We start from the raw sequence: 72089 nt of genomic DNA on the forward strand, positions 1-72089 counted from the left end.
TCAGCCTACCCTTTTTCTCAGCATCTACCATTTGGTTTCCTCCCTTCCGGCAGACCCCTTATGATGATCTCATGGATCTCTATGGATCCACGGAGCCCAGGTTAGGCACCATTGCCCTGGAATAAGTATTAACCAAAGAATCAGTAAATTCTGATTATGTTGTATGTTAGTGTCATAATAATGTATGAAGAATAGAGTAGCAAGATGCAACTGAACTTGGTTCAAGGTTTTCTCAGCAAAACGAAAAAGGAGGGAAAAAGTGAGAATGGAGGGGAAAATTGTTCTTTCATACTCCCTTCGATCCTAAGACAAGGTGGCATCAGAAAGAAAGCAAAGTCACAACCCTCTGGGATGAAAAAAAGCCCTAATTTCCTAGAAAGGGCCTGTTTCTGTAATAGACTCATATACTGAGCTAAGGATGAGGAGAAGAGGATTTTCTTTCTGGTATGCATGGTTATGTTAATGGAACTATGTATATTCCCCACCAGTTTATGCATTAATGTGAAGAGGTCTGCGCATAAGGAGGGCAACCAAACAGGAGGAGAATTACAAAGAACAGAGCAAATGGTTCTTCGAAGTGGGAAGGCATAAAATCCATAACCCCGCCCTATTGTTCCTACAAGATGAGCTTTTAATGATGGAACAGATAATTAGGAAGAAAGGTGCACTGAAACAGTCTTTCCCAGAGCTAGAAGGATGCAGCTTATTGGACCCCAGATCCAGATGTGCCAAGATTGTAGCGTCATACCCAAGAAGACCTGAAGCTGTAATTGATGCAAAGATACCTCAACAAAGTACTAGGTAAAAGGGCTGAATATTTACTGTATGTAAATGTGATATGTCAGGGTTTGTTTGTTTTTTTTATTAATTTGCACAAATTTCTACAAACCTGATTTTGCTTTGTCATTATGGGGTATTGTGTAGGGATGTGCATTCGTTTTGAAAGAATGTGCAATCCGCAATGTATAGGTCCCTATTTGTTACATTCGTGGGGTTCTGAAACGTATGGCGAACCCCCACGAATGCAATGTATCATTAATGAATAACAGCCCCACCCTCCTGACCCCCCCCCCCCACCAAGACTTGCCAAAAGTCCCTGGTGGTCCAGCAGGGGTCCTGAAGCGATCTCCTGCACTCGGGCTGTCGGCTGTATTCAAAATAGCACCAATAACCTTTGCCCTTACTATGTCACGGTGCTGTTGGTTGGCCCCTGACACATGGTAGGATCACAGCCCCTGTGACATAGTAAGGGCAAAGGCTATCGGCGCCATTTTGAATACCAGCAGCCGACAGCCCGAGTGCAGGAGATCGCTCCAGAACCCCCGCTGGACCACCAGGGACTTTTGGCAAGTCTTGGGGGGGTCAGGGGGGGGTTGTAGTTAATTAAATTTAAAGAGTTGGGATGGGGGGGTTTTCAACTTTAATGAGAAACGAATGCCATATGTAACTAATGGACGAATTGAGATCCCCCGAAAACGGATGCAACTGATTTGGGTCGCGACGAATACGAATACCAAATCGGACTAATCTGTCCCTGCTGCATATCCCTAGTATTGTGTGTAGCTCGAGGAAGGAAAAATGCATATTATCCATTTTAGAATAAGGCTTTAACGTAACAAAATGTGGAAAAATTGAAAGGTTCTGAATACTTTCTGAATGCACTGTAAATACATACTGCATCGAACACAACATTGTCTAATAAGATAGCACAAAACCCCACCTCTATTTACACAGCAACAGCTTTATTTAGCAAAATTATCTCTCTTCCAGAGTTTGCATCACTTGAAGTTTCTCAGCAGCAACTGCTTCAAACTTTATGCACAACACACAGTATTCCCCCAAACATTCGTTTCAATCCATGAACTCGTTTCAAAGTATTTGAAATCAAGATATCTAACAGTTTCTTTTCAGAGATACTTAACTATTGTACTAGAGCAAGAGATTTTCAAAGAGTGATACTTGTTATGATTTTTTTAAATTATCTGACTGCTGTGGAGATTTCTTTTAGTATATGAATGCTCGATGGGAGGTACAGAAAATCAGGGTAAGCCAGGAGGTGGGAGGGTATTTAACAAAAAATAAGACTTACCTGGTTAGTGCCTGATTTCAGCGATAACTGTCTAATATTAGTCTAATATTAGTCAGCTGGGTTTAAAAAAGGTTTGGATAAGTTGTTGGAGGAGAAGTCCATTAACTGATATTAATCAAGTTGATTTAGGGAATAGCCGCTGCTATTACTGGCATCAGTAGCATGGGATCTACTTAGTGTTTGGGTACTTGCCAGGTACTTGTAGACTGGATTGGCTACTGTTAGAAACAGGATGCTGGGCTTAATGGACTCTTGGTCTGACCCAGTATGGCAACTTCTTAGTGCTTATGTTCTTAAGGGAACTCCAGCTGCTAGATTATGGAAAATATTAATCTAAAAACCAAGCCAGTTAAGTTCAGCTGATTTTTTTCCCTAAAGATAACTGGCATAAATTATCTGGTTTTCTTACCTGCTCTTTGAACATTTAATTCACTGAGTGCATGCTATGCCTCATTTCCATAGCTCTACTAGATCTGACCTACATATCACTGGAAAAATACACATAAGAGAAAGTCCCTTATCCATGGAGCTTACAATCTAGTAGACATACAGGACAGAGTGTGGATTTTCAAAGAGTTACGCATATAATATACGCGCGTAACCTTTTAAAACCCCTCCTGCACGCGGCGAGCCTATTTTGCATAGGCTCGGCGATGCGCGCAAGCCCCGGGACGCGCGTATGTCCCAGGGCTTGAAAAAATGGACGGGGTGTGGGCGGTGAGGGGCGGGGCATGGCCAGAGGCTTTGCCATTTCCGCTGTGCCCGGGGATCGTGTGCCGGCACTCGCCCGGTGCGCGAACCTATGCCTGCCCGGAGGCAGGCGTAAATAATAAAACAAAGGTAGGGGGGATTTAGATAGGACTGTGGGGGCGGGTTAGAAAGGGGAAGGGAGGGGAAGGTGGGGGGGGGGGGGGCGGAAGGAAAGTTCCCTCCGAGGCCGCTCCGATTTTGGAGCGGCCTCGGAGGGAACAGGGATAGCCATCGGGGCTCCCCTAGGGCTCGGCGCATGCAAGGTGCACAAGGGTGCACCCCTTGCGCGCACTGACCCTGGATTTTATAACATGCGCGCGGTTGCACACGCATGTTATAAAATCGGGCGTAGATTTGTGCGCTCCAGGTTGCGCGCACAAATCTACGCCCACGCGTAGGGTACAAAATCTGGCCCAGTGTTTTTAATACTTTTACTGGAAAACAAAAAATTGCTTGCTTATGTATTCACTTTGTATGTTTCTGTACATATTGTCTCCCAAACCATTTAACCTCCAGCAACAACATTTTCAGGATAGATATATCTATATATATAAAGGCTAGAAGCTGAAATAATGTTTTTTCATAAAACTTATGGATCTAGCCCAAAATTGAAAAAAATATATTACTTTTTCCCATTAAAGTTATGGATCTAGACCAAAATTGAAAAAAATGACTTTTTACCATTACATTTATGGAACTAGCCCAAAGATTTTTAAAAATGGAAGAATAAATCAAATTGAAAAAGAAAACAAAAGAAAAAAATAAAAAAGAGAATCATTAACTTTTGCATCCGAAAGTTTCTCAACTCACACAACATAAGTAGACTTCCTCATCCATCATTAGGCGCTGTTGGACAGGCACAGTATACTCTTGTTTCAGTTCTTTCTTGAAAGACAATAAGCAACAGATTAGGACAAATATTGGAACATCATCTTGGTATACTCTAGATACAGGCGTTCCTCAGGGATCCACCCTATCCACTGTGTTTTTCAATATTTTTTGGACCCCACTATATAAACTGCTTTCAAGTTTGGAGTTAAACTACAAATGTTATGTGGGCAACACACAGTTCTTTTTTCCAGTACTGTCTTCAGGGATAACTACATTTGATTTCACAGTCATCAAGCGGTGGTTGTGTCATTACAGACTTGTTCTGAATGTAGGTAAAACAGAACTTATAATATTAAGTAAGTTCCCTCATGCTGATGCACCTGAGATTTTTTAATTCAAAGGTCATAAAAAATCCATCGCACAGCAGGTTAAGCTTTTAGGGGTTATTCTAGATCATCAGTTAACATTGCAATCCCAGATTAAGTATCTTGTGACTACCTCCTTTAATAAATTAAGGATGTTACGACTCTTAAAACCATTATTAATTCCTGATGATTTTTGTACTGTGTTGCAGATCTCATTTTATCAGCAGTAGACTATTGCAGTTCTTTGCTACCCTTAAGAGAAGCATGGAAGTAACTTGCACAGAGTGGGACTATCTTAAGAAGCTTGCTGGGCAGACTGGATGAACCATTTGGTCCTTTTCTGCCATCATTTCTATGTTTCTATATATACCTAGGCCTCCCAGAAAATTTTGCAAGACCATTGCAATAGTCCAGAATTCAGGAGCCCATCTGTTGACTGGGACCCAAATCCATGAGCACATCATTCCTGTTTTGAGCTCCTTGCATTGCTTCTAGTTCAATGGTGAGTCAACTATAAGTTAGCTCTTCTTTTGTATAAACTGCTGAACAATAACACAAGCTTATGGATTTACAATCTATCCAGGGCATCTGAGATTCTCCCAGCAAGTGACTAGGATCGAGCCTTGTCAATAATTGGACCTAATTTAAGGAATGATCTGCCCATTGAATTGTGGAAGTAGACCGACTTGAAGATTTTAGGAAACAGCTTAAAGCACTATTGTATAGTGAAGAATTTAATTAAATTCTGATGTTTTAACAGATATGTATTGTTTTTTCTGTCTGTGATATTATTGTTATGTGTTAAGGTGTGATCTGCTTAGCTTGATTTTTTCATTATAGGTGAACTAAATATATTTTTAATAAAATAAAATAAATAAATTAAATAAGGGCTTTTAGAAGCTTCCTAAGTCTGACATGCTCACGTCAGTGAAATGAGAGACAATGTTTTTTCAGTGGTTGCTCTGATTGCATGGAATGCTCTTCCAGCTGTGATTTGAATAATATCTGATATGCAGGTATTTAAGAAGGCACTGAAAATGTCTCTCTATTAAGGAATGCATTCAATTTAGCAGAATAAGGTATGAAATCACAATCAGAGATTTTATTGTTGTTTTGATTTGGTTTTTTTTTCTTAAGAAGAACATAAGAACATTAGAAGTTGCCATACTGGGTCAGACGGAGGGTCCATCAAGCACAGCATCCTGTTTCAATAGTGGCCAATCCAGGATATAAGTATCTGGAAAGTATCCAAACATTAAATAAATCCCATGCTACTAATGCCAGTAATAAGCAGTGGCTATTTCCTAAGTCAGCTTGACTAATAGTATTTTATTGTCCTCCTCCAGCAACTTGTCCACCGTTTTTTAAAAACCAACTTTGCTAACTGCTCTTAACATATCCTCTGGGAATTAATTCCAGAGCTTAACTGTGCATTGAGTGAAAAAGATTTTCTCCAATTTGTTTTAAATTTGCTACTTTCTAACTTCATGGAACGCCTCCTAGTCTTTGTATTATCCAAAAGAGTAAATAACCAATTCACATTTATCTGTTCTAGTCCTCTCATGATTTTCTAGACCTCTATCATAGTCCCCCTCAGCCATCTCTTTTCCGAGCTGAACAGACGTAACCTCTTTAACCTTTCCTCATAGGGGAGTCATTTCATCCCTTCTCTGTATCTTTTCCAATGCAACTATATCTTTTTTGAAAAGCGGTGACCAGAACTGCATGCAGTACTTATGGTGTGGTCTTACCATAGAGTGATACAGATGCTTTGTGACATGCTCTGTTTTATTCCCCATTCCTTTCCTGACCATTGCAGCATACTGAGCAGATGATTTCAATGTATTGTCCAATATGATACCTAGATCTTTTTTTCTGGGTGGTAACTCCTATTATGGAACTTAACATTGCTTATGTTTGCATACATATCATTGTAAAATTGTTTTATGGAGGTTTTATTGTTTACCACCCTGAACCATAGGAAGAGTGTGGGTTATAAATAATGTTAACTACGTAAATAATTTGTAAAATTGGAACTCCTGTGGATTGAGACCAAGAATGTCTTATTCATTAGCGTTCTTATATAATCTATGTCACTTTAGTTCTGGACCAGGAATGTGTCCTGGGAAAGTGCAGACCCAAGGTGATTCAACCTCAGTGGCATTCCTGGAAATATTGAAGAGCAGGGTTGTGGTGAGGGTGGATTCCCAAAGATTAAAGAGAGGGGAAAGGGTGGAGCCCTGTAGTTCCTGCTCAGCAATGATGCCTTTACGCATGGGCCACTGCAGCTCTTGCCCCACCGGCACTCCTAAGGAATGGGAAGCAATGTAAGACATGAGGGGGAAGGGTGGTCAATGTTACCATGACAGCTGGGTGGCCCCTAAGGACGGCCCTGCAAGTCTGTAGTCAAATGGTGTAGCGATCAAGATCGTTATGCCATTTGATTACTGCTGCAATTTGAAGATATTGGACAACATTTTTGGGCCTCAGGTGGTGCTGCTGTATTACTTGAAAGATAAATGTTTTTTCTTTCATTTTTTTGTGCCCATATACAAGTGTTTTATGAACATAAGCCTGGTATATTATTATAGTGGGTGCTATTATGCCACTTATTAATGGCAGAACAAGTATATGATATGATACCAGCATTGTAAAGGAGTTTTGAGATAATATTTTTGATGTTGGCTGTTCCCGTGTTGTGTATAGTGTTTTTTTAAAACAAGCATTCATATAAATTGAGCTGCAATTCATTTTTTACTTGTTTCCTTGTTGCTACATGTTCTACTTATTGAAACCATAGGGTTAGGAAAGGGATGGAATAAAAGCTTACCCCTAGATTCATAAAAATGCCTTGTTTATCATGCGAATAATGGCGGTAAGTCATCACACGTGGCGGTGCTTCATCGCAATGCGCATTGCATCATTGTGGTGTGCAGTGCGTTATTTTTCACCAGTATAAAAGCTGACTGCCTGCACCTCCTTCTTTGAAGGTGTGTCGGGCATTGGAGTGAGAGAAGAGGTAGTTAGTGTCGGTAGAGGAGTTTTGAAGTAGTTCTTTGCGATTGCTGAGTGAGTTGTTTTGTTTTCTGTAGTCATCTGTTTCCCTTTCCCTTTGTCTTTTGTGATATTTGTTGGAGTGAAAGCTAGTATGTCCAGTTTGTCTTTTTGTGTGGAGTTGATGAGGAGGAGAGGAGGAGTGGAGGAGTGTGAGGAGGAGCGGAGGAGTGTGGGGAGTAGAGGAGGAGGAGTGTATGTGTGTATGTGTGTGAGCAGTGAAGAGGGTGTGTGTGTGTGTGTGTGTGTGTGTGTGTGCGTGTGCTGAGAGGATGGAGCGTGACAGGCCTGGGAAGAGAGGAGAGAAGAGGCATGAGGATAATAGTAGGAGGAGGAGGCAGAGGGAGTGTGAGGATGAGAGTGAGAGTGCAAGGGGAAGGAGAAGTAGGAGTACGAGTAGGGACAGGGGGAGAAATAGAGAGAGGCAGGATGGAAGGGATAGGAGGGTGCAGGTGGAGGAAGGATTAGGCAGGAAAGAGTGGTGGGAGGAACAGGGCAGCATAGAGATAGACAGACACCGGTGTGAAGCTACCACGAACGTCGTCATAGAAAATTGAATAAATAAATAAATATATAAGGGCTCCTCCCTGCAGGTAGCACCAATCTTGCCTCGGCCCAAGGGTCCACAAATGCAACACTAATCTGTGATGCTATTAATAAAATCAGACATTGTATTGCACCTTCAAAGTTAAGTGAAGGTGAATTTATTGGGGGGGGGGGGGGGGGGGTTTGATATCATTTCAACTAGATTCAGGACAGAAAAATGTTCACTAGAAAGTTAATCATAGGTTTCATCAAATTAAAATAATCACATCCTATGTTTGAAAAAATGCATGTCAGGGCTTTTCATATCTCAGTAGTACTGAATAAATCTCTTTTATGCTAATTTTTAGACTGGCCCCTACTTGGATTTATATAACCTATTTTCAACTTTATTACAATATGCATGAGCCTCATTATTCCTTTCCTGGTATGCAGTCGCTCTCCTGATGTTACCAACATCTGCAATTAGGCAGAATCTATTATGAGCTCTAGCTAAAATTTCCACTCACAGTCATTGGTGTTGGAGGGGAGAGACAGATGGGTTGATGGCAAATCAATTGCACAATAAAAAAGTTTTCATCCCATGTTATAACATATTTACATTAACTATTTTATTTATTTATTTATTCAGTTTATAAAACTGCACCATCGACACTTCCAGAATACAATACAGTTATCCACAGTATAATGAAGCTAGACTTTCTTAAACCACTAATATCAGTAAGACAGTACATGGAGATAATAAACAGGAGCAAATTTAACAGATAAGCTGGGTCAAACCAAGGTCCATCTAGCCCAGCATCTTGTCCCTGCAGTGACCATTGCATTAAACAGATCCGACTTCTTGTTGCTCACTCTCAGCAACAAGTACTGGGTTTCCTGGATTGCCTAGAAATCCATATTCAGATACAGTCTGGAAAGCAAAGTTAGCTGGATAAACCTATTTGGCTAACTTTAGAGAAATATTCAATTGTGCAACCACATTATTGAATTTAGCCAGCTATCTTAAAGTGAGTCGGCTAACTTTATCCAGCTAACTTTAGGACAGCTGTATGGTACATCCAGGCCTAGCCGGATAGATTATCCAGCTAACCCTGAATAGCGGAGTTAGCTAACTAACGGGCCGATACAGTACAGTGCACTCCAACGGAGCGCACTGTTAACCGGCATTTGGACGCGCGTTTTCAACGTGCTAGCTTTACCCCTTATTCAGTAAGGGGTAATAGCGTGTCCAAAACGCGCACCCAACCCCCCCAAACCTAATAGTAAAATGTGCAGCCAAGCCGCACATTTTACTTTCAGAAATTAGCACCTACCCAAAGGTAGGCGCTAATTTCTCCGAGCATTGGAGAACTGCTTTTCTGTGCACCCTCCTACTTAATATCATGGCGATATTAAGTCTGAGGTCCCAAAAGTTTAAAAAAGTAAAAAGAAAAAAAGAAAAAAAAAATGTGAAATAGGCTCGCGGGTTGAAAACCGGACGCTCAATTTTGCCGGCGTCTGGTTTCCGAACCCGTGGCTGTCAGCGGGCTCGAGAACCGATACCGGCAAAATTGAGCATTGGCTGTCAAACCCGCTGACAACCGCTGGGCCTAATTTAAATAAATTTATTTACTGAATCACTGGCACAGGAGAGTAGCCTGTGCACGCGCCGGGAGAGCGGGCGCTCGCCCGCTTTCCCGCGTTTTTTACTGTATCGGCCCGTAATGTAGCCAGCTAACCTAACTCCTCCCGGTTACGCCCTCAGAATGCCCCGAATTATCCTGCCACATTTTAGCTGGCTATTAAGTTATCTGGCTAAATTCAAGCCGGATAAGTGTCTAAATATTCATTTAACTGGCTAACTTCTGAATACGGACCTCCTAGTTAATAATTGTTAATGGTCTTTTCCTCCAGGAACTTGTCCAAACCCTTTTTAAATCCCACTATCGGGCCGATACAGTAAAGTCCACGGGAGAGCGGGCGAACGCCTGTGCGTGCGATTCTCTATTCAAATGAGGCCCGGCGGGAAAAAAAACAGGCAAAAGGAGGTGCTAGGGACACTAGCGCGTCCCTAGCGCCTCCTTTTGGACTGGAGCGGCGGCTGTCAGCGGGTTTGACAGCCGATGCTCAATTTTGCCGGCGTCGGTTCTCAACCCGACAGCCGTGGGCCGACTTCAAATTTTTTATTTTTTACTTTTCGAAACTTTCGGGACCTCCAACTTAATATCGCCATGATATTAAGTCGGAGGGTGCACAGAAAAGCAGTTTTTACTGCTTTTCTGTGCACTTTCCCGGTGCCTGAAGAAATTAGCGCCTACCTTTGGGTAGGCGCTAATTTCTGAAAGCAAAATGTGCGGCTTGGCTGCACATTTTGTTTTCTGAATCGCGTGGAATGACTAATAGGGCCATCAACATGCATTTGCAAGTTGCGGGAGCTATTAGGTTCGGCGGGTTGGATGTGCGTTTTCGGCCCCTTACTGAATAAGGGGTAATGCTAGCTCGTCGAAAACGCACATCTAATGGCGGGTTAACAGTGCGCTCCATCAGAGCACACTGTACTATATCAGCCCGAATTTTAGCTGCTGTGACCATATGCTCTGGTGACAAATTCAACAGTTTGTGCATTGAGTGAAAAAATACTTTCTCCGAGTTGTTTTAAATCTACCATGGCTTAGTTTTAAGAAGCATTCCTTTGTCCTAGTGTTATTTGAAAGGGTAAATAACTGTTCCTTATTTATCTTTTTCAACTCATTCAGTATTATATAAACCTCTATATTTCTTCTCAGTTATCTCTTCTCATAGCTGAAGAGCCCTAACCTGTTTAGCCTTTCCTCATAAAAGAGCCATTCCATCCCCTTCACCTTTTTTGTTGCTCTCCTCTGTTTTCTAACTCCTTATTATCTTTTTCGAGATGGGGTGACCAGACCTGCATGTAATATTCAAGGTGTGATCACACTGTAATGGCCCCTCCAAGAACATTACCATTAAGGCCTGGGTGAACTCTTTTAGCAGGTACAGAGCAAGCGTTGGTAATTAGGAGGAAGCACCATTCATCTACAGACCCTCCCTTTGAGGCTGCTGGGATGACCATCCCCCTAGAATGTAATGAAAGCAGCTCTCGCCTGAGAGCTCTGGTGGCAGTGCAGTTTGGTTAGTGACTTAGGAGGAGGTTGGAGTTTATTCCAGATTTTTTAGGCCTACCTTTGGGCTCAGGTACTACCTGCTTATTGTCCCTGGACAAGGTTGGGAAGCTGCCTTGCAGTCCACTCCTTGACTGCTTGGTTGGCTTTTGGGTGTTTTGGGACTTTTGGATATTTTTGGTGTAGGAAGCCTACAAGAACCCTGGGTGTTTGCGTGGAAGGAAGGTCACAGGTGTACATAATATTCTGTACTTAGGGCCATGGACACAAGAACACTTAGACGAAACATCTCCCTGAGGGGCTCAGGATAAGGAAGACTTGTTTCTCTGCAGCCTCCTGGAGGACAGAACTATGGTGGTGAAGTATGGTGGTCACCTGCTGTATGGACATTCCAGTGCTTTGAACCATTTTCTGAGCAAAAGACATTTTTGTTAGGAAGAGTTTTGCTCTTCCTAACAAGAGCTGCATGTTCAAGAGCTGCATGTTCTAAGTGGATCCCTTCCACTGTGGGATTCGAGAAGGTGATAGAGATCAAGAGAGACATTGGATAACCATAAGATCAATATCGAAGTACAACAGAGGACCCCCACTAGGAGTCTCATCCCTGGGGGAGAGAAAGTGGGGATTTGTGCAGAGACTGCGTTGTTCTTTTTTTTTTTTTCCAGTTGGAGGGGGGTTTTTTTTGGGGGGGTTTGCCCAAACCAGGATACCCTGCACAGTTTGCATCCTCATTTATCCAAGCCCTGGATGGTGACCCTTTCCCTGGAAAAGAAAGTGACCCTTGCACAGATACAAAGAGATTAGAACTGATGTGAACTGTGCCAATTATCATTCAGAATACACCTTCAGTAAAGTTTATTGTGGATACTCAACCATAGTCTCTAGAGTTGTTTGTTTGGCACTCACATTCACCAAAGGGATAGAAAAAGCATACCTCTCCCAGGGAAAAGAAACAGTTTCACCCCTGCCACCTAAGGCTCTGGAGGAGCCATCCTACACCGCCACCCCACCCCCCATCAGTAAAATAACCGGCCCTGGGGAAAGAGACTATGCGAAAGAGTTTGAGCTAGTCCCAAGAGAACACAAATTACTTTTATGGCCCCATCAGTATTACCCGAAGATGGGGTTACAATGCCATAAATCTTTACAGAGGTATTACTATGTTCTCCGTTTTAGTTGCTATCCTTTGCTGAATAATCCCTAGCGTTCTGTTTACATTTTTGACCACTGCTGTACACAGAAGATTTCAATGTATAGTCCATAAGGAGTCCTAAATCCTTTTCCTGGGTGATTGCTCCTAAATTGGAATCCTGCTTTGATGTATCTAAAATTGGGTTATTTTTCCCTTTGTGCATCCCTTTGCACTTGTCCACCTCTTTTGAAACTGGAGAACTGGGAATGAATAATTATATTCTGTGATTTATGCAAAGAATGTATGCAAGAAAGGGTGATTAACCTTACAAGTTTAAGACATTATCAGTGGAAGCTGGGGGTGGTGCCAGGGGCAGAGTTGGGGGCTGGAGCTTGGTTGATTTGCTTGGCACCTTCCACCCTCCCCAACCAAAAGGGTGTTCCATTGCCTTTGTGCCCTGGTCCCACAGGAATAAATAGAGAAAAGACAAGCACTTATACAAGTGTGAAAAAAACTATATATTACAATCAGAATACAAAGTGTCAATACTTCAGCAAGCTGTGGAGTATGAGGAGTTGCTGACCGGCAAAGTCTTTCTGCATATGTAGAAAAATCTGCAAAGACATTTGTTCACATCTACACAACCTTTAGTCTATATCCTTTCATCACTGCATCATCTACCCAGTGTCCCCAGAACTCATATCAGCATTAAGGGGAGGCTGCCTTTATCTATCCCACTCCTGCAACCATCCTCATACCCTCTACAACAGAAATAGCATACACATTGGCTGGCATATAAGGCTATACAGCATCGGATTCCCTAATCTCAACAGGGACGCCCAATTTTCAAGGAGGTCTACTGTGACATGCGTGCACCAACCAATGCACGTGGGCAGCCCAATTGGGAGCTGTTGGCACTCCCTATTCTTGCCTCTTCTCTCAAGCCTGCTGTTTATAGTCCCCAAAGATCACTGCATGCCTCTCAACTGTGTCTAGCCAGCACAAAGACACAATCCTGGTGGCAACACTGCATACAGTATGAAAATGAAGGCATTGTTTGCCAGGGCCAAAACTGCTGCTGCTGCTGCTGCTGCTGTTTCTGTTCTGACATCGTGGCCAAATGTCTTTCTGCAACTGTCCCCCTTCAAAGGGCTCTCTAAACGGGAATTTGAAAGAAAGACAGTGGGATATCGGAAGTTTATTCCAATATAGAGTGTACCCTTTGATTCACGAAGGAGAGACCCGAGTATGGGGATTACATGTATGTCTAATTTTGTTCTTAATAATAGCTTCTACCTGCACTTTCATTGACTTTTTGGTTTTTGTTAGGTCTAATAGTGTGTGTATATATATATATATATATATATATATACATATATATATGTATATTATATATGTATATATATATATGTATATATATATATATATATATATATATATATATGTTTCTGTGTATGTCGGAGTGGGTAGGAATTTAGGAGAATACGTTTCTTTGGGACGAATAGGTGCCAAGTGTGTGTACTTGTGAGCAAGATGTATGAATGGGCAGGGAAGTTTAGCTTAGTTTAAATTACTTACTTGATCACCTTTCGAACAAAAAGAGAGAATCAAAGTGATTTACAAAATAAAAGCAATACAAAAAAGTAAAAACAAGATTGGGAGGCAGAGAGAAACAAATTGATGGTAGAAAAAGACCATATGGCCTATTTAGTCTGCCCATCCACACAACTAATTCAGCTAACAAATCCTATCACTTCATTAGCATGGGGTAAACCCAGGGATCTCTTTCTTTAAACTGGGTACAGTTTTTGTCTCTACCAACTTCATGAGGAGGCTATTCCATGCATCCACTATCCTCTGTATAAAGAAATATTTCCTAAGATTACTTCTGCGTCTACCCCTTTCACCCTCATCCCATAACCCTTCATTCTAGGGTTTCCATTCCATTAAAAGAAGCTCAGATTATGTGCATGGAAACTTGGAGGTATTTAAATGTCTCCATCATATTTCCCCTATTTTACCTTTCCTCTAGGGTATACATATTTAGATGTTTAAGTCTGTCCCCATATGCTTTAGAAAGAAGACCACTGACCATTTTACTAGCCACCCTCTGGACCAACTCCAACTGGTTTATATACTTTTGAAGATGTGGTCTCCAGAACTGATCTCACCAGGGGCTCATATGGGGCAATATCACCTCCCTTTTTCTGCTGACAATTCCTCTCTCTGTGCAGTCAAGTATCTTTCTGGATTTTACTGTTGCTTTATCCACCTGTTAGGCCACTAACAGGTGCTCTAACCACAGCCTCTACATATTCTTCACCTATGAGTCTTACAATACCACTTTTGTACTTCCTTCTAGCACTAACATATCAAAAAATAAAAAATTTAATGGTTTTGTCCCCGTGTTTTACAGTATTTGCTATTTTTCTTCCATTTGCGTCTTTGCATTCCTGACTACTTTTCTAGCTTCTTAGCTTTTCCAGATATTGTTGCCTGTCTTCCTGTTTCTGCAATCTCTTGTAGTTTATGAATACTAATCTATTTTCCTAACCTTTTTGACTACTTTAGAACACCATAGCAGCCTCTTTAAACTCTTGTCTTTATTTACTTTCCTAACAAAAAGGTTAGTTGCCTTATAATATCTGCCTTTTAGTTTTACCCACTCCTTCCCCTACATTTTCCCATCCAGTCATACAACATACGGCCGTTCAACAAAAACAGTGCCTGCCTTAGACTCAGCCGGGACCATTTTCAAATCAGGACCTGGATATAGGGGAAGGCCCATGGAGGTTTCAATTTTAAAATTTCAGAGGCACTGAGATTTGTTTCGGCAGGAGGGAACCCAGCCCCTTAGTTTCGTTTTGGTTGGTTTATCCAAATTTTTCTCTGTTCTTTTTGATGTTTGCATCAATTCATTTAATTTATTTGAAACAAAATAAACAAGTGAAACAAAAAAAAAAAGGTGAAAAATTAACCAAAACAAAAAAGTTGGTTAGATCTCACACCTAATGAAAAGACAGAAACTATGGCCTCTTTTCACAACGGATAATGAGAAAAACTCTTGAAAGAGGCTGCTGCAGCTTTCCATCCTCACCTGCAGTGCATGTCGGAACCAGGCACCTTCAGAAGGCAGACAGGTTATCAGGAGTGTGTTTTACTGACGATATCTTTCCTTTTAACATTTATAAGTATGAGCATATTTTTCATGTTAAAAATGAATATATTCATCAAAAAGCATTGAGTCTGTCAGAGTAATGACCTGTCAAAAGATCTAAAATAGGTGATAAGCTACTGGCAGCACAGTTAATGCTTTCAGTGAGATTAAAGGTCTCTGGAAATTTTCTGTTAATTAATATTCATGTTCTGTCTTTCTTTCATCTCTCAATTACTTCTTCTATGATACTGGTCATAGTACAGTAAACACATTTAAGCACAATGCAGCTAAACAGATAACAGGATTCCTTCTTCAGATGGTCAATGCATTGGCCTTTAAAGATCATGTGCAACAACATCTTTGGTTAAGTCTTATATTAATTCAATAAAAGGTATCACAACCTGCAAAAAAAAAAATCCAGTTTTTCCAGGACTTGTAAGGCTACAAAAATCCTGCACTTAGAAAAATAATTACTCTAGATTTTTTTTTAATAGCAAAAGGTTTTATCTTATATTCAGATTTGTTCCAGAAGATGCACATAAGCAATGAATTTTGTTCATTTCTCAATGAAAACTGCAAAGCTTATATTTATCAGGGCTATTCATTCATTTGAACCTGAATGGGAAAATGTGATGAATGAGTTTATTGCAACTGAACCAAAATAATAAGATCTGAAAATATATCAGAATATTTTTTTATTCATTGAGGCCTGGATTTATCAAAATTCACTAAATATCGCATGTGATAAGAAAAGGGGTATGTTTATGGGGGGGGGGGGGGGGGGGAGAGAAGAGAGAGAGTCTAGCCATAATGCCCATCTGCTAGATAGGTATTTATATCTCTATGGGAGGCCCCCCAGTAACTCAAGGTGAGGTTTGGGTATTAGTGTAGGGGTTAGGGGCCACTTTGACATTCAAAGTGAGACATACGATCAAAACAGTGCACTCTTGTGAAGATTTGATGACCTTCGGAGTGAGGAAACTCACCCAAAGATGAGATTTGTGCAATGTTCTCTCAGCCTAGCTTGATGCTACCCATCCTTCTCATTTCCATTGCACCAAACATTAAAAGCATTTTTTGCATGCGAAAACACCATAATAGCACTTTCATAAATGACCCCCTTAGTTTGGTGCCATTAAAGTCTAAGTAAGGAGCAAAGCAATACTTTTTTTTTTTTTACTTCAAGCCAGACTGAGCAAAATCAATGGGGATGAGACAAGGAAGATGCAAAACCAATCATGTTGTAGCACTTTTTCCTCCAGCCTATCCCAGCTACATGCAATGACCATAATTTTTTTAAAGATGAGAGTGAAATTATTAGCAGTCCCTATTTTTTTCACTCACTGCTCTGTTGATGTAAGGAACAGCGTGAGTGTTAGCCCTTTGTGCTGTGGTGCAGTTGACACTGCTTCGTAGGTGGTCGACAACTGGAGAACATGCTTTGACACAAGGCAGACTAAGGCTTCACCTGAACCAGCCGCTTCCCCTGTAGGTTGAGCCCTTGGGTTCCAGCAGCTGGTAGGAGATTCAAGGGCAAGGCAGAGTCCAGAAGCAGTCCCAGAGTCAAGGCTGGCAGCAGACAAGGCACGGTCCAGGTTTGAAGCTAAGGTTAGGTCCAGGCAGCAAGTAAGAGGTAGGTCTAAGTCCAAGGCTGAGGTCAGAACTGGAGAGACTGGCCAAGAGAAACAAGAGACATGAAGAGACAAACAGGACAGGGCAGATAAGACAAGGCATGACAAAGACATGAGTAAGACAGACAGACAAGACAAGGAAACAGAGATAAGGCAAGGCTGGAAGGCAGATTGGATGTGGCAAGGCTAGAAGGCAGGTTGGAAGTGGCAAGGCTAGAAGATAAGCAAGGGACCTGTTGGTGAGGCAAGGTAGGGACATCTGCTATATCCTTTTATAGGGCTGAGGGAGATGACATCATCCTTTTGTGCCATAATGTTTTCCCACCCCAGGCCCTTTAAATGCAGCAGCTTCAGTCACGTGCCTAAGTGAGAGCAGGAGATGGCGGTTCTGGCAGTGTCCTGCTGTACACAGGGAGATCAGTGGTGTATGCCACAAAAGAAGGTGCTGGCAGCTTTGAGGTAAGTGTGAAGGCTTGCAGGTGTGTCCCACAAGCTGCCAAACATAAAAGTTGAATTTCAAAAAGAGAAGGTAAAAATGTTGAAGATCTTTGCTTCAAAGTGCAGAGATTAAAAAAGCTTATTAAAAACAGTTTTCATGTCAAGGAGAAAGCAAGGTGTGCTATTATAGCCACTGTAACAGATCCTATCTGTGGTTTGGAGAGATAGTAGCAGGAGAAACTAATCTTTCTGTCAGAGGGCTGCAATGTACAACATCATGGCAATACTAGCACTTCAGCAGATCGTACTTGTGTCTGCAAGAAAGATACAGTCAAAATTGACACTCTCTTGTATGTGCCGTGGGGCCTTTTAAATGGTGGCTCGCTGTGTGCATACATGCCTAGGGAGGCCTGCAGAAGAAGCATCATAGCGGTGTCCTGGCCTCGTCAACAGTGACATAAGCCATGGCATTTGGGGGTAAGTGTAGTCGGTCATGGGGCCATCCTGTGACCAGTCCTGCAGCTTAGGGTTATGTAGAAAAAGATGATGGAATTCTTGAGTAAGCAGAGGGGCTTGGATGTCAGAAGTTGGTATCTAAGAGTTTTCTTCAGGACCAAATCCTTTCCAGGAGATGAGGTAGTGGATCTTGTTTCAGATGTGTTCGGAATTGAGGATCTCCTGAGTCTTGTACTCCATGTCCTCTTCCGAAGTCACCTCCTTCAGTTTAGGAAGGGATCATGAAGGCCAAGATAAAAGTAGAGGCATTAAAGATATATGAAAAATATTCTGGATCTTGAGGGTCAGTGGCAGTTTTAATTGATATGCAACTGGCCCGGTCTACTGAGTGACTGAAAATGAGCCAACAAAATGAGGTGAAAACTTAATTGATTAATTTTTCAGTCAAAGATTGCAGATTGCAGATTTAACTATACTAAATCTCCAGGTTTAAAACAAGGTGTCAGCCAGCATCTTTTGTCAGCTTGCTTCTTGTATTTTTCAGTGGCTGTGGTGAGAAGTTAATGCATTTTTTGCCACAGCTCTACAAGGTTTTGGCCCATGACATTGGCTGCGGAACATGGGACTGTTACAGGTATAGAATGTGGAACCTATGGATGTCTGCCTAATAAGATCTGGAAGGGGAATGACCCTGCAGAGTCTCTGTGATTGTTATGGCAGAATTTTCCCCAAAGGAGAAGAGATGCTCAGTCATCCTGCCCTTAGGAATTCCTTGAGGATTGGGTTGGTTCTGTCTACTCATTTGTAAGTGGTATGCCAAAGAAAAGTCTAGTGAGATTCCAAATTTCTTGCACAGGCTTCTCCAGAACCTAGCTGGAAACTACACTCCTCGATCAGAGAGAATGTGCTCAGGTAAGCCGTGGAGTCAGAAGACATGCTGAAATCAGGCGAGCCAGTTCAGGAGCCAACAGGAGCCTGGAGAGTGGGATAAAATTAGCCATCTTTGAGAAGCAATCCATCACAGCCCATATTGTAGTACAGCCATTAGAGGGAGGCAGGTCTGTGACAAAGTCCATGGCCACATGGGTCAATGGTCTCTCATTGACTGGCAACAGCTGTAACAGTCCCATAGACAAGTATGGGAGCTCTTGCTATGTAGGACAGGATTCTACATATTGCCACATATCATGCCTCACTTAAGGCCACCAATGAAGGATGAAGAAGCAGTTCTGTCATTTTGGCTACTGCAGGGTAGCCAATATAGCAGGAATTATGGGCCCACTTAAGTACTTCTCCCGAAGGCACTTGGGAACCATGATCTTTCCCAGTGGTATTGGAACTGCAGCAGCTACCACAATTTTTGCAAGATCAATAATGTGTCAGGTTTTCCATTTCAAAAGTCCATGAAAGAGCATCAGCCTGCTGGTTATTCCCTACTGGTCAATATCGGAGCTCAAAGTCAAAGTGGTTAAAAAATAAAGACCCTCGGGCCTCACCCAAATTTAATCACTGGGTTTGCTGGAGGTGCTGCAGGTTTTTACAGTTGGTGAAGATTGAGACTGGTTGTCTAGCTCCCTCCAGTAAGTGGCACTATTCCTCCAGGGCCAGCTTCACTGCCAAGAGTTCTCTGTCTCTGATGGTGTATTTCCTTTCTGTAGGAATGAACTTTTTCATAAAGGACAGCCCCCACCCCAGTGGCAGAATCATCTACCTCCATGGTAAAGGGCTTAGACAGGTCCGGGTGCCAGAGACAGGGTTCTTTGAAAAACACCTGATTAAGGCAATAAAAGGCTTGGACAGTATCTTCAGACCACTTCCTAGTGTCAGTGCCTTTCTTCATAAGAGCAGTGAGAGGAGCTTCTAGTGAGGATTACCAATGTACAACTTGCCGGTAAAAGTTGGAGAAATCTAAAAACTTTGCAGGGCCTTGAGTTCCACTAGCTGAGGCCAGTCCTGAATGGCCTTCACTTTTGCTGGGTCCATGCACAGGCCATGGTGGAAGATAATATAACTCCTCTTGCTTGAAGGTACACTTCTCGAGCTTGGTGTATAGGTGATTCTCATGGAGCCTCTGAAGCACATGTTTAACATGCTGTGTGCTGTGTCAAAGAATGAGGAAAAATGAGGAAGTCATACAGGTATACTAGGACGTGAAAGTAGAGGAGATCTCTGAAGATGTCATTAACCATATGTTGGAAGATGGCAGGGCACTGAAAAGCTGAATGACATTAGTAAGTATTCATAATGTCCGCTGCGAATGTTGAATGCCATCTTCCATTCATCTTCTTCCCTTATCCAAATAAAGTGTAGGCTCCACTGAAGTCCAATTTGGTAAATAATTGCACTTCACACAGACAATCAAATAGTTCCATAATTAGGGGCAGTGAATATCTATCCTTGTGGGTTATGGCATTGAGACCCCCTGTAGTCAATACATGACTGGATAGTGGATAGACCCTGCCCCTAGGGGACATTTTCCTTGGGATCAGGTTGATCAGTCATAGGACCTGTGGGGCAGCAGTGTCTCTGCATGCTTCTTGCTGAAGATATCTACAAATGCTGCATATTGAGGAGAAAGACCTAGAAAGACTGGAGTCGGAGTCCGGGCTACTGGCACAGGTGGGGAGACCCACGTGAGACATTGTTGCTGACAGAAGAGTCCCCAGTGGGCAATTTTCAGGGCCTGTCAATCAATAGTGGGAATGTGTAGCATCAGCCAGAGTAGGCCAGGGATGATCAGATTGATAACCTTGGCCAATACCAAAAGAGAGATGTTTTCCTGTGCAGCATCTCTGTCTGAAGAGTGAGCAGCAGAGTAACAAAGGTCAGCTGGCCAGGGAAGGGATCTCCATAAACTGAGGATATGATAAATGGCTTCTCCAGGGTCACTATGGGAAGGTTTCACTGGCATATCAGTGCTTTGTCAATGAAATTGCCTCCGGCATCGGAGTCCAGTAACACCTCAATATGCACCTCTGTATCATTGGAGGTGAGGCGGATTGGCACAAGTAATTGAGGAGCGGATGAGGGCTGACCTAGGGTTGCCTCTCCAGCCAACCCTAGACATGGAAGTTTCCTGCCTTCTTGGGACAACAGCCAGCAAATTGCCCTTGAATGATACAATAGAGGCAGAAGTTGAGCTTCTGGTGTCTCTGATTCTCTTCTTCTGTGAGCTGGGCCCTGCCGAGTTGCATAGATTCTTCAGTGGTGGAAGCAGTCATGGTATCCATCGTAGGAGTAAGAGGATGCTAAAATTTGGGTACCAGCCTGAAATGCCATTGAGAGGCCTCTCTCTCTCCTAGGCCTGCTCCTGGAAGTGGAGATCCATTTGAAATGCAAACAATAAGATTCTTCAGTCCAGTCAGCAGGTCCTGGCCAGCTAGCTCATCATTGATGCGCTCTGCAAGGCCCTGCCAAAAGATGGAGATCAGACTGCCTTTGCCCCAATGAATTTCCAAAGCCGTCTGGAACTGAATAGTGTAATCTCCAACCTTACAGGTACATTGCCTAATGTGAAGTAATTCAGTGGCAGCTGAAGAAGACCAACCAGGCTTATCACAAATTGCCAGCACTGCTTAAGGAAATTGGTCAGATTTCCCACAAGGAGATCACTCCTCTCCTAGAGTGGTGAAGCCCAGGCTAGGGCAGAATCAGTCAGGAGAAAGAGTATAAATGTCACCTTGGTATGGTCTGAAGGAAAGCTGGCGGCCAGTAGCTCAAAGTGCAACATGCACTGATTAATAAAGCTTCTGCAGGCCTTGGGATCACCGATATACCTGGGCAGTGGTGGCAAATGTGTCATGGGTCCCAAATGCTGGGCCAATGCAGCTGAAGGAGATGCAGGTGCATGAACCTGCATGGAGTTAATCTGAGCCGCAAGAACTTAGAGTATTACAATCATACGATTGATCTGGTCTTGCTGCTGCTGCATGTGAAGAGCCAACTCTGAAATAGCCTGAGCTGGGGATGAGTCCACTGAGCTCATGGCCTCAGCAATCTGTCACGGATGTGAGCCCTTTGGCTGTGGCATGATTGATGCAGCCTAGTAGGCAAACCCACTAGGCCCATGCCCACAGCAGGTGGACACGTTCCTATAAGGACTGGGTCTATACCAGCCCCGTTCCCCGCAGGTTGAGTCCTTGGGCTCCAGGGGTCAGAAGGACTTAGGCAAGAGTCCTATAAGGAGCAGTCAGACAAGGTCAAATGGCAGGTCTAGGTCAGGGCAGGCAACGAGTAAGCAGTGTTAAGGTCTAGGCAGAGGTCAAAGTGGGCAGAGATCCAGAAGAGTAGTCAAGGTCCAGGCAGAGGTCAGGGCGGGCAGAGATCCAGAAGAGTAGTCGAGATCCAGGCAGATGTCAGGTTAGGTGAAGATCCAGAAGAATAGTCCAGGTCCAAGCAGAGGTCAGGGCAGGCAGAGATTCAGAAGAGTAGTCAAGGTCCAGGCAGAGGTCAGGGCGGGCAGAGATCCAGAAGAGTAGTCGAGGTCCAGGCAGTTGTCAAACCAGGAGTCAGTTAGAGACAAAAAAGACCAGGGTAGGACACAGACACAACAGAAGCAGGCAGGGAGAGGCAAGGCAATGATAAAGCAAGGCAGGGCAACAACAGGCAACAAGGTGACAAGGCACAAGGAAATAAGACACAAGGAAGGCAACACACACTGCAAAGAGGACATGTTGCTGAAGCATCTGCTTAAAGTGCAGCTGGGGTTTAAATACCTAGCCGTGTGACATTATCCCTGAGCAATGGCAATGAGGTTTCTTGTTGCAGGGCTTTAAATGGTGACATGCTGCACGTGTGCACCTAGGGAGGCCTGGAGGAGGAGCAGCATAACAGCATCTTGGTCATGACTACAGCATCCTAGGCCATGGCATCTGGGGGTAAGGCAGGCCAGTTGTGTGGCTGACCACAGCTGGCCAAACATAACACTGTACATATCCACACTAGCATGTATATTGGAAGAAAAAAAGCTCCTGTCCACTAGTGATCTGTTTTAATAATTTTCATCATGTCACTGACATCAAGAGGCAAAAGAGGCAAGTGGCAATAGGAGATAAAAAGGAAAGCTATTTTTCCAGAGATAGCTGGGTTCATTACAAGTAGCAGTGATGAGTGATATAGGATCATGAGGACCAGCATCCCCCTTGCTAAACTCAAGAAAGATTTTTTTTAAGAGGAGGAAACCAGGTAGAGATGCAGGGTTAGGTGAGAATCTGGAAAAGCAGCCACCTGCTCTCATCTCCACTAATGGTATGGTGCAGGAACTAAAGAAGGCAAACTCACAGTGAAGGAGAACTAGGAGTGCATCAGTTAAAGCCAGCACAGTGCTCCCTGTTTCAGTGTGACCAGTGTCTATAAGAGGTCTTTGAAGTACATAGTAATTCAGATAATCATGTGAGGGATTTGAAGAATTAAAGGAAGGGAATTGGGAGTGGCTGTCATTATCACTTGGAGGGTGGGGCAAGGGAGGTTATGGACTATTAGGGGCCATCAATATCACTTGAGGGGGTGGGGAGATCAGGATTGGGGCGGGGCTACATTTTACTTTTATGCATTGGGGAGGGGGGAAGGGGAGCCAAGGCCGATGCTGTTGCCAGGCAGCTCTCTTTTTTTTTATATATATATTTTGGTGGAGTCGAGGCCGTCTCAAATGGCAGCCCCCAGTTAAAACAGAAGTCAACACTGATCCCTGCTCAACCTCCCCATTTGCTGCGGATTTGATTTTTTTTTTTCCTGTAATTTGAAATGTGCAGTGGGAGTTTTGGAACCTGAATTATGTTTATCTACAATCTACACTGAAGTTTTATGTATTTATATATTTTATGTATTTTGCATTATTTATTTATTTTAAATATTTATTGATGCCGTTTCACAGCGGTTTACAGTTATAAACGAGGTCATAATTACTGTTATTATAACACTAAACATACAAAAAATCACCATTATAATACACCTAATTATATAATAGTATCATTAACTATAACCTAAATAAAAAGAGTAGAAAATAATTAATATCAATCTGCTTCAAATAAATAAATGACCTGCATTATAATATACAACCTAAGTGAAAATATAAATAAACATGACAATACAACTCAATTAAGGACACAGGCATATTGAAATAAAATATAAGCCTTAAATAATCAGATAAAATAAAATTTAATTAATTTAATTAAAAAAAATAAACTACTGAATTATACTGTCTCAAATATCTTGATCACCCTAGATTATTTAAACCATAGCTTCTTGAAATGTAAGTATGAATAGCCAAGTCCATTAACATCTTTTAATATACTAGTATCTATTATCAAACCATAGGTGTTCTGGCATTTTATTCCAGAGGATGGGGGCCTGCGACCAATATCATGTGGTTCCTGATTTCTCTTAAATGGGACAATGGAATATTAGGAACTACGAAAAGCGCTTTATTTGATGATCTCAGAGAACATTGTAGTGTATAGACATGTAATGATGCCCCTAACCATATGTTGTCATCATTATTGAGTATCTTATGCATTACTGTCAGTATAGTCTATCCGATATTTAATGGGAGCCAATGTAATGCTGCTAGGCTTGGGGTTATGTGGTCGTAGTTTGATGAGCCTGTTAGAACTCTTGCTGCAAAGTTTTGTAGAAGTTGTAGGGCCCTTAAAGTATTTGCAGGAACTCCCAACAAAAGGAAGTTACAGTAATCCAAACCTGCAAGAACAATCTGATTCTAGTAAAGGCTTTAATCTTCTTAATATTCTCAATTTATAGTAACTTGACTTAACTAATGCTGAGATATGTGTTTTCATGTCTAATCTCCTAGCTAACATTACTCCTAAGTCACATATACAATTTGCAGTTGCAATTTTCTGTCCCTCAAAGAAAAAAGGGTGGTATTCTACATCCTTCTTTCTTGACAATACAATAATCTCTGATTTAAACTTTTTCATTATTCAATGAAATCTTGTTGTTGAGCAGTCATTTTTAATAGAAGATAGATTTCCAGATATTTAAATGAATTTTCTATTGAACTATTGATAAGAATGAAAAACTGTATATCATCAGCAAATAATCTATAATTTAGCCCTAATCCATTTAAAACAGCAGGGCATTAAATACGTTAAACAATGAAGCTGACCGTGAAGGTCCTTCAGGTAGCCCTGTCTTTAGCATTGCTCAATCTGATGATTCATTCCCGATGAATTAACCTACACTAAATGATTAAATAAAAAAGAAATGAACCAACTAACTGAATACTACTCCTGATAATCCAACATCTTCAAGGCGGACTGCTAGAATGGAGTGATCTCCCATGTCAAATGCTACTGATAAATCTAATAAGACTAAAACATAATTTTTACCCTTATCAAATCCTCTCCACAAAGTATGTTTTTGAAAGCAATAGTGTTTCAGTAGAATGTTTTTTTTCTGAATCCACATTGATTGGGATTGAAAAGATGATTTTTTTTCAAGATATTCTGTTTATGAACTGCTTTTTCTAAAATTTTCACAAGAAAGGGAAAACATGAAATCAGATGATAGCTTTCGAATTTTGAGATGTCTAATGATTGTTGCTTATGGAAGGGATGAATAGAAGCAATTTTGAGAGCTTCAGGTATTTTTCTTCGAACAAGGATACATTTAGAATTTTTGTTATAAAGGGGCCAGTGTGCTGCTTTGCCCCTCTGTTAGTGCCTTGTTATGTTGGCATGCCAATTTTGTTGCCCAGCCTGCTTCTTCTACCCTGCCTCTCACTTGGTTCAGTGCATTGTGGTGGTGTGTGTCACTGTGCTTGCTGGATCACTCTACACTCTATGCCTTAGGGTTTGGATGACATATTTCTTCCTTGCTCACACCTCATTCACTGTCCTCTTGGTGCCTTTAGCTGTTCAGGCTACTGTTTTTGGTGCTATTTGCTCCTCTTTTGCTGCTTTGGGGGTGTTCATCCCTCTGTTTGGACTCATTTGCCCTTCTTACAATGTCTTGAGCCACCTCATTCTTAGTGTCTTGGACTGCTGTTTACTCTGCTGCTGATTCCTGCCTGCCTGAATAGAAAACCTCAAAGTTAAAATGCAGAACAGGATGCATTGCTTCTTCCATTGACTTTAATGGAAACAACGTAAAAGAATATAACAAAATAACTTTGGGAATGAAAGGACAGAAAATGGCAAATGAACTATCTCTGTTTATTTTTCACTCTGCTCTGACATTTTTGTGGTTTTCACTAATTATGATAGAGGAAACCTTCTGTAACCATCACACACCTTTCACTTTCCCTTTAGCTGGAGATGGTTCATTTTTAATTGATAATAGAAAAGTTTGTCCTTAACTGTTATGTGTCAAGGATGGAGAGGAAGAGTTCTCTTCTTTCCATGGAATACTTGAGGATGTGCTTGTTTCAGAAACTTAATAGCCATCTCTCATGATATGACAGTAAAGTACTATGAACATTTTTATCTGGGAATATGCTGCAGAAGAATAGTCTCTCTTTCTTCCTCTTATTGACCAGCAATTTTCTCTTTCTCTTACTGAGGGCAGATAAGGGCATTTTCCTGAATGCTTCACACCACTTAAAGAGACATGCCAGATACTTTTGAAAAAACCCCTGCTAGCTCAAAAGTACTGGTATGTACCGCCATGCAGAAAGTGCCCAGTTCAATCACCAAGTCTGCTAGAGCTGATGATGCTGTAGTGCCCACAATGAGGAGTCATGGTCATCACTCAAGGGTGATACCTAGTGACTGGATTTAGGGCCTATGATTGCAGGGTTTTACAGCAAATTCTGGTTCATGGCTCCCAGCCCAAGACTGCAACAACCAGACTAGTATACTGGGAGGAGGAGATAAACAAGCAAGTCAATATTCAAAGCCATTTAGATGGATAACTTACAAGTTATCCATCTAAATGGCAAGATTTTGGATTTTTAGCCCTTTATATGGCTAGCTAATTGCCAGATAAATCATTATCTAGCTAAAATCTAGCCAGATAAAAATGAAGCATTCCAAAGGTGTTTCGGGAAGGAGTTAAGTTATCTGGCTAGCTTAGCCAATTTTTAATTATAACCAGCTTACAGATTCATTCATCAAAATCCGTTAGGGCATTATCGCGGGCATTAGGGCCCTAATGCCTATGATAACTCCATAATGCATGCGTTATTTATCATATCACAAGATGCGTATGCAAATTTGTAAATTTTAGTCAAAGGGAAGGAGTTTGAGCGGGTTTATGAAAATGAGGGAAGTTTAACATTGCATGAGATAGAGCAACACACTTTTTAACGCCAGAAATAACTACATTTTTTTTTCCTCACGTTAAGGTTTGCGATATGCCCAAAATGGGAGAGAGCACCTCTGGGGTGGCACACATATTAGCCATCTATTTATATGACTATAGGAGGATCATTTAGTAATTCTAGGTAAGGTTTTGATGGTGGTCTAGGGTTTTGGGGCCAGTTTTACATACTGAAGCAGAAGTATGAACAGCACAGTACACATCAATGAAGATTTGACATGATTTGAAATGAAGAAAGCTACACAAAGATGACATTTCTACAATGTGCTCTTGCCCTAACTTGATAGCCCCCCGGTAGAGCATGCATCAAGCTAGGCCAAGAGTACCTTATAGAAATCTCATCTTCCTGTATCTTTCCTCATTCTAAATCATGTCAAATCGTCACTGATGTGTACTGTGCTGTTCGTATGTCTGCCTGAGCATTTTGATGAATCTAGGTTTAAGTTAGCTGGATATAAGTTATCAGATCTTGTGTGGTCAGATAATTTCCTACTTAAGATATATAAGTAACACAGTAAACAAAAAAGAATTTATAGAAGTACAGGGCCTAGGGCCCACTTCTCTCTTCTCCCACAAAAATCTGTGTATGGCCCTGTCAGATTTTGGTAATTATTGGGGGGAGGGGGGGGGGGGAGCTGTCAGGAAATTTCCTGGGCCTGGACCTGGGCCTTTGCTCAGGTCTCAGTTGAGACACCGGCATTGGGCCAGGGCCTAGGCCAAGACCCTGGGGTTGCACTCAGGCATAGGCTATGACCCATTTGTCAGGCTGCAGCCTATGCTTAGGCAAGGCTTAGGTTTTGGGCCTAGGCTTAGGCCGAAGCCCTGGAGTCGTACTCGGGCATAGGCCAGGACCCCAACTGCCTATTACTTAGGCAGTTGGGTCTCAACCTATTACTTAGGCAGGCCTTGTCTTTGAACCTAAGGGTAGGCTGACAGGCAACTTTTTTTTTTTTTAATAGATTTTCAAAATGAAACGAGATTCTGACAATATTTTGTTGCAATTTAACTTGTTCCATTTTGAAAACGAACCAAAACTAAATTGGAAATTTTAGTCTCATTTCCTATTTTGTTTCTTCTGAATGCCCATCCCTAATTTCTATCACATAACTTCTATGTCAGTGATCCCGGTCCAGTTCTAGAGGTTCCTTTAACTATTCTGGTTTTCAGGATATCCTCAATGAATATGCTTGAGATATATTTGCATGCAATAGAGGCACTGTATGTCCATCTATCTCATGAATATCATTGTAGATATCCTGAAAACCAGACTGGCTAGGGCCTCCTAAAGTATAGGTTGGGTACCAGTGTTTTATATAAAGCCTCTAGGTAAAAGAGTGTACAGAGCTTTATGTGATGCAGATATGTCTAATGAGTATTAAATAGATGCATGCATGCACTTTTGCTCTGGTGTGGTGTCTGATTAGACTACAAAAACTATTAAGGTTTCCATTTAAGTACAGCATGTTCTCATTCAATATTGAAATGTTGACCTTAAAACAACACATAGAGAAACACAGAGGTGGACAGATGAGCGGAAGTTAGAATGCTGTTCTCTGCTCGCCTTTACTGAATGCTAAGAGCCTGATTTTAAAAAGCATTTACACACATAAAACTGGGTTTTACTTGAGTAAATGAGTTTTACTTGAGTAAGTGCATTTTACTCAAGTAGGTAGGCTTTTGAAAATTGCTACAATATATGCCATTGAATCATCCATAGGATTTACTTGTGTAAGTGCACTTTATTCGAGTAAATGGCTTTTGAAAATTGCTCTGATAGTATGTTACATTTACGAACGTAACTCCTTTAAAAATTACCCCCTGAGTTGGGGGACTGTAAATTGGTGGAAGGGAGGGAAGGGAACATTACCTGTTTATGTTACAGCTAGCTGCGCAGCTTTCAACATTCACTAAAAGCTGAATTTTAAAAGCCCGACATGCACATCAATTGGCGATTGTGCAAATAAGTTGAGCTTGAGCACACCAACCATTTTTTTTTTTAAAAGCGCCCAGATACGCACATAAAAGCTGTGGCGCACATATCTCAAAACTTTCCAAAAAGGGCATGGCATGGGTGTGCTCTGGGCAAGGCATGGGCATGTCTGGGCCTGGCCAAAAGATGCACTCTTAAATAGGGATGTGAATTGGGCTTCGGACGATTGAAAATACCATACGATATTTTCAAAATCATCAGAAATCGGGGGCTCCCCCAAAACGATAGGAAAACCCCACGATATTGTTCGTGGGGGTTCTCTTATCGTTTTGGGGGAGGGCAGGAAAAACGGCACACAAAAATAACCCCTAAACCCACTCTGACCCTTTAAAACTAATCCCTTAGCTTCCCCCACCCTCCCGACCCCCCCCCCCCAAATCATTTTACAGGTACCTGGTGGTCCAGTGGGGGTCCCGGGAGTGATCTCCCGGGCCGTCGGCTGCCACTAATCAAAATGGCGCCGATGGCCCTTTGCCCTTACCATGTGACAGGATATCCGTGCCATTGGCCGGCCCCTGCCACATGGTAGGAGCACTGGATGGCCCGCGCCATTTTTAAAGATGGCGCCGGCCATCCAGTGCTCCCAGGAGGGACTCTCAAGCTGCCTCACTCACAGCCCTCAGACTCCTGTTCCAAACACTGTCTAGCGCAACCCAAGAGCATGTCAGCCATTGCACCTGCCGCCTCCCCTTAGGCGCACGCATAGGCACACATTATATGGGCCCCATGGTGGGAAACGCTGAGCAGCGCCTGCCAATGATGTCACTTGCAGCTTTATTTTGCCTTAGCAATGGATCTCCTACCTTAGTAGTGCATGTTCTTTCGAGTTCCTGGTTCCTGTGTTCCTGATTCCTCTTCCAGCCTTGCCTCATCCAGCCTTGCTTCTCTAGCCTTGTCTTGTCAGCCTTGCCTTGTATTGCCCATTTCGTCCTGTGTCTTTGTCCACACTTGCCATGACTTCCAGATTCTGACTTCTTGCTTGGACATGACCTGATTGCCTGCCACCTAGATCTGACCTTTTTCCTGGACCTTACCACGATTGCCTGCTGCCTGGACCTGACCCGTGCCTGGGCTTGACCACCCTTGTCTGTGCAGACGCTAAAAACTAGACCATGAATCCAAGCTTTCGAGTGTCTCAAAAAGGAGTTCATCTTTCATCCACGTTTATACCACCCAGATCTGTCCAAGCCATTCCTTATGGAGGGAGATGCATCTACCCTCGGATAGGCGCTGTCCTCCTGCAGCATAACCATAATGGTACTCTTGTGATCTGCTCCTATTTCTTGAAAAAATTCTGTCCGGCAAAGAACTATTCCATTGGTGACTATGAGCTGCTAGCAGTCAAGCTAGCCTTAAAAGAATGGCTCACTAAGGACCGAAAAAACCAAGGTGTATATCAGAATAGAAAAATCTAACAAAACTAAACTGTCTAAGGAAACAGAACAGATAAGTCACACCTTAATGATAGAGACCATCATATTATGGCAACATCAGTGTTCGCTAAATTGCTGTTCCTTTATTCTTCAGGAATGTTTAGTGTTACATAATCATTGGACACACAACAAAAGATTTTTTTTAGACTATTTTTCCTTTTAAAGCTTTGCGTGAAATTTTTGCCATCCGTGATGTGATGGGACACACTGGATGAACAATTGCCCACTGTGGCTTTTAGGAAGGAATAAACTTCATTGTTTTTTTGACGCATTGCTCCTGACGAAGATTCAAAATATGTGGTTTGTTGGGCGACTCTACGGGCTAGAATAAAACAATGTTTCTTGCTGTTCCCATCAGATCTTTGAATTTGAGAGCTTCAGCCATTGTGATATTTGCACACCTTTACTCATTAAAGGAATGGTGACACCTGTTGGAGGGAGCTAAGCACCCTGTAACCATCTATATGGATCACAAAATCCTAGAACACCTAGCACAAATGCAGAGGCTGAATCCCTGCAAGCTGGTCAGGGTTTTTAATTGGTTTGGCTTCAAGTTGTGGTACCATCCCATTGAGAAGAACTGATGAGCAGATGCCCTGTCACACTCCTTTGATACTGAGGGCTCTCTGGAGTCTTCATCGCATATCATCAACCCTGCGAAGATTGTAATTGCTGCCACATTCACAGTCCATCCTGGGACAACCAAGGTTCTTTTGTCTATGACAAAAGGTTCTTCAATGGGCTCATGACTCCTGCTTAGCAGGTCACTCAGGGATCACCCGAACTGTCACCAGATGAAAACCAGCATAAAGTATTATGTAGAGACTTGTTGCACGTATGCCATGAATAGAAGAGTGTGAGCTTGACTTTGGGGGTTGTTACAGCCCAAGAAACCCTGGACCACTTGGCCATTGATGTCATTACTGACTTTTCCCTCTATGGCGGAAACACCACCATATGGGTGATAGTGGATAGATTTTCTAAAATGGCACATTTCATGCCCTTTCCAAGCCTCTTATCAGTGCCTGAGCTAGCTAAACTATTTGTCCAACATATCTTCCATCTGTATGGACTCCCTCTTCTCTCAGATCGTGGAGTACAGTTCATGTTCCGCTTCTGGAAAGGCTTGTGCAGGAAGTTTAGAATTACATGGGATTTCACTTCAGCTTACCACACCCAGAGCAATAGGCAAACTGAGCAAGTAAATCAGTATCTCAAAGCCTTTCCATGAGCCTATGTGAACCAATAGCAGGATAACCAATAGCTGAATTCTGTCATAATAACCACATGAACAGTTCCACTGGCTCATCGGCCTTCTCTATAGTGTTCGGAGGTCATCCCTATACACCAAGACTTGGTCCAATTTCAGTCACTTGCCTGGCAGCTAACCTGATAGGGAATGAACTCCAGGAACTTTGACAGAAGACACATCACCTACTAGAACAAGCATCAGAGCATTTTAAAAACAAGCAGACAAGAAACATTGCCCAGTGCCTCATCTTCACCCTGGAAGCCTGATTTGACTCAGCACTAAAAACCTGTAGTTGAAAATGCCTTAATTGAATTTTGCTCTGTGATTCATGGGTCCATTTCACACTGAATGACAACTTGGTCCAATAGCCTACAAACTCAAATTACCTCCATCTTTGTGCATCCATGATATCTTCCACGTATCTCTGTTAAAACCTGCAATTCTCTCTTGTCCTGGTCAACTGCCTCTCCAGGTCAACAAAATCTCTACAGAAAAGGACCCCCAATTCAAAGTGCAGGAGATCTTAGATTCTCGATGTGTACGAAATCAGTTGCCGTATCTAATCTCATGGAAAATCTATGCATCCGAGGAGAATTTTTGGGATCCAGCCTTCAACTTCCAAGCCCCCCAAGTAGTATGTGAGTTACACCGGAGATTCCCCAGAAAACCCAAGCCCAGAAGATTGGGGAGGGGGCTTTACATTCGGCGGCTCACAGGAGGGCCCCACAAGCCACCTCACTCACCTCCAACATGGCTGAACCCATCCCGCGGGCAGCACACAGCTTCCTGCTCCAAATGCCATTCAGCACAGCACAAGATGCCACCAGCCCTGCTCCTGCTGACTCCCCTTTGGTGCATATGCACGCATATTATATGAGCCACATGGCAGGAAACACTGTCTGGAGCCCTCCGATGATTCAGCCAACCAGCCTATTTAAGCAAGGGCTTCACGCATTACTTCACTTCAGCAGTGGGTCTCCTGCTTTAGCAGTGTGTGTTGCTTTTGAGTTCCTGGTTCCTCTGTTTTCCATTTCTGATTCCTCATCCAGCCTTGCCTTGTCCAGCCTTGTCTTTCCAGTCTTGTCCAGTCTTGTCTTGTTCAGTCTTGCCTTGTATTGCCCATCTCATCCAGTGTCTTCTGTGTGTCTTTGTCCAACCTTGGCCTGACTTCCAGATTCTGACTTCTTGGTTGGACCTGACTGAGATATCTAGCAACAGGCGTGCACTGATGTTGCCTGGAGCTGACCTATTGCCAGATCCTGATCATGATTGCCTGCTGCCTGGTCCTGACCCTTGCCTGGACCTGACCACTCTTGTCTGCCACCTTCCTCAAACTTGGCTTATCTCCGACTCCATTAGTCTGCTGCCTGCTCTGATCCTGGAGTGTCATTGGACTCTTGCTCTAGTCACCAACCTAGGGTCCCACCTAAGTCCTGCCAGCTGCCAGAACCCAAGGGCTCAATCTGTGGGGCAGACAACTCTACATTGTCCCTCTACAGGACATGTTTGCCAGCTGCCGGTGTACATTCACCTGCGAGGTTGTGTCAACTATGCTACAGCATAAAGGGCTCACACCCAAACCACCCATCATATCCTGCTCTCACCCAGCCTCCAAGGTCACCCAACCTTTTGGTGGCTAAATTTAGCCAATGGAGAGAGAAGAGGAATTTCCCCATCAAGGGATCTAGTCATCATCTAATATCCTAATTAGGCTGCCACTTCCTCTTGAAAATCCAACCGTGAGTCAGGCCCTTAGTCATTCAGGATATATCAGTTAAAAATTAGAAATATTCCACAGGTTGATGTCTACAAGCAATTATAAAGAATATATTTGAGAGTTCAGAGCATCTTTGTTTTTACATTCTCTGCCTTTTTTTACCACATTCCTCTTACATATAAAAGTGTTTCCATGATAACTGTTGAGAGTTATAATCTCTTGGTGATTCAGCAACTCTAGAAGCACGCATCAATAATTCATGATCTAAGTCAAAACAATCTACAAGCAAACTTTTAGGTGAAGTCACGTTTAACCTTATTGTTTAAACATTCTTTAAGCATGTTTATGAGCTGGCAAAATGCACCATCTCAACCTTTCACACAGAACCGTTCACACATACCTGCTTCTTACTATCTTCCTCCTAGGGGCCTAGATACTAACTAAGAAGCTTAGTATGCATTTCTCCCTGCATGCATTTAAAAAGAAAAAAAAGTTAACTACCTAAGGTAATCAAGTATGTAGCACACACACACTATGAAAAGTGAGTTATATAGAGCTTGATAAAGTTTGAAAACCATGTACTAAGCTTAGCACATTCTTAATATACGGTTCTTGAAAAGATATCCGGGAAAGTAGTGCTGCAATACTGTCCTTTTGGGCCATTCACCTATTTTAAATTGAACACACAGTGAAATAGATATGAAGATTCAGCAAGAGTGGTGTCCTTTTTCCAAAGAGTAATTTTGCTGCTGTATGTTAAGAACATAAGAACATAAGAAAATGCCATACTGGGTCAGACCAAGGGTCCATCAAGCCCAGCATCCTGTTTCCAACAGTGGCCAATCCAGGCCATAAGAACCTGGCAAGTACCCAAAAACTAAGTCTATTCCATGTTACCATTGCTAATGGCAGTGGCTATTCTCTAAGAGGTAGATCTTCAAAAGATACGCGAGCGCGTACTTTTGTTCGCACAGCAGGCGCGAACAAAAGTACGCTGGATTTTATAAGATACGCGCGTAGCCACGCGTATCTTATAAAATCCGGGGTTGGCGCGTGCAAGGCTGCGCAAAATCGGCAGCCTGCGAGCCAAGCCGCGCAGCCTGCCTCCGTTCCCTCCGAGGCCGCTCCGATTTCGGAGCGGCCTTAGAGGGAACTTTCCTTCGCCCTCCCCCCACCTTCCCCTCCCTTCCCCTACCTAACCCCCCCCCTTACCTTTGTCAGCTGGCAGCCCCACTCCGTTCTCCGGTCCCGGGGGCTGGTCCGGAGGCCTCGACCACGCCCCCAGGCCGGCGCCACGCCCCCGGGCCTGCCCCGAAACACCGCGGCACGCCCCCGAAACGCCGCGTCATTTCGGGAACGCCCCCAGACACACCCCCTCCTGCCCCTTTTCGAATGCCCCGGGGCTTACGCGCGTCCCGGGGCTTTACGCGCGACGGCGGCCTATGCAAAATAGGCGCGCCGGCGCGCGAGGGCCCTACGCGCATAAATCCGGAAGGATTTACGTGCGCAGGCCTTTTAAAATCCGCCCCTTAGTGAACTTAATAGCAGGTAATGGACTTCTCCTCCAAGAACTTATCCAATCCTTTTTTAAACACAGCTATACTAACTGCACTAACCACATCCTCTGGCAACAAATTCCAGAGTTTAATTGTGCGCTGAGTAAAAAAGAACTTTCTCCGATTAGTTTTAAATGTGCCCCATGCTAACTTCATGGAGTGCCCCCTAGTCTTTCTACTATCCGAAAGAGTAAATAACCGATTCACATCTACCCGTTCTAGACTTCTCATGTTGGATTAATTGAAGTCTATGGACTGCCTGAAATGAAAGGCAATAGTATACCTTTCAATTACTGGTAATCTACCAGTAATCAATTTACTGTATAACCAAGGAATGAGTTAAACTGGAAACTCCTAAAAAAGAGTCTAAAACACAAAATACAAAGTAAGAAAAAATCATTCTGGGCTAATTTTACACTTGTGCGTCATAACATAAGTTAGGAGTCAAATTTGACTCCCTACGTGGTAACAACTGTTTTTAGCTGATTCTGCAGTCCTACAAAACATGAGGCTGGTAACTCAGAAGGATCTGCTTTATTGGTAAATTAGATGGCTTCTGTCTTTTTAGGAGTAAAGCCACTTGGCCACTTTAGAGAGACAATTATTGAATTCTGCCACACAGTCGGTGCTAGTCATAAATAAGCATTAGTTGTATTTTTTTACATTTTTTTTATAGTACAGCATTTAGCTGGTTGCGTCTAGTCCATAATATCTTTTTTTTCTGCAGTCTGGCCTAGCTGGTTTCAGCTAGAGATGGTACAATGTATCTCACACCCAGACACTATGCCGAGTCACAAGAAGGACTTCAAATTGCTCCACGTGTAAGAAAGGAGCATGCAGTCCATCCGCAATGCACACATTTGAGGTTTCCAAACATTTCACACCAAAACTGAAACATGCAAAAGACGGCACACGTCTTTCTTGTCACGTTGCTCTGACACACTAGCACTGTTTGCACAGTTCCAGTGCACCAGAAACCCTGACCTGCAGAAGCCAGAGAAGCAGCAGCAGCAGCACAGAGATGGGTAAAAGAAAACCTGCAGTTATGAAAGGGGCACAAAGAACAAAAAGAGAGTGAGAATCAGATTTCAACAGCTAGAACAGAGAGACAGGGAAAGCAAAACAAAAGGAAGAGAGAAAAAAACATTTTAAATAATTCTAACATAACATTTAGAAAAATAACTTTCAGTAGAGGATAAACCTCCTCTTTCTGGCCCAAGAAACTTGGATATAGAGGACTGTTATGCGTGTTATCTTCCACTGTATACACAGTGTTTGTATTGGATCTAATACTCCCATCAACATCACCTTCTTTAGTTGCCTCTGTATTCCTGAATGCTGGAGTAGTGAAATGATATCATGTACAGTACTTTATTACTACCAAGCAAGAAACTGGAAGGAGCATTGTAGTGCTCTCTGTCCTCCACCTACAGAAAGAAAAATGACACCACGAATATCTCTGGGTGATCCTTAATGAACCCAGCACCAAAGAAATAATCTTAAAACAAATCCTACATCAACATCAGCAAAAGTTCCTCCAGGATTAACCAGCATCAGAGAAAATTCAGAAGACCCCCCCCCCCCCCCCCCGAATGTTAAACGCCCCGATAAACCAGTGCCAGGAAACTTCTGGTCTTTTCCAGCACCAAATTTGCAGCTCTTGCATTACTCTCCTCTAGACTCTAATGCATCTTGAACTTCACCCTGTATCTTCTAGAAATTCCTCCTAGAAACTGACATGCAAGAACATTTCCCGTGTTGGACATAAATTTCGAGGGCTAAGTGTCAGATGGCTCCATCTCCCACTCTTGATGGCATCATAGCCTCCATGAGACGTCTGAGCTTCAAGTTCTTGATTACAATGCGGTCCCTCTGCCAGAGAATTGCTTTGTGTGGTAAAGACATTTATGAACTGCTTAAATCAAAGCATGAAATATTCATAGGGTAGTAAAGCCGTGGAATCACTGACGGCTTTCTTATGGGAATATCAATACTAGTGGAGACAGGCCTAATTCAATATTGAAAGCCTTTCTTTGCTTCACAATCTATTGCAGTTGCCTTCTCCATATTGGGGGGGGGGGGGGTTTGTTAGTGTACAGTTATGATAGTTAAAAGTTCAGACATGGATTGCATACAAAGCAGAAGGACCTCCCACAAAAGAAAGTGGGTACCACAACTACAGGTCATAAGTAACAGATCAGTGATGTCTTGTTTGTCTGTTTTTTCTTTAACGACTGTATACCCAAGATGAGTATGGAATTAGTACAAAACAGGATTACAACATCCCCTGTTGCTTTTGGTCTGGAGTCACAAACAGGATTTGACTTTATCTCTTATAAAACGGAACTACATCTGTAGTCTTATAATGACTTTCCATTGGCAAGGTATTTTATGACAGCATTTGCCAAGTGCTAATCAGATGACATTAGTGGGCTACAACATAAAAAAAATGAGCTGCATGATGATGAACCGCAATCATGCTTCCTGTGTGTGCAAAGAGATGCAATTGTTCGCCCTGTCTGCTGTAGTGCAGTGCCATGCTTCGATCATCAGAGCTCCTTTGATCATAACAATATATTTTATCTGCATGTTCGGAAACACTAGCATTCCGATTTTCACTTGAGTTTTAAACACAGAGGCTGGTGCCAGATGATTCTGCCTGCATTGTTGCAGCCCCGGTCGCCGCCATAGCGACCGGGTCCTTACCTCCACCGGGGTCTTCTCCGCGCTGCCGCGAGCCGCGGGATCCGGGGCCGGCCTGGCCGCATGGCAGCGGCGTCTCCACGAGGGAGACGCTGCCGACGCTGCCAAGGCCCGATCCTGACTCCTCCCCCCTGCAGGGAACGCGCGCGCGCGAGGGCTCTCCTTTTACAGGTCCAGCACCCGGAAGTGCTGAACCGCCCTCTCCCTGACGTCAGCGCCGGCGGGGGATTTAAACCTGCACTGTTCCTTCCTGCTTTGCCTTGCAACGTGGTCACTCCTGAGTGTTAGTTGCTGTTCCTGATCCTGCCTGCCAGTTTCAGCGTTCCTGTTCTTCTGACTTCTGCTGCCCGCCTTGACCTCGGTACGTCTTCACGCTTCTGACTTCTGCTGCCTGCCTTGACCCCGGTACGTTTCCTCGCTTCTGACTTCTGCTGCCTGCCTTGACTTCGGTACGTCTCCACGCTTCTGACTTCTGCTGCCTGCCTTGACCTCGGTACATCTCCACACTTCAGTCTTCTGCTGCCTGTTGTGACTTCAGCTCTTACTCTCACCTAAGTCCCAGCGGTACGGGTCCCTACGGGCTCCTCCTGGGGGGACCTCGGACTTCCAGGGCGAAGCCACCTAAGCCCTAGCGACCCGGGCGTCAACAGCTCCTCTGGGGGCGTCTCGGGTTTCCGGTGAAGATCCTTCTTCGGCTGTGCGTGATCTGCCTTCCGACCGTCTCCTCGCCGGTCGGCCCAAGGATCCACTTCCGGAACACAACAGTTTGCAAGGCCATGGATCCGGCAGACCTCGCCGGCCTGCAAGCCATTCCCGGACTTGCCCAGCGCTTGGTGCAGCAGCAACAGGTATTGGATTCGCTGGCTGCCACTGTGGAACGATTGGCGGTTCGAATGGACGCTGAACCCCTTGCTCCAGTTCCCGCACCTGCACCAGCGCCAGTGGTTACAATCCATGCTCCTACCCAGCTTCCAGCTCCATCACGGTACGCTGGGGATTCCAAGGCTTGTCGCGGTTTCTTGAACCAATGCTACGTACGCTTTGCCTTGCTGCCCAATCAGTTTCCATCAGATGCCGTCAAGGTAGCATACATCTTTTCACTATTAGACGGTCGAGCACTGAATTGGGCGTCACCCATGTGGGAAAAGAATGACCCCGCCTTGAGCGACTTGAACAGATTTGTGGAGGAGTTTAAAGCAGCCTTTGACGAGCCTGCACGCCAGACCTCAGCGACCTCTGAGCTACTTCAACTCCGACAGGGAACACGGACGCTAGCTGATTACGCATTGGAATTCCGCACGCTCGCCCTAGAGGTTGGTTGGCGAGATGATGCCCTCCGAGGCGTGTTCTTGGAGGGGTTGGCAGCTAGGATTAAGGACGAGCTGGCAGCTCGCGACCTCCCGGAGGATCTGAACTCCCTCATCGACGTAGCAGCTCGCATTGATCGACGATTACAACAAAGAGCGAAGGAGGGGCGTCCTCTTCGGCGAATGGCTCCCCTACCTCCGGTTCTCTCCAGACCACTGAATCCCAGCCCTCGTAGCTCCAGTAACTCGGCAGAGTCCTCCACGGAGGAACCCATGCAACTGGGCAGGTCCTCGTTAACACCTGAGGAGAGACAACGCCGTCGTGATCTGAGGTTGTGCCTGTACTGCGGCGGTAAGGGCCATTTCTTGGCCCAGTGCAAGGAACGGGCGGAAAACTCCCGCGCCTAGGGTTGAGAGAGGAGTGTTCCCTAGGTTGTCTTAACGCTGCTCCTCAATGTGTAGTACCAGTAACCTTGAGATACCCCCGTGGTTCCTTCAAAACGCAGGCTCTCATCGACTCGGGGGCCGGAGGGAACTTTATCTTGAAGGATTTAGTGCAACGACTTCAGCTCCCCACGCAACTCCGGGAACCGCTCTTACGAGTCACCTCTATCCAGGGCACACCTTTGTCCGGCAGTATCTCTTCCATGACCTCGCCACTCACCCTCCAGACTGGTCTGCTCCATACTGAGAAAATCTCGTTTCTGGTTTTAGAGAAGTCCGTCCACCCAGTGGTTCTCGGGTTACCTGGCTGCAGCAACATTCTCCAGAGATCCGGTGGGATGATCTACAGATCACTCGATGGAGTCCCAAGTGCTTCCACTCTTGCATTCAATCCCCGAAGGAACAACGAATTCCGCTGGCACATACTGGGTCTCTACTTCCGTCACCATATGCAGACTTTGCTGATGTCTTTTCTAAGGAAAAGGCAGAATTATTACCTCAACATCGCCCCTTTGATTGCGCGATTGATTTGCTCCCCGGTTCTACTCCACCTCGGGGAAGAGTGTACCCCTTGTCTCAACCTGAAACTCGAGCCATGTCTGACTATATCACCGAAAATCTCGCCAAAGGATTCATCCGACCCTCAAAGTCTCCCGCAGGGGCGGGTTTCTTCTTTGTCGCCAAGAAAGACGGGTCTTTGAGGCCATGTATTGATTACCGAGGACTCAATACCATCACTAAGAAGAATCGCTACCCGTTACCCTTAATTCCTGAGCTATTAGACAAACTCCAGGGAGCACAGGTATTCACGAAGTTGGACTTACGGGGTGCCTACAATTTAGTCCGTATCCGTCCCGGGGATGAATGGAAGACCGCTTTCAATACCCGGGACGGGCACTACGAATACTTGGTTATGCCATTCGGACTCTGCAATGCTCCTGCCATATTCCAACATTTAATGAATGAGATCCTTCGGGAACTACTACAATCTTGTGTAATTGTGTATCTTGATGATGTCCTCATCCACTCCCCCGATTTGAGTTCCCATCGGCGACATGTTCGACAGGTGCTTCAGATTCTCCGGGATCATCACTTGTATGAGAAGCTGGAAAAGTGTCTCTTCGAGCAGGAGTCATTGCCCTTTTTAGGGTACATTGTGTCCTCAACAGGGTTTTGCATGGATCCCAGTAAGGTATCTGCCATCAGAAATTGGCCCCAGCCGGAGGGTCTGAAAGCTTTGCAACGCTTTCTAGGATTCGCAAATTTCTACCGGCATTTCATTCCCCAGTATTCAGGGTTGGTGGCGCCGCTCACCACTCTCACCAGGAAGGGCGTGGACACTCGAATATGGCCTAGTGAGGCATGTAGGGCCTTTGAGGACTTGAAAGAAGCTTTCCTCCATGACACCTGCTTACGTCACCCTGACCTGACACGGCCCTTCTTTGTGGAGGTGGATGCCTCCAACATAGCCGTTGGAGCGGTCCTGTCTCAGAATTCTAGTTCCGGACACCTACTACCTTGCTCCTATTTCTCCAAGAAGTTTATGCCCGCCGAGGGCAACTATGGAATAGGAGACAAGGAGTTACTCGCAATTAAACTAGCCTTAGAGGAGTGGAGACAATGGCTGGAGGGGTCTCTTCATCCTGTCACAATCTACACGGACCATAAGACTTCGGAATTTCTGAATCAGGCCCAACGACTCAATCCCAGACAGGCGCGTTGGTCGCTTTTCTTCAGCCGGTTTGACTTCGTCCTCAAGTATCGGCCGGCCTCTAAGAATGTCAGAGCAGATGCTTTGTCTCGTTATGACATTCTGGAGGAAAGTCAGGAACCCCTTCAATACATCATTGACCCCGCCAAGATTCAAGTAGCCAGTACTTCGGTATCCTCTCTTGGGAGAGTGGTTGTTCCCCGCAGAGATCGCAGGAGAGTCCTCGGGTGGGCCCATGACTCCCTCTCAGGGGGCCACGCTGGCAGGGAAAGGACGCTCGATCTGTTGAACCGCTACTACTGGTGGCCCAAGGTGAGACAAGATGTACGACTATACGTGGATTCTTGTCCAGTCTGTGCCAGACAAAAACCTCTTGGCGGTCGGCCGTGGGGCCTCTTACAACCACTACCCATTCCCACCGAGCCGTGGACTCACATCGCCACAGATTTTGTGGTGGACCTGCCATTGTTCGAGGGACATTCTGTGATATGGGTCACCGTGGATCGGTTCTCCAAGATGGTGCATCTGGTACCCTTACCCAAGCTTCCGTCGGCACCTGAACTGGCAAATTTGTTCACGCAACATATATTCAGGACTCACGGACTTCCGCAAAGTATAGTATCCGACAGGGGTCCTCAGTTCACCGCTCGCTTCTGGCGGTCTCTCTGCAAAAAGTTCGGAGTTCAGCTAAACCTGTCTACTGCCTTTCATCCACAGAGTAATGGACAGACTGAACGGATGAACAGGTCTCTGAAAACGTTTCTTCGAAGTTTCGTCTCCGAGAAGAGAAATAATTGGGTTTCTCTTCTCCCCTGGGCCGAGTTCGCTTACAATAATCATACTCACTCTGTCACTGGTCAGTCCCCTTTCCAGATAGTGTTTGGACGCCACCCAAGACCACCAGTACCTGTTCCAATTACGGTTCCTTCACCAGCAGCCCTAACAGTAGCCCATCAGATTCATCACCGTTGGAAGACAATCCAGCAACGACTTATCACATCCGCAGAGAGGGCTCGAAGATGTGCCAATCGCCACCGTCGCCCTGCACCAGTATTCCTACCGGGTACCAAAGTCTGGTTGAGTACCAAGAATCTTCAGCTGCCAGGTCGATCTCGGAAATTGGCTTCCAGATACTGTGGTCCTTTCCAAGTAGCGGAACGAATAGGTCTAGTGTCCTACAGACTTCGTCTTCCTTCATCTCTCCGCATTCACAACGTGTTCCACGTATCACTGTTGAAGCCAGTGGTGTTTTCACACTTTCATCATCCAACAACTGATGCACTCTCAACCTCCTCTACCGAAGAACCCACGTATCAGGTACGGGAGGTACTGGACGTACGCTTCCGCGCCCGCCGCTGGGAGTACCTTCTAGCATGGGAGGGATGCGGACCCGAGGAGAACTCTTGGGAACCTGCTCGGAACATTTTGGACAAGTCCCTGTTAGTTCAGTTTCATCAAGCCAATCCTGGGAAACCGGGACCCCTGCGGAGGGGGCATAAGAGAGGGGGTACTGTTGCAGCCCCGGTCGCCGCCATAGCGACCGGGTCCTTACCTCCACCGGGGTCTTCTCCGCGCTGCCGCGAGCCGCGGGATCCGGGGCCGGCCTGGCCGCATGGCAGCGGCGTCTCCACGAGGGAGACGCTGCCGACGCTGCCAAGGCCCGATCCTGACTCCTCCCCCCTGCAGGGAACGCGCACGCGCGAGGGCTCTCCTTTTACAGGTCCAGCACCCGGAAGTGCTGAACCGCCCTCTCCCTGACGTCAGCGCCGGCGGGGGATTTAAACCTGCACTGTTCCTTCCTGCTTTGCCTTGCAACGTGGTCACTCCTGAGTGTTAGTTGCTGTTCCTGATCCTGCCTGCCAGTTTCAGCGATCCTGTTCTTCTGACTTCTGCTGCCCGCCTTGACCTCGGTACGTCTTCACGCTTCTGACTTCTGCTGCCTGCCTTGACCCCGGTACGTTTCCTCGCTTCTGACTTCTGCTGCCTGCCTTGACTTCGGTACATCTCCACGCTTCTGACTTCTGCTGCCTGCCTTGACCTCGGTACGTCTCCACGCTTCAGTCTTCTGCTGCCTGTTGTGACTTCAGCTCTTACTCTCACCTAAGTCCCAGCGGTCCGGGTCCCTACGGGCTCCTCCTGGGGGGACCTCGGACTTCCAGGGTGAAGCCACCTAAGCCCTAGCGACCCGGGCGTCAACAGCTCCTCTGGGGGCGTCTCGGGTTTCCGGTGAAGATCCTTCTTCGGCTGTGCGTGATCTGCCTTCCGACCGTCTCCTCGCCGGTCGGCCCAAGGATCCACTTCCGGAACACAACATGCATACTGTAATTCCCAAAACTTTACTTGCCCTTCGGCTTCAGCCTCCTTTTGCCCCCTGCATGGGTCCTATTCCTGCTTTATTTTTTTGCTGGGTTTTGTCCCCTCCTTGCCATTTTTGTGAGAAAATGCTTTTTTTTTTTTTTCGACTCCCAAGTCTACTCAAACCTAGCCTCAGATTATAAACCCTTGCTCTAAAACTTCCTTTATATCAAATAATGCTCATTATTGGTATGTGGGGAGAATTACGTACTCCCTGCATACTTTCCTTCTGAGAACTGGCAAAAGGTCCACAGGGAAAAATACCCACAGACTTCTCAACTGCCCAATTTGTTTTTAAAATTGCCCCATTAGAGTGTTTGCATGTCTGTATTATAGCCCCCTCTCCCTCTTCCATTCCAGGGCATGGTTTGATTTGCACATTCTACATCTTTTCAGTTGTCCTCCTCTGGGATTGTCTCTATTCTGTCTGTATCCCTCCTGAGAAATCACCACAGAACTGGACACAGCACGTAAGCTAATGGCTCACCAATGGCTTTTGCAATTATGCTAACCAGCTCTTAATTTCTAGACAAAAAAAAAGAAGTGAAACTGTGGTGTGGTGGGGGGGCCAGACCCCTTTCCTAAATACTCATTCGCATGTAGGGATGTGAATCGTGTCCTCGATCGTCTTAACGATCGATTTCGGCTGGGAGGGGGAGGGAATCGTATTGTTGCCGTTTGGGGGGGTAAAATATCGTGAAAAATCGTGAAAAATCGTGAAAAATCGTGGAAAAATCTAAAATCTAAAAATCGCAAAACCGGCACATTAAAACCCCCTAAAACCCACCCCCGACCCTTTAAATTAAATCCCCCACCCTCCCGAACCCCCCCCAAATGACTTAAATAACCTGCGGGTCCAGCGGCGGTCCGGAACGGCAGCGGTCCGGAACGGGCTCCTGCTCCTGAATCTTGTTGTCTTCAGCCGGCGCCATTTTCCAAAATGGCGCCGAAAAAAGGCGGCGGCCATAGACGAACACGATTGGACGGCAGGAGGTCCTTCCGGACCCCCGCTGGACTTTTGGCAAGTCTCGTGGGGGTCAGGAGGCCCCCCACAAGCTGGCCAAAAGTTCCTGGAGGTCCAGCGGGGGTCAGGGAGCGATTTCCCGCCGCGAATCGTTTTCGTACGGAAAATGGCGCCGGCAGGAGATCGACTGCAGGAGGTCGTTCAGCGAGGGTTCCGGCGCCTCGCTGAACAACCTCCTGCAGTCGATCTCCTGCCGGCGCCATTTTCCATACGGAAAATGGCGCCGGCCATACGCGTATGGCCGGCGCCATTTTCCGTACGAAAACGATTCGTGGCGGGAAATCGCTCCCTGACCCCCGCTGGACCTCCAGGAACTTTTGGCCAGCTTGTGGGGGGCCTCCTGACCCCCACGAGACTTGCCAAAAGTCCAGCGGGGGTCCGGAAGGACCTCCTGCCGTCCAATCGTGTTCGTCTATGGCCGCCGCCATTTTTCGGCGCCATTTTGGAAAATGGCGCCGGCTGAAGACAACAAGATTCAGGAGCAGGAGCCCGTTCCGGACCGCTGCCGTTCCGGACCGCCGCTGGACCCGCAGGTTATTTAAGTCATTTGGGGGGGGTTCGGGAGGGTGGGGGATTTAATTTAAAGGGTCGGGGGTGGGTTTTAGGGGGTTTTAGTGTGCCAGCTCACGATTCTAACGATTTATAACGATAAATCGTTAGAATCTCTATTGTATTGTGTTCCATAACGGTTTAAGACGATATTAAAATTATCGGACGATAATTTTAATCGTCCTAAAACGATTCACATCCCTATTCGCATGTATGCAAACAAGTAGCAGTGGAAGTACTGGGGCTAACAGGCTTTCATCTCCTGTCTCTTCGAGCGTGGCCAATGGCCATTATCCCTCATCCCTCATGGCCTCCTCCACCGTGTCAGCAAACTGCAGAAAAATCAGTACCATGTGGCTGTTTCCATCTCAGGGTAAGCAGCTTCAACACACTCTGCACTGTCTCCTCTGGGGCTGATAGGCCAGAAATGAACCATGCCACCACCAGCTCTATTCCTTTTCCGCAGGGAGCCAGAACAGGTTTCCACCACTGGCTCCCTTAGTACTGAAAAAAAAATGGTAGCAGAAGGCCATTCTGGGTGGTTCTGCCAGAAATTGAGCTCGAGGTAACATAAAAAAAAAATTGAATTAGAACTAGTTTGAAACTTGTGAACCATAGTGCTTATTATCAGGGCCAGGACTGATGTCTTGACAAATGGCACTGCTGCTCATAAATTTCAAGCTACTGCTAATCCAACCTCTTTTGTACTTGTTCTTTGCTCTGCAGTGACTGCTTCAGGGTCGACCATTCCCTCCTGTTCCTTATAGAATAGGAGTGAAGGGGCTGATTTAGGGAGCAGAGTGGCTCTTCTCTGCTCTGTGTGTTCCGGGCTCACCCGCTCTCTTCCTCTCCCCTGCAGGCTGCCTGAAGGAAATGGGCTGGAGTAGAACACCCCTGCTGCTCTGCCTCTCAAGTCTGAAAAGAAAGTGCTGGAACTGTATTCCTCCCTTTCCCAAACAAATTAAGCCCTGATGTTAACAAAACCTGCAGGCAGGTTCCTCATAATCAGGTTGGATGAAAAATTATTTATTCAATTAACACTGAATTTCCATAATAGCGAGTACCCATGCTGACTTACAAAAACATGAAAACCTTTGATTTACATTGCCATGAATAAACAATCAGAATGTAATCTTAACAGGTATAACTGCCACCACTTTTCTCCTGATTATACCGTATCTCTCCCTATGAATCCTTTGTTGCTCTGACATACTGGTACGGTTTGTAGAGTCCTAGTGCACTAGAAACCCTGATCTGCAGAAGCCCGAGAAGCACCACCAGAGTGACGGATAAAAGAAAACCAAATTCACCCACAATCAGGAAAGAGACAGAAAGAAAAAAAAAGAGAGGATCAGATCTGATCAGCTAGAACAGAGAGAAAGGGAAAGCAGAGCAAAAGGAAGAGAAAATCATTTTTTAAAATCTTGAAATTAAAAAAAAAATGTTTCAGTAGAAGACAAACCTCCTCTTCCTGGCCCAACAAACCTTTATATAGAGGACTGTTATGCTTGTTATCTTCCAGAGTATACAGTGCTTGTACTGTGTCGAACACACTCATCAACATCACCTTTCTCAGGGTGCTTTGTGCGCAATTCTATTGACTTTTGCTACTCACTTTTCACACTTTGACATTAAGGCCATCAGATATGAACTCTCATATATCCTTCCATTGTCAATACCCTGTGTATTAGGTCATTGTGTTTCTGCATCCCACCTACATATCTGCATACTTTTGCATTAAACCTTAGATGCCACATTCTTGATCATTTCTCAAGATTTATTAAACCCCTACTCATTTTTCCCATTCCCTTTGGAATAGCTAATCTACTGCTGATCTTAGTCTCGGGTGCAAAATTAAACATTTTCCTTTCTCGCCCCTGTGGAATATCACCTATGAAACCATTGAGTAGAGATGTCCCCAGGACTCATCTCTGAAATGCACAGTTGATTATCATCAACGGAGGTGAAATCTGTTTAGCAGTGCACCATCCGCTCCTGGCTATCTCTCAACCAATTTCTAAACCAGTTTATCATCTCTGGACCCCATCATACTTCCCAATTTATTTGTGACTCTCATCTGTCAAAGGCTTTCCTGATACTTAAGCAGGCCACACTTATAATGCTTTTCCATGATCCAATTCCATGGCCCCTCATTCAAACAAATTAATCCCCCCCCCCCCCCCCCCCCCCCCCCCCACTTAGTAAATCTGTGCTGCTTCAGATGCAGTATTCTGCTGGATTTATAATAATTTTTTTTTTAGATATTTCATTTAATAGAAATTTCATTAATAGCCCCTCCTGTTGTCCTCACCCCATCACCACTGCATTTTCTAGATTCATTCCTAAGAGGAGCTGCATCTACTCTTCTTCCCTCTTCTAGAATCACTTTCGTACCCAGAAGACAATTGAACAGAATAAGTAGTTGTTGCTGCCTGAACCTTAGCCTCCTGGAACCAAAGGCATATCTGAATGGATTATGCCAATCCCCATTTGCAGTTTGCTTGTTTTTTTAGATTCTTTTGCACTCACTGTTCCATAAATTAATTGGTGTCTATCTGCTATCCAACTGGGTTCCTGTATCTTGTGCGCAGTCCTTCACCATTCCCTAATTTGAATACTGCAAAAATGAATTTGTTCAGTATATACTCATTCTTCCTAAAAGAAAAGGGAAAACATTAAGTTTATAGAAGCAAGTCTGATGGCTCAGTATCAGGAGGGTTTGGTTCTCAAGCTTGGCTTCTATTTCTTGGGCCAGCCAGAGTTGGGGATTCCAGAAAAAACAAATCTTTTGGATCTTTTGCAGGGCCAGTGCTTCCATTACGCAAACTAGGTGGTCATCTAGTGCGCCAAAACTTTTGGGGTGGCAAAATCCCATCAGTGAGAGGTCCAGAAAGGGAGAGTCAAGGCTATCAAAAAGGTAATGCTGTGCTGGAACTGCCACAAATAAGTTGCTGGGAATGGGGTGTGCATGACAGAAAGTTCACCTAGGGCATGAAATACTTTTGCACCGGCCCTGATCTTTTGGGATATTCCCAGGCTGTCTGCCTCTCTCCTGCCTGTCAGTTCCCCTGATGGATCTCCTGATGGTCTTGATTTGATATCATACTGTTGTGCATGTTGTGTATCCATCCTTCTCTGCTTGTCTGCTAGACCCAGAAAAACAGCAGCGCACACTGCAGAGACAAAGCTAGAGATCACCACTTGCTCACAGTTCATGGGGTCATACCTCCCCTTCTCTGTAGAGTACGCTTCCAGTTTTAGAAAGGAAACATGCTGCAGAGAGAAGGCAGGACAGCATTAAGGACCATGAATGTACATTGTCTCTGTTCCCACAGCATGTGCTGTTGCTGCTTATGCCATTACTGCCCCCATGATGATGCCCCAAAGGAAGGAGAGAGAAAGAGAAAGAGAGAGTTTGGAGGAGAGAGAGGGGATATGCTGGGAAGAGGGGGAAAGAGAGTGACTGAGAGAGAAAAAGGAGTGCTGGGATGAGAGGGAGCACTGGGAGGAAGAAGGAAAGGAAGACCTGGGATGAGTGGGGATGGAGAATGGGGGGAGGAGTGGGGAGCTGGTGTGCCTGGAGCAGATGGAAAGAGGCAGTGCTGGAAGGAAGAAGGGACAGGGATTGGGATAGTGGGAATGATGAAAAGATGAAGGAGAGAGGTGGGAAAGATAGGGAATGCTGGGAGGAAGCAAGAAAAGGAGAGAGGGAGTGCAGGAGAGGGAGTAGAAGTTAGAGGATGAGAAACCAGAGATTGGACAATTCAAGAGGGCCAACACCATTTTCATGCCATGGATTCAACCCTCTAACACCTGCAAGGTGCCTTCTGGGAAGGACACCAAATCAAAGTGCCATGTCATCCAGGAACAGCCCAGTGGAATATGATGATGACAGCAGTGTGTATAAAAATGATAGAGATGTAGGTAGGGATGCACTGCGTGCATAGTGAAGAAGTGAGGGGGTATGTGGGAAAAACTGTGGAGGAGATAATGCCTGGCATATTATCAAAGCCTATTCAAATTAGAAACCAAACCAAGCCAGAGACATCTGAGGAAATGGCACATTGCCCAAAAGCTGCAGGGCAACTCTATTGTCCTCGTTTTAGGTGGACATGACCCTACTGGAGGGAATGGATATAGTGGGATGAGAGGAGTGTCCCCAGTGTCATCTTCTGTAGGACCTCACCCCGGTGCAGCTGAGGTGCTTCTCATACTGGGGCAACATCCATGAACCAGAGGCACCCGATCCTTGATGACCTCTGATGATTTTGCTGCCAAGAAAGAGGGGATTAAGTGTATGTTAGTGTTAAAAAAAAAAGTGTTAAATAAATAAAATGTTCTTCCAACCTTGTAAAGTTAGTTACATCAGTTTTCTAAGCAGATTTAAAGTGCACAAATCCACTAGGAAAATTATTTTGCCAAAACTATGTGTACACAATTACATCTGTTTTCTTAAAAGAATTTGTACACATAGTTTACAAATAAAAAAGTATGCACCTAAATCCCAAAACCACCAAGAATGCCTCTACCCTATGCATACACAGTATGTGTGTGTATAATTTTATGTGCATATCAGTCACACAATTTTCTAAAGGAACATTTCTGGGGTAAAGCACTTCTTTACCCAAGAAGTCCATTTGAAAATTATCCTCTTTATGGACAACTGGATTCAACAAAAACAGGAGGACTGTTTGTGAGTCAGAACTGTTCCAGATATTAAAGATTCAAAATTTGAGATTTTGTTTGTAGGGGCATATTGTTCTACACCCTCGATATCTCATGCTGTCTCAATATAGAACTGTAACCATAGAAAAACAAATTCACCTCAGTGTTTGTGTATTATTGATGGTCTGTTGTAAATATTAAAGAGCTTTCCATGAAGTGATGACAGACGTAGCATCATGTTAAATGCAAACACTGCATCCTCTTCCTAACAAAATTCTTGCAAATTCAGCAGTTATGGAATCGAAGGAAATTGCAAACTATCCATTTTCTCTTCCCCTCCCCTCTAACCTTTCTTTATTTGTGTAAACCCTGAGCTAGAGTCTTACATGTTTTTATCCATTCCTAAAGTTATTGAATCTGAGTGTTCATGATTTCCCTAGGGGGGGGGGGGGGGGGGGGAGAGAGTGAGGAGCTCTCTTCCAAGGCCCTTAACATTTTAGGTGGGATCACCCATTAAACTCCTTCTATGTAAACGGCAGTAATAATCACACTGGACACAAAGCAACCCAACTATTCTGATGGATGGATGGATAATAATGAAGTCTTTTTTCAGCTTATGGCGTTTGCAAAGTCCAGCTTCATAATTTAGATGTTGTTAATAAACCTGTGACTCTTCTCTCATAAATCATTTAGGTGAATGATTAAAGCCAATTGTCCTCCTTTAGATCTATTTCGTCTCTTAAAGTGAAGCACCGTGCAACTTCCTTCCCATTCATTAACAAATAAGTGCCAATTTAGATGTTAGCGTCAATATCTTATTTCATATCCTCCTTCAGGCCTGATACTCCACATCCTCCTCTTCCCCCTCACAGGACTGAAAGGGGACTCTCCAGGTTCCTCTTCTCTTTTTTCCATTAATCTCCTAGAAATGGTCGTGGTCCCCTAAGTGGGTCCTCCGGTTTACCTCCTTGTTTCATACTCCTCCTCCCAGGGAATGAATGAAAATGCATTCCTCCTTGATGGCACAGATGGTCCTTTGGGCCTTCCTCTGTGAAAGGCGCCATCGCCCATGTTACAGACTCTGAGTCAACGCAAAAAGGAATTCTATCTCGAAAAAGGGAAACCAAAACAAGAGGCAGGAGGGGTGGCCAAAAAAAAAAGAAAAAAAACAAACCTCCTCCCTCCTTCTCAAAAGGATAGATTTCCAAAACCATAGCAAAATGGTAGCTAATTGCCCCGGTCTCAATCCCCGAGACCCAGGGTACATTCCTAGAAATAAAACCAAAAAAGGGGACAGCAAAGACTCACGCTGCCCCTAAAAAGGTCAACTTAAGATTCTACTCAGAAAAATGGTGGCAAGGAATAATAAAGGCTAGGAATTCACCAATTCCAGCCCCTACATGAGGGAGGTAACCCAACTCTAAAACTAACTCTGCTCTCCCCATAAAAAATGGACCGTTCTTTCTGTTAGAGATCCTGTAGATTCTCTACACATGTATTAGTTATGTATAGTATAAAATATTGTTCCCTCCCTATTAAAGCAGGGTCTATCCTGAGCATGGCTTTGGCTGTATTCGAAGAGGCAGCCGTAGCCGACAGACACTATGGTGATACAGGTGCAGTATTTAAGGACTAAAACAGAACCTTTGGGAAATTATCTACAAAAATTTAAGACGCAAATGAAAATAAAAACAAGAGGAATTTCTGGTTGACACATGTGGGGAGATTATCTTATTTTTTTAAATCATTTTCGGTAGGGCTTAGTGATGCTTTGCTGACCTTCATTCCATGAAGTTAGCAAGTAGCACATTTAAGACTAATTGGAAAAAATTCTTTTTCACTCAACGCACAATTAAACTCTGGAATTTGTTGCCAGAGGATGTGGTTAGTGCAGTTAATGTAGCTGGGTTCTTGGAGGAGAAGTCCATTAACTGCTATTAATCAAGTTTACTTAGGGAATAGCCACTGCTATTAATTCCATCAGTAGCTGCCAGGTTCTTATGGCCTGGATTGGCCACTGTTGGAAACAGGATGCTGGGCTTGATGGACCCTTGGTCTGACCCAGCATGGCAATTTCTTATGTTCTTATGCTTTCTGATCCTGCGTTGCAATTGTCTGAGCCTGAAAACTATCAGGACAACACATTAAATGTATAATCCATGGAGAGGGCTTTGTTTACTGTTGTGATAGCTACCAAGCCAAACTGGATCACAGTCAGCATTGACAAAGCCCAGGCCTGGATTTGTCAATAGGCGCCCTAGGCCTGCGCCTAAGGCAGCAAAAATCTGGGGGGTCAGCAGGTTGGCTGAAGATTTCCCTCCTTCCGGCTGGGCTGAAGCTGACTCAGTAGAGAACAGCTCTCTGCTTCCTGATCCAACCCATCCCTTCCCAGTCAGGGACAGTAGGGAAGCAAGGGATAGTAGGGGAGGGGTGAGCCTGGAGCAGGCAGGGCAAACCGGATCATTTTGGGGAGGCTGGGGGAATGAGCTGGAGATCACTGGAGGATGAGCGTGATCAGCTGAAGGTCAGATATCTGTGAGGGAGAGGCAGAGAGGGGAATGGAGGAAGGATGGCAGTGTGCTAGAGGAAAGGGATTGATGCTGGGTGAGTATGTGCATGCGTGTCTATGCCAGACTGAATGAGCGGTTAGAGAGAAGATGCAAGGGAGAGCAAGACTGAAATGTGGTAGGTATACCTGCCTCCTCCTCCTCATTCCCTCCTCCCCCCACTGCAATTTGCATCCTCTCTCCTTTGATCTTGGATTCTACAACTCATATCTAGGAGCCTCTGATCCTTCCTACCTCTCCTTTCTCCCTAGATCCTGGAACCCACCCACAGCCCTTCCTACCTTCTCCTTCTCTTCCTCAAGTCCAGAACTTCTCTCCCATCCAAAATTCCTGATCTCCCCAGCCCCCCCCCCTCAGTCATCCCCATCTCTCCTTCTCCATTCCCCATTCCCAGTCTTTTCACCTTCTCCTCACCCCATTCCTGGTGTTCTCACCTTTTCCGCCTCCTTTCCCATCCCCGAGATTTCTTCTCTGTACCGATACTTGAGATTCCTTTTCCTCACCCAGTAAATGGAAAATAAATAATGCAGATATAAGCGAGATTTATAATGTAATATAAAAGATGGAAATGTTTGCCGATGTACTTCAGAGTTTTCACATTTTTGCCAGATTCTGCCCCTGAGCTGCACACAAAACTGTGGGGCTATGCCTTACACCCATTGCCCAATAACTCCATCAGTGCCTAAGGTGGTGGATGCCTAAAATGCCCTTCCGGAGGAGGTGGTGAAGACAAAAATAGTAAACAAATTCAAAAAAGAATGGGAAAAACATGTGGATCCCTAAAGGCTAGAGCTGGAAAGGAAGAATGGGGGGGGGGGGGGGGTAACCAGCATGGAGCGGCAGCTACTCCCTCTAACAGAAGGCAAGGGGATCACTACTCTTAACCAATTAGTTTACATGATTTTGATGCATCTGCAGCATCGCTCTCCACTCTGATGGCAGGGGGTGGGGGGAGGGGAATTGGATTCAGAGGACAACCAATGCTGGGCTCTGACTTTTACGGTCCAGGGTACTGATATGCAGACATCAGGGGAAAATGCGCAAGTCCAAAAGCAATGCACATTCAAGAACCATTGTATGAATTATCAGGAAAGCTGATCATCCTGTAAAAAAATTTGCTAGCAGCAATTTTGTTGTGGGTTTGACAGTTGCATGGTTTTGATTTTTAATATTTCTACCCTTAACATAAGGCATAGGGTAACCTGTATGGAGCGGCACTGGCACAGGCCGATACAGTAAGGAGCGGTAGGAAGAGCTGCGTTAGTGCCGGGTGCACCTGCGGTTGCCGCACGTACAGTCTGGCTCACCTACCGCTCGATACTGTATGTAAATAGCTTGCAAATGCAAGCTGCGTTCAAGAAGCGTCCGTGAAGCGTTAGGCCCGCGCAACCCATTTTACTGTATAGAGCGCTATACAGTATCCTGGGTGCGCTGGCCTAACGCTTCACGGACACGCTGGTATCTGTCATTTCAAATGTCATTTCAAATGACATTTGAAATGACAGGTACCAGGAAGTGGACGGTTCTCCTATGCTCAGGATTGCCAGTCCTCTCTCCCCTCCTCCCGAAGCAAGGCGCGTAAAGCAGCCTTGCTTCGGGAGGAGGGAAGAGAGGACTGGCAGTGTAAAGCAACAAAGCGACTTACTCTTCTTGCAGCCCCCCTCCGGAGACGGACATCGGCGTGCAATTGGCCGCTCAAGACGTGACGTCACATGCCGTGACGCCAAACGTCGTGACGTCACGCCTTGAGCGGCCCAATTGCACGCACAGGGGCCGCTTTCGCCCGTGCAGGCATCCATCTTCGCCGGCAGCTGAAGGCAGGGGAGCCGCGGTCCATCTCCGCCAATGTCCGTCTCCGGAGGGGGGCTGCAAGAAGAGTAAGTCGCTTCGTTGCTTTACACTGCCAGTCCTCTCTCCCCTCCTCCCGAAGCAAGGCTGCTTTACGCACCTTGCTTTGGGAGGAGGGGAGAGAGGACTGGGGCTGCCCCAGAGACCAGCAGCCATGGACGCGGCCAGGGCAGGTGAGCAGGGGCTGGGGGAAAGTTTGCCACCTACCCTTACCCCTGCCTCTAACACAGGGGTAAGGGTAGGTGGTAAGTTAGCAGGTTATATGCGCGGCAAAACGGCAGGTTAAAAAAGCGATAGTCGGGGCACGCGTTACTGCATGGGAGGGAATAGCTAATTCGATCGTTTACATCTAATATACATGCCGCGGGCGGAAGGGGTTACCCGGTGATTTAAAGAGGTGGTAAGAATGGGTTAAAGGGGATAGTGTATCACGGGTTGGACTAACGCGGCCGAAAAGTGAGTAGAAAGCGGGTTAGGAGCAGGGTAACCGCGGCCGCACTTTACTGTATTGACCTGATAAGAAGCTGGCTGGGCAGACTGGGTGGACCATTTGGTCTTTTTCTGCCCTCATTACTATATGTTTCTAGGGACAGCAAAATCCTAAATCTGTCACTGACAAAGCCCCACCTCTCTGGGCTGCAACTGAACCAATTAAAAAATGGACCCACTTTTACTTATGTTAAAACCTTTAGGCAGTTACTCAGTGACTTGCATATCTCCTATTCTTTTTCTTAACACAAAAGCATATCATCCCCAGCTGCTCATCAAGGTAAAGATTAAAAAAAAACAAAAAACCCCTTACCATGCCAGAACCTCTGACTCCCACTATTCTCTGGAGGGAATTAAAATGGACTGAAAACTTCACCTTAAAACACTCTCCCTAAGTGAAAATACTGAAGTGGATGGCTTTCTCCTCTCAGACCTGCAGTGCATTCTGAGACCTTGATAATTCCCTAATCCATCATTATGTTTACAAGCACTTACAAAAAGGCTGCAGGGGGGCTTTGATCACTTGCACACAAGAGCTACTTCATTTGGTATTTGCATGGTTGACAAATTCAGAGAGAAGGGCTGAAAGGGAATAGTCTGGTTGGGTTAAGCCTCTTTCAAACAGGTCTTTATTGCAGACATAAAGTAATTCATATAATACACTATATACACTATCTAGTGCATCCTATTTTAACTGGTACATTTGAGCAACACGTACTGTAGATCATCTAGGGGCCTTTGTACCAAAGGAGAGCATGCATGGATCACAGAGGCCTAGAGGCAGCTCACATCCACAAGAGCAGCAACCATGTCCCGCGAGAACTGAGTTACAGCTAACCGCTTCCTAAGCTGGCCATTATTTTCCGCTGTACAGTCTAACTGGGAGAGTCACTGTGTAAATCCCTACAGGGGACTGCAGACCTAAAGGGCAGAGTCACAAGCAGCACGTCTGTGGTCCTAATTTATTGCCCTCCAATTGTACTCCAAAACCCAAGGAAAATTTGAAATTATCATACCTGGGGACTTCTGAGTTCTGCTTACACTGAGATTAGCAGGGGATGGGGGGGGGGGGGGGGGGGAGGGGGGGCAAGGGCAGATTGTGGTATCAGGGCTTCAGGCATGCCCCGGTGGGCCAGTCCAGTCAATCACCTGGGTTGGTGTTGGTCGCAGTGGCCCAATGTCCACTGAGCCACGAGGCCTGCAGTAGCTTTTCTTAGAGAGTGGGGGGACAGCTGCGGCAGCATGGGGCCTGCTCTCTTCCTCTTCTTAACCTGCACCATGGCAGCAAGGGCCTGAAACATGCTCCTGCACTCCCTGGGAGCACCTTTCAACCCCCAACACCATGGCAGAAGCGGCTGCGGCAGCAAAGATTCGCAATGCTTCCCCTTGCATCCTGCCTCAGAAGCTGCAGGCCACTGCCAGAGCCCAGGCCAGTGGGGCCAAAGAAAGAAGAGTAAAGCTGTGGGCCATTGCGGGAGTCCAGGCTGGTGGGGCCAAAGAAAGAGGGAGGCTGCTGGTTGCTGCTGGAACCCAGGCTGGCGGGGCCGAAGAATGAAGGAAGCTGCAGGCTGCCAATGGGGCGAAAAAAAAGCAGAGGCACAGTCATGAAAGAGGAAGCATGGTTCTCTGAGTGTCTGCCTGTGTGTGAGCAATGGAGCATGGTTCTGTGTCTCTGCCTATGTGTGTGTGAGAGAGAGGAGAAAGCCTATTCACCTCCCTCTCTCCTGCAAATCCACAACAATCTTAGGATGACTGGAAATCAAAGGTATGGAGAGCACGACATTTTTTTATCCTTACTATTTTTAATTATTGGGTGTTATTTGATGGGTATTCCAAACACCAAAAACATATTTCAAAATAGTAAAATGTAAAAAAACTGAGTTTTAAATATTGAGTTTTTAAATATTCATCAGTTGTTTTGAAATATTCATTTTTTTTAGTATATTTTACTATTATATTTTATATTTCTTGATTTTATTGTTTGGTGTTTTATGAGGAATGGTGATGTTTATCAATTATCAAAAAAATGAACCCGGCTAGCCATCCTTTAGATAGCATCCATATTACAAGCCTAAAGAATATTGAATCTACTATTACAAATACAATCACAAAGATCATCAACCTATCTCTTTCTGAAGGTTCATACCCAAATTCCCTTAAGTCAGCTATAATAAAACCTATCCTAAAAAAGACCAACCTTGACCCAAATGCTCTATCTAATTACCGCCCAATTTCAAACCTTCCCTTCATTGCCAAAATAATAGAAAACGTAGTTCACTCACAACTTGATGAATACCTTGAATCAAACAATATATTATCTCCAAACCAATATGGTTTTAGAAAAAACCTCAATACTGAGATGCTCCTTCTTTCATTACATGATACCATATTAAGAGGTTTTGACAATGAAAAACAATACTTACTTGTATTACTTGACCTCTCCGCAGCATTCGATACTATAAATCATCAAATACTTCTAGACCGATTATCAGAAATTGGTCTAGCTGGCAATACTCTACAATGGTTCACATCATTTCTTAACAACAGGAGCTACCAAGTCTCATTCAATAATAACATATCAAAGAAAATTGACCTCAAAACTGGAGTACCACAAGGATCTGCATTATCTGCTACTCTCTTTAATATTTACCTTTTACCAATCTGCCAACTACTAGATGATCTTCAAATAACATACTACCTCTATGCAGATGATATACAACTTCTTATTCCTATAAAAAAAATCCATTGATGAAACATACAAAGATACTTCCATGATTCTTGATGCACTAAAACAACTCCTTTCCAATTTAAAACTAATAATCAATATTGATAAAACTGAATTAATTATCATGAACAAAAAACCCAACTTAATTCCACCACCTCAATTCACCACTAACAATCAAATCAACTTTATTACCCCTGTCAATCATGCCAGAAATCTTGGAGTTATCATGGATAGGAACCTATACTACAATATACACATAACAACTAAAATCAAAGAAGGATATCATAAGCTCCTAGTTCTCAGACGTTTAAAACCTTTTTTAAATTCAACGGACTTCAGAACCGTCTTGCAACTTATAATTTTCTCAACAATAGACTATTGTAATTCTCTTCTGATTGGCCTCCCATCAACAAGCATTAAACCTCTGCAGATTCTTCAGAATTCAGCAGCTAGAATTTTAATAGGAACAAAAAAATATGTTCACATCACCCCAATACTAATGTTGCTCCATTGGCTTCCTATTAAATCTCGAGTAGATTATAAGATCCTAATCATCACTCACAAATTAATACATGCCGATCATCATAAACACACTGGTTTAAAAATCACTCCACAAATTACTAGAACAAATCTTCGATCTAACAACATTTCTTGTCTAAAAATTCCTCCCATTAAAGATGCTCGACTATCAACTACTAGAAACAGAGCATTCTCCATTGCTTCCCCAAAAAAATGGAACTCTCTACCGCCTTATTTAAGAACTCAATCTAACATCAAAAAGTTCAAGAAGGACCTAAAAACTTTCCTCTTCCATACAGTCTACATCAATGATCATCTTTAACAACAATCCTTCTACAATCAATTCAACCATTCAAACCCAAACAAGAAAAAACTGTAACTACAACTGGCATCAACCTTAAGTATTACAATTTCAGAAATTTAATATGAAGCCCTCCTTTAAGATGAATTAATACTATTTTTGTTACTTTCCTTTTTTACATCTTTCCCTTCTCCCCCTCTTTCACCCCACCATCCCCCTCTACCTATCATTTCACTATTGTTATTGTTTTCTTCTTTTGCAACTATGTATAATTTATCTGATTGTTGTTTTGATTCTGTAAACCGTTGTGATGGCTAAACCAAATGACGGTATATAAAAACGAATAAATAAAAAAAATAAATAAAAATCTATTGTTGCTCTGCATACAGAATCAGCTTGTTGCAATTTCCAGTTCAGTTTGTGTCTGAACGTTTCTGTTTATACTTTATAGTCTTTTTATTCTGTATTTGGTGATCATCTATGTTCTGCCTGTATCAGACCAAAGTGAGTTATTCTGCTAATGTGTAGTTTCTGCCCTAAGATCTATAGCAGCTTGGCTTTTTCTGGTTTTCTTATTGGAAGTGTATTGGTGTTTTGGGCTCTGGTGTAATATTTGCAGTGTTGCCTTTTCATAGGTAAGATTGTTACTATTTGAGTGTTGGCAGTTAGTCTTTTTTTGGTATGGGAGGTTTATTATATTGTAATTGTAATTGAGTTTACTATGGCTTTCTGAGGGCCATGCCCACACCCAATGCTTGTTACAATAGGCCTAATACCATATGGGTTCCAAGTGTCTTTTTACTTTTTTGCAGGATTTTCTGGTTGGCACCACAGCAATGCATGAAAATATAGTAAACATGTTGTCATATTTTTACCACAGAAGATTGAGGTGAAAGCCTCCTGTTCTATCAGTCGCTCGGAAACTTGGGCAATCAGATGGGCATTACACTATTTTCTTCCGTTACTCAGGCACAAAGCAGTGAAAATGATGTGGAACAATGCAATGGCGATTGCATAGGCAAGAGGGAACCAGAAGTCCAGGAATAGCCTTGGAAGCAAGCACGTCGCATCGGCAGGCTGAGCAACAACTAGAAGTTTTGTCAATGTCTCATATAACCAGGGTAAAGAATGTGCAGGAGGATTATTTAAGATGGCAAAGACTGGACCCCAGGGAGTGGGGACTAGCCAAAGATGTTTTTTACCTCATCCGATTCAGGTGGGGATCCCTTCAGGTGGACTTGATGGCAATTTCTTGCAATGCAAAGATTCCAAGAGTCTTCAGTTGAAGAAGGGAGTCAGGCTCCAAACGTCTGGATGCATTAGCTAAGTGTGGCCTCAAGGGACTCTCCTATATGTCTTTCCTTCAAGGCCACTGATAGGCAGGGTACTCAGACAGACAGAAAAACATAAGAGCCAGGTGATTCTGGTAATGCTGGAGTGGTCCACGCACCTGTGCTTCATGGATCTAGTTCATTTGACGATGAATGGTCTGCTTTGTCTGGGGCACATACCTGAGCTGTTGCATTAGGATCTGATTATCTTGGATAAAGGGGATCACTTTTGTCTCATAGCCTGGCTTTTCAATTGAGGAGGTTAAGACTCAAAGGTTATTTGGAAGAAGTCATTACTAGAGATGTGAATCGGAACCGGAATCGGTTCGGATTTCGGTTCCGATTCACATCATGGGTTTTTTTTCGTCCGGCCTGATTTTGTTTATCGGCTGCACCCGAGCCGATAAACAAACCCCCCCCCCCCGACCCTTTAACACTAATCCCTTAGCTTCCCCCACCCTCCTGACCCCCCCCCAAAACATTTTACAGGTACCTGGTGTTCCAGTGGGGGTCCCGGGAGTGATCTCCCGCTCTTGGGCTGTCGGCTGCCACTAATAAAAATGGCGCCGATGGCCTTTGCCCTTACCATGTGACAGGGTATCTGTGCCATTGGCCGGCCCCTGTCACATGGAAGGAGAACTGGATGGCTGGCGCCATCTTTAAAAATGGCGCGGGACATCCAGTGCTTCTACCCTGTGACAGGGGCTGGCCAATGGCACAGATACCCTGTCACATGGTAAGGGCAAAGGCCATCGGCGCCATTTTGATTAGTGGCAGCCGACAGCCCGGGAGCGGGACATCGCTCCCGAGACCTCCACTGGACCACCAGGTACCTGTAAAAAGTTTTTGGGGGGGGGGTCGGGAGGGTAGGGGAAGCTAAGGGATTAGTTTTAAAGGGTCGGGGTGGGTTTAAGGGTTATTTTTGTGTGCCGTTTTTTCCGCCCTCCCCCAAAACGATAAGAGAACCCCCACGAACAATATCGTGGGGTTTTCCTATCATTTTGGGGGAGCCACCGATTTCTGACGATTTTGAAAATATTGACGATATTTTCAATCGTCCGAAGCCCGATTCACATCCCTAGTCATTACTACCTTGTTGCAAGCCAGACAGTCTTCTACTTTTCTGGCATATGTTCAAATTTGGAAGATCTTTGAGAACTGGTGCAAGGAGGCAGATGTTCTGCCCTTTCAGGCTTCTGTGGCTGTGATATTCTCTTTTTTATGCAAAGGGGATTAAAGGAGGGGTTGGCCCTGAACTCCTTGAAACTTCATGTGGCAACATTTTCTTGCTACAGAGGAAAGGTACATTGTGTGGCTTGCTTCCTCAAAGGGGTAAAGCATTTGCAGCCTCCAGTACGCCCATCTTAATGTCCACCTTGAATCTCAATGTGGGTTTGAAAGTACTTTACAAACTGCCATTTGAGACTATCAGGTCTGTCAGGGTCCCACCCATTGTAGGGAGGCTTGTGCACTTCCCATGCATCTGGACTGATCTGGAGGATAATAAGGAAGGAAAACTTAGTTCTTACCTGATAATTTCCTTTCCTTGAGTCCCCCAGATCAGTCCACAGTCCCTCTGTATTTTCTGCAGACCGCTCTTGGGTTTGTTTGTTTTTTTCAAATATCAATGATTTTGCACATAGTCATTTTAAGCACTGTTGGCATCCTATTGTTCATCCATTATACCTGAAGACTGGAGGGTGGCCAATGTAACACCAATATTTAAAAAGGGCTCCAGGGCAATACAGGAAACCACAGACCAGTTAGCCTGACTTCAGTGCCTGGAAAAATACTGGAAACTATTCTAAAGATCAAAATCACAGAGCATATAGAAAGACATGGTTTAATGGAACACAGTCAACATGGATTTGCCCAGGTAAAGTCTTGCCTCACAAATCTGCTTCTTTTTTTTTTTTTCAATTCTTTATTTATTGCTTTTAAAATCATTCAAACAACAAATAATATAGCCAATTACCATATCATAGCTTCTGATTGATATTTTATACAAAAGGAAAAACAATCCCATATCAGTATCTGTTTTCTCAATCAGTCACTTATATTAGGCAAATATAAAGTAAAATCTTTATATTTCTTTGAGCGTTAATTTTAAGGTTAAACTTACAAGGCAAACATTATCTAGGACCCTTACTTTAATATTTACTACCGGATTTATACCTCTAAAAGGGTTTTGAGATCTTCAGAGTTTGTAAATATATAATTTTTCCCTTCCAATTTTACGATACATCTACATGGGTATTTAAGCATAAAATAACCCCCTTTGTCAATTACCCCTGGTTATTACCTGCTTGAGTTATCCTGACAAGATGCCCCACAACAAAAGGAAGGCTAAACTCAGGCCTTCAGCTGGAGTGAGTGCTGTGGAATTAGGTCAAAGGACCGTGTCTGAGTGGTTGGACTCTCCAAGTTATACCCCTATAGGACAGATCGCTGTGGAAGAGGTTGTTGAGCGGAATCCCCTTCCTTTGATCGAGGAGACATCTTTAAGTCCAGGGGCACCGGTAACACCACCACCACCTGGTAGTGAAAGGGGAATATCCCCTGTGAAACCAGAATTTGAGCTCTAAGGGGCATCGAGATCTCCAGATTTATTATTTGATGAGAATCAAAAAGAACTTGCTTCATTTTTTTGAAGGGGTTAATAAACATGTGGATAAAGGTGAACAGGTAGATGTAGTGTATTTGGATTTTCAGAAGGCGTTTGACAAGGTCCCTCATGAGAGGCTGCTAAGAAAACTAAAAAGTCATGGGATAGGAGGCGATGTCCTTTAGTGGATTACAAGCTGGTTAAAAGACAGGAAACAGAGAGTAAGATTAAATGGTCAATTTTCTCAGTGGAAAAGGGTAAACAGTGAAGTGGCTCAGGGATCTGTACTTGGACCGGCGCTTTTCAATATATTTATAAATGATCTGGAAAGGAATACGACGAGTGAGGTTATCAAATTTGCAGATGATACAAAATTATTCAGAGTAGTTAAATCACAAGCAGACTGTGATACATTGCAGGAGGACCTTGCAAGACTTGAAGATTGGGCATCCAAATGGCAGGTGAAATTTAATGTGGACAAGTGCAAGGTGTTGCATATAGGGAAAAATAACCCTTGCTGTAGTTACACGATGTTAGGTTCCATGTTAGGAGCTACCATCCAGGAAAAAGATCTAGGCATCATAGTGGATAATACTTTAAAATCATCGGCTCAGTGTGCTGCAGCAGTCAGAAAAGCATTAGAATGTTAGGAATTCTTAAGAAGGAAATGGTTAACAAAACGTCATAATGCCTCACCTTTAATACTGTGTACAATTCTGGGCGCTGCATCTAAAAAAAAAATATAGTTGCGATGGAGAAGGTACAGAGAAGGGCAACCAAAATGATAAAGGGGATGGAACAGCTTCCCTATGAGGAAAGGCTGAAGAGGTTAGGGCTGATCAGCTTGGAGAAGAGTCAGCTGAGGGGGGATACATATGATAGGAAAACTGAAAGTGGATTAGGCCATGGGGCTGCCTGAGGTACATCCCAGTATACTAATGTAACCTGGGCACCTTTCCAGGTTACGATTAAAACCTGGAATAGATCTGTTAGTGCAGTTAGGATCCTCCCCCTAATTCTATTTCTCTTTTGGTGGCAGTCCTCCCATGGCAGAGCTGTAATGGATATCCCTGGCAGGAGGATTTATAGCAGAGCTCCAAGGGCTCTGGGGGCAGTCTAAATTGAAAGTTAGAGAGGAAGGTTGGAGGTTTATCCTGAGTTTCATTTTGGGCCTTAGAAGCCCTCTGAGACCCCTGCGGAGCAGGTCAGGGCTCCACCACTGTTCTTTTTACATGAGGTACAGAGTGGTTGCTCAGGGACTGATTTGGTTTTTGGAAGTTTGATTAGTAAGAGCCCTGCTGAAGGCCTGGGCCTTTCTGAGGCTCAGGGACTGAGGGACCCCGAGCTGAAGACATCCAGGTTTAGGGAAGACCTTCCCCAGAAGTGGTGGAGACCCATTGCAGAGGACATCCATCTGTTTTGGGGAACAAAGCAGTTATTTTTAAGACCTAGGTGGAAAGATTTTCAGCCCCTCTTCCTACCCATTAATGGAGCTGCAGTTCCATCCAGAATCCCTCCTTCTGGGATCCTCATTCAGAGAAAGGACAACTAACTGGGAGTAAATATTAGATCTAATGGGAGGACACCCATCTGGAGTCTCCGAAACCCTGGGGAGACAGAATCATTAACTCTCAGGGCCAAGACAGATTTTTATTGCCATCCAAGAGGGGCTTCTGCCCACAAAAGGGGCCCTAACTTAAGGGGACCCCTGCTGAACCTAAGACAGGAGGGTGGTTGGATTTCCGGCCTTACCAAAGACTCTTGCACAGACAGAGGCTACAAGAATTGTACAATGAACGGGTAGATTTTTAAAGACGCGCCAATTTTATAACATACGCATGCCAACGCGCGCATGTTATAAAATCTGATACCCGCGCGCACATATGGAGTGGACTGGGAGGGAACTTCCCTAATCCCTTACCTAACCTTCCTCCCTTTTCACCTCTCCTCTCCTCCCCAACCCCTAAACCCACCCTAACTACACTAACGTTTTGTGTTTTTAAACGTACTTCCTCCTCACAGTTGAAGTAAGTTGTGCGTGCCGACCGGCTGCCGGTGTGCGAATCACCGGGGCAGTGCAAAATGATGCTGTCCCGGCCGGCCCCCGGCCCACCTCCCAGCCCATCTAGACCCTATATACACCGGCTTTCCCTCTTTTTGCTCTAATGGCACTTCTGCGTGTACCGGCAGATATGCACGTGGCCAGGCCATTTTGAAAATGTGCTCAGCACGGCCACGAACATATGTGATGGGATTTCCGCGCGCCGGTGTTTTAAAATCGACCCATTAGTGAGAGAAAGAAAGAGAACAGTGAAGCTGGGAATCATATTTATTGTGCCACTAAACCAAGCTATTTACAGTAAAGAATTATTTTGGACATTAACTCAGTTGTCCCTGTGCCTGCTTTGGCACCCAGCACACAGCCCCCCAACACACTGAGAAAATTCACCTAACACAGGGAATTCAGCCTAGGAAGTTGGGTCACCCTGCACTGGAACCTTTCTGTCCCTATTCAAAGAATCCACACCTGGGGAAGTGAGGGAGACTGAAGAGCCAGTCAGTGTTTCTGCCTTGAAGAGTATAAATAACTTTATGGCTCCACCCGTGCTGGACCTGCACAACAGGGTAGAGTTTCAGTAAGGAAGCTCAGGGATGTGCTGGCGGATCCCCTGAAAGACCTGTTCAATAGATCCCTGGAAATGGGAGTGATGCCACAAGATTGGAGAAGAGCGGAGAAGAGCTTGGAGAAGATTGGAGAAGAGCTTCACAAGAGCGGTAGCAGAGAGGAGGCTGGAAACTACAGGCCAGTTAGCCTCACCTCAGTGGTAGGAAAATTAATAGAGACTCTGCTAAAGGAAAGGATAGTGAACTACCTATATAATCCGGTAGGTTGCTGGATCCGAGGCAGCATGGATTTACCAGGGAAAGGTTCTGTCAGACAAACCTGATTTTTTTTGACTGGGTGACCAGAGAGCTGGATCAAGGAAAAGAGCTTGATGATGTGAATTATTTAGATTTCAGCAGAGCTTTTCATAAGGTCCCACATAGGAGGCTCATGAATAAAATGAGAAGTTTGGAAGTGGGTACCAAGATGTTGGAGTGGATTACAAACTGGTTGACTGGCAGGGCACAGCATGTAATGATAAATGGAACCTACACTGAAGAAAGAGCAGGACTGGTTATGGGACAGATACCGTTTAATATCTTTGTAAGCGATATTGAGGAAAGGACATAAGGTAAAGTTTGTCTGTTGTATCTTTCATCATTTCAAATGATAGAAATTCCTCAATGATATCAAATTTGTAGTTAATTCATCTGACTTTGTATGTAACATTGCCCCCCCCAAACCCACCCTGAGTTTAAAATGCCCATGTACAGTGCCTCTTATATAGAGTCCTATTCATCACATTAAAGTGTTCTCTCTCTCTCTCTCCAAACTCCTCTAGGGGTCATGGCTGGCACTAGCCAGCCTGCCACCTCTTTGGACATCTATCAGGTCCTGGCTACTTAGCTAAGGAGAACATGCCAGTATGTATCCTTCCCATAGAAAATACAGCAGCAAGAACAAATCATGAACTGTACGCTTGTCCTGGGCACCATTGATTGCACACACATCTCTATAAGGGCACCAGGGGGCAATGAAGCTACCTACCGCAAGGGGTTCCACTCCCTCAATATGCAGGTGATTTGTGATTCTAAGGGCTTCATCCTGGTTGTTGTTCCTTAGTTTCCTGGATCCACTCATGATGCTTACATCCTCTCACAGTCAGGAATTTATGACCACTTCTAGGAAGGCCACATCATCGGGGCTGGCTACTAGATAGGAATGCATCTATGGCTAACACCTTGGTGGCGAAGAAGAAGGTCTGTTGGAGTAATGCCACAGCTGGAGTTCATCCCCGCAGCAGCTGAAGAAGGGGTTTGGCAGTGAAAGGCTCATGAGAAAGGGGGTGTGGGTGTTTGTTTGTGAAAGAATGGAAGCCTGGGTATTTTGTGTGTGTATATATGAGAATGGGAGTCTGGATGTTTTGTGTTTGTGCGTGAGAATGGGAGCATGGTTATGTGAGTGAGAGCTTGTGTGTGTAAGGGAGTCTGAGAGAAAGCATGAGCCTTTGTGTGTATGAGTGAGAGAAGAAACAGAAAGAGAAGAGTGACCCTGGAAAAAGAATTAGGAAAAAACTGACAAACGGAAAGTGGAAAAAAGAGACCTGGACCAAATATAAAAAGATCAGACAACAAAGGGAAAAAAAAAATTATTTTGAGATTTTAGCAATTGGAATATGCCATCTTTGGGTATGTGCATTTCTTATAATTTTGTATTTTGCTCTTTAGCTTTCCACTGTTGAGTCTGGTTTCTCAGGCTTTCTATTTTGGTTTTGTTTATGTGTTTCTATTTCTAAATTATGTCCCTTATTTCTGTATTAGGTAAGAGTCTGTCTAGTTCTGTCTGTGTGTGTCTAAGGTGCAGTATTACTGCTAGCGTGTAGTTTCTCTGTAGGGATTTGTAGCAGTCTGGCATGTTCTGTTACCCCAGTAAGTGGTGTATTAATGTTCTAGGGCCTGGTGAAGTATTTGCATTGCTTCTTTTTCATAAGGTTGCTATTATTTGAGACCTGAGAGTCAGTGCTGTTATGATATGCTTTGCCAAGCTTCTAGGTGCCTTTTTTTTGCAGTGGTTTGTGTTGCTTCACAAAATGTTTAGCAGTGAAGGGAGTCTTTTGTTTTGTTTTATTTTGTGAGGTGACTCCAGAATTTGAATATAGCTTTTTTTCATGTTGGGTTGCAATGTGAACTGTCGTAGTTTTCCTCTGCATCCATTCTCATGATTATTGCTATTTTATTGTAGTTATGATGACCTCTGCCTTTCTGGAAAGAGGATTCAAGAAAGAATACATTGATATTTGTGTTATGACATAATTTACTGGCTCTTATGTTTATGTGTTCTTTGCTTTTTACCTGATATTCTTGTTTATATAATGAACTGCAATAAATATAAAATAAATTAATACATATTAATAAGGAATTTTTAATGTTGGTAAGTGCTTGCAATAATATAGTTAAAATATTCTAAAACAGAGATCCAAGATGGCTCCCAAGTAGAAGGTCGGGTGAGAAGAGAGCTCCCGATATTGATTGAATTACCTCAAAAATATGCCACACTCGAAGAGAAAGGGGAAATTCAGGATGGAGACCTTGACCACCCCGATCCCTACCTTTTCTCAACCAGTAATTGAGGGTTTTTTCTCACCTCGGAGCGTTGGAACCCCAGGAGAAGTGTCCGCTGTTGGCGTCGGGGTGGAGCAAACGCCGGCGCCGCTGGACCTGCACATCTCATTGAGCCCCAGGGCTCCCTTGACGCCAGTGCTGCCTCACATCGTGTTGTCCCTGGATTCGGGAGAGGCTGTCCATCTGGAGAAGTTGGAGGCACTTGACCCCATCGGGGGTAAACCAGGGAAGAAGGAGCGAGACCGAAGGTCACTGGAGATAAGGGTATGGTTGAAGTCCCGCTGGAGCGTGGAAGGAGTAGCAGCGCAGAAAAGAACTTTAGACCTGCTGACCTCTTCACCTGAGGAGCACAATGGCTTGGCGACGGCCCCAATTTTGAGGCAGGAACGCCGTTTACAAGGTGTAGGGAGCGTTATGGCTATCTTGAGTGAGGATCAAGCACCTAAAATAACTCTGGAAAATGTCTGGCAGTACTGATGGATTTGAAATCTTCAATTGTGAGTTTAAATACAATTTTATCTGAAACTCAGATTCATATAGCTCAAATAGATCCATTGATATCAGCACATTCTGAGAAAATGGAAGGCCTAGAAAATCGGGTCTCCCAGATGCAAAAAGTTCAAGCTGGATTAATCCAGGGTGAACTGGTGAACATGAGAAAGATAGAAAACATGGAAAATGAATCAAGATACAAGAATTTAAGAGCATTCAACTTTCCAAGTTTTAAGCTCATTTCTCCATTTGAGCAGTTTAAAAAGTATATGATAGAAAACTTATAATTACCTTCAGAAGCTATTCCATCTATAGCTAAGATTTTCTTTGTGATACCTGGTAAGAAAAAGGATGACTTGCAAAATAGAGTTCCTCAATTACAAAATGTGAGTAATCTCACAGATTTTTTGGAACAAACAATGGAAGAACAAGTGAACTATCATGGGACTGTATGCATAAGATTTGTCCATGCTAAGGCATTATTGTCCATGCTAAGGCATTATTTATAAATAAGAATACAACTAGTAGTTTTCAGACCTGTATGCTTACTGCCATTGTTAATCTTAGGCCCACCCAAAACTCAGTTTCGGCTACACCACTGATTTATTTTCAGGTGAATATTGAAGTGCTTAACATAAACAAAATGAATGTCTCTTTTGCCCTCTTTTTTGGTGGTGGGACACTTGCAGATGTCTCGGTCTCCCCTAGGTATGAGCTCCTCCACAGCAGAGTCCTCTCACTGCTCCGACTGCCCTCAGAGGACACAGCACCTGGGTAATCAGGCAGGACATGGTGGCTACAGGAGGGTCTTGCAGCTGGTGATGCTATCATCTGTTTGGGTGGCTGTGGTGGTGGTGGTAGTGGCGGCATGACCAGACCTACTTGCATGCCGTTGAGCTGAGTTGTATCCAGATGATGACAGGGACATGGTGCTTGAGGTGCCTCAGACTGTGGAGGTGGGAGCCATTCACATGATGCTGGACTGGATGCTGGGAACTAGGTATGAGTCCCCCATGTATACTGTAGAGCTGGCAGTGGCTGCGACTGCCAAGGAGGCATGCGATCCAGGAGAGTTATGGCTCCGGTTCAGGTGGAGCGTAGGGAAGGCACAGGATGACATGACAAAGCTGAAGCAAGGCTTGGACAGGCTGGTAAGGCTGGAGCAAGACTTGAACTGGAATTGAGGCTTGAACAGGAACAGCGTGCAGGTAAGACTGAAACTGAGGCTTGAACAGGAACAGCGTGCAGGTAAGGCTGTGTAACAGACCCTTTGTTCTGTTACCAGTAAGGCCTGGATGTCAGTTATCAGATAGCTCAGTAGAGATGTGAATCTTGTGATCGATCGTCTTAACGATCGATTTCACCTGGGGGGGGAGGGAATCGGATCGTCGCGGTTTTGTTTTTGTAAATATCGTGTAAATCGTAAATCGGGGGAGGGAGGGAAAACCGGCACACTAAAACATCCCTAAAACCCACCCCAACCCTTTAAAATAAATCCCCCACCCTCCCAAACCCCCACAAAATGCCTTAAATTACCTGGGGTCCAGAGCGGGGGTCCCGGTGTGATCTTTTACTCTCGGGCCTGCGGTGCGTTGTAGAAATGGCGCCGGCGCTACCTTTGCCCTGTCATATGACAGGTCAAAGGTAGCGCCGGCGCCATTTTGTTTTTGTCCCCCAACGTCAGGAGCGTAGATCGCTCCCGGACCTCCTCTGGACCCCCAGGGACTTTTGGCCAGCTTGGGGGGGCCTCCTGACCCCCACAAGACTTGCCAAAGGTCCAGCGGGGGTCCGGGAGCGACCTCCTGCACTCGAATCATTTTGCTGTACGGCCGGCGCCATTTTGCGCAAAATGGCGCCGGCCGTACGGCAAAACGATTCGAGTGTAGGCAGTGTCCATACAGATATGGAGGCAACAATATATATACCATGTGCCTGTCTAGAACTAGTATTCCAACCCATCTATAAAAAAAAAAAAGCAACATGCATACCATAGGTGCTACTATAGTATCATGATAGAGATAGCAAAGAGCACTTCCTGTCTTATTGTGCAGTGCCCTACACTCCAAACTTGATGCTCTGGAGCTAAGGGGTGAATCAGGTTCTTCTCTTTATGCACATGTGTTCAGAATCCTTATAGCAAGAGAACCTGGTATAGCCTCCTCATTGCACATGTATAAACCAACCTATATACATACTCAGATTCAAGGTATATTATAGACAGTGCTCACTTTGCTGCTGGTGTGGTTGGGAGGTGTCCATAGCCAACTCAGAGATAGTGCCATAGCTGACTTCGAGATGGTGCTGAGCACCAGATGCTCTGCCATTGTATAGGTGACCTGGCTCTCAGCACCCTCAGCACACATCCAGGCCTACTTCCCCTTAACAAAGTGGACCAGGTCCTTCCACTTGTGGCTCAGCTCAGCCACATTGCAGCTGTTCTTAAACACAACATAAATTTTATGGTGGATTTTCTCCTAGACCTACTCCTTTCGACAAGAGCCTGTGCTCATGGATTGGGATCCAAAGGGAATGTTCTGCACCCTCAACACCTCTTTGACCAGGAGCACAACCTCCCTATGTAGGAAGTTTGGCTTCCTGATCTGGCCTAGGCATCTTTGAGACATAGTAGCGATGGAAAGGGAAGCAGCTGCCTCCTTCCATTTATCCCCGCAAATACACTTAGGGGTAGATTTTCAAAGGGTTATGCGCATAACCCCCGAAAACCTACCCCAAACCCCCCCTGCGTGCGCCGAGCCTATCTTGCATAGGCTGCCGGCGCGCGCAAAGTCCTGGGACGCGCATAAGTCCCGGTGCTTTCCGGGGGGAGCGTGTTGGGGGGGGGGTGTCGTGGCCGGCGCGTCATCGGGGGCGTGTCGGGGGTATGTCATGGCTGGCGCATCATCGGGGGCATTCCGGGGCGTGGCTGCGGGCATGGTTCTGGCCCGGGGGCATGGCCCCGGCCTCTGGACCAGCCCCCGAACCGGAACATGGCGCGCCGGCAGCCAGCCCGGCGCACGCAAGTTACGCCCAGGCGTAACTTTTGGATTAAAGATAGGGGGGGGGGTTAGATAGGGCCGGGGGGGTGGATTAGGTAGGGGAAGGGAGGGGAAGGTGCGGGGGGGTGGAAGGAAAGTTCCCTCCGAGGCCACTCTGAAATCGGAGCGGCCTCGGAGGGAACGGAGGCAGGCTGCACGGCTCGGCACGCAGGCTGCCGATTTTGGGCAGCCTTGCGCGCGCTGACCCCGGATTTTCACAGATATGTGCGGCTACGTGCGAATCTATTGAAATCCGGCGTACTTTTGTTTGCGCCTGGTGCGCGAACAAAAGTATGCGCTCGCGCTTTTTTTTTAAAATGTACCCCTTAATGTGCATTACATACGCGGGTAAGTTGCTGGGGTTTACGCGGGTAAATGTTATGCGCACAATCAAGTAAAATAAAAGCATTTTTACACATATACAGGGTTCCTTGCGTTATTGCACAAACTTACCTGCATAACCTCTATGGCTGTGCAGAGGTGTTAAACACAGACTCTGCATTATGTCTGGGTTTATCTCCCAGGGCTATCATGTGTTCCTAATTTTACCAACACTACGGCAGAAGATAGATTTCCACTCTGTGGCCTATTGCCTGCTTGTTTAATGCATATTCAATGTGATAAATAAGAACACCTGACTGCCTAGCTGTATCCTGTATGAATAGGTAGAGAGTGGATGTTTAATTGATCGGATGATAGCATTATGCATCTTTTCTTTTACTTTGCTTGCCATCACTGAGATCCCTGAAAGTGTTCTGTCTTTGTATCACCAAATACACCCTCATGTTGGAAGTATGTGTCTCTCAGTGCTTTATGACAGAATGGTATCCCCCAATACATGCGGCCCAACTTGTGTTCCCTGCAAGTGTGTGCTCCTGGTTCTTTCCATTCCTCTTACCTCGTAAAAAGTTAAGAATGTGAAAGAGATACTGCCAATTACCCCTCACATTAACCTCCAGCTGGGAGCCTGGCTCTGAGGATAGCCTTCAGTTAGGGAACTTTGCCTCACCTTGATTTTAGCCATATATAAAAGAGCTTCAGGTGTGTAATTTAAAAGACCAGCAAGGAATGGCTGGTGTAACAGGCCAACAAAAAGCTGCATAGCTTGTTCTTCGCGTATGGTGCTGGTGGACAAGTTATGGGAGGTGTTTCTCAGCTTTTTGTTTTTGTGGCTCTTTTGAAAGTATTTCTTCATGTCATCCATCTGCTATATAGTTAGGCCTTTACATTACGGCAAGCCCTTATGAGGCAGGAGAGAGTTAGGACTGCTTACAGTTCTTTTATGTCACCTAGTCCTAGCAACTGTATGGAAACACAACTGTAGCATTTATCTGATGTCAATGTGTCACTCAGGAGAAACTGACTGTACTTTTTAGACTTTTTCTAATAGCCATACACATG

This window comes from Rhinatrema bivittatum, chromosome 10 (genome assembly GCF_901001135.1).
Source record: "Rhinatrema bivittatum chromosome 10, aRhiBiv1.1, whole genome shotgun sequence".
Taxonomy (NCBI): domain Eukaryota; kingdom Metazoa; phylum Chordata; class Amphibia; order Gymnophiona; family Rhinatrematidae; genus Rhinatrema; species Rhinatrema bivittatum.